Source organism: Amphiprion ocellaris, chromosome 21, assembly GCF_022539595.1.
Source record: "Amphiprion ocellaris isolate individual 3 ecotype Okinawa chromosome 21, ASM2253959v1, whole genome shotgun sequence".
NCBI classification, from domain to species: Eukaryota; Metazoa; Chordata; class Actinopteri; family Pomacentridae; genus Amphiprion; species Amphiprion ocellaris.
Window position 1 is genome coordinate 26,185,401 of NC_072786.1, and position 57,651 is coordinate 26,243,051.

Genomic DNA, 57,651 nt, shown 5'->3' on the forward strand with positions numbered 1-57,651 from the left:
CTATTTGACCAGGATTGTCAAGCTTAGGTGTCTTTAAAAAATCCAGACATGCTAAAAAAAAAAAAAAAAAAAAAAAAAAAAAGTTTTTCACTCAACAATAGATTTTTGCTTTCATGTAACCTCCTAATTTGAGACATATTAACCCTCCTGCTGTCTTCATTTACAGGCACCAAAAATATTGTTTCTTTGTCTGAAAAAAAAATCCAAAAAATTCTGCAAAAAAATTCCCCAAATTTCTGAAAATTTGCAAAACCTTCAGGAAGAAAATTCCAATAATTCCTTAAAAGTTTCCCTGAAAAGTGTTATTTAAAAAAATTCCCCAAATTTGGCAAGAAAATATTTGTAAATATTTTCAAAAAATGAGTAAAAATCTTCAAAAAAAATCCTAAAAATATCTAAAGTGATTCCATATATATCAGTAAAACTTCTAATATTTTCTTTAAGAACATTCACATAAAAATCAACCAAAATCCAGTGAAATTCGCTGGATTTTGGTTAATTTTTCTGTGAATGTTCTTAAGAAACATTTTTAACATTTTTTTTTCCACCAAAAAATGTTTAAAGATTTCCCAAAAATGTTGAAAATGTGGACATCAGAAGTTTTACTGTGAAAATATATTTTTTTCCACATTTTCAAACTTTAAAACGGGTCAATTTGACCTGCAGGACGACATGTGGGTTAAACTTATTTTGAGTTTTCTTTAAAATTCAACTCAAAACAAGATAATTTCCAGATTGTTTGACTTAACAAGATATTTAAGATGCATTGTCTTAAAACAAGTCCCTCCATCTGCTGAAATGTCTCTTGTTAAGAGAATTTATCTAAAATCAAGTAGAATGAGACATTTGGACTAAAAATAAGATAAATAGACTTGGTAAGATATTGAGTTTTTGCAGTGCAGACGTTATTCTTTACGTGTTTTCTGGCTTCTTCCACGATCACACTGCTGTTTTTAAAGACTGAAAACAAAAATAATATGCTTGTTATACTGTGTTAGTCCCCGTATTAAAAGATCTTTTATTTTGAAGCTGCTTCCACGTCTCGAAAATTTAGAATTATCCTTGAGTTTCTATCTTTGCAGTTAAATTCTGGAATCTGTGACAATAAAACCTGTAGTGAATCTCAGTAATACATCAGTGCTTTGGCTAATATTTCACTTCATCTGGAGCAGAGATTCTGTGTTTACTTTTGGAAAGACTAAAAAAAAAAAAAAAAAAGCTCTGTGTAAAAATCAGGTTTCTAGAAAGCGACAGGAAGCTCATTTCCTTGAATATCTAGAGATATTAGAGGCAGAAAGTTTACCTGATCCATAGAGACACATCAGCCTCATTAATGTGACAAACAAGTTTAAATAAACCAGAATTACCCTTTAAACATGAGCCTTTGGAGGGTTTTCCATCTAGACTGCCACAGTTCCTTCATCTGCATCCCCATTTTCTTCACTTAAAAAATAACAATTCTCATTTTAATTAAACAAACATTTAAATATTTACTTTAAAATAATAATAAAATGGAAATGGCTCTAATCACAAAGCTGCATTTTAGTTTTCTGTTGGATTTTTTCAGATTCCTTCTACTTGACCATCTCTGAGTTGCTTGAAACTATTTCATCATAAACTATGGACATTTAAAATGCTATCTGTGTAATTTTAGTTTGATATATTAACTACTTTTTGAGACAATAATAATGAAAAAATTGCCTGTCCACCTGTTTGTTTTTTTGCACATTGAAATTTGAGAATGTTTTAACAATATCTCAGGGATTTTTCAAAATAAAAGTCTGAGATTTTCTGTTATTTCTCCTCATGTCATTGGTTCAGAATCTGCAATATTAGACGATTGGACGCACAATTTTTGAGTTAAAATAGGACAAAGAAAGTCATGAAGAGTTCAATGTTTGAGCGAAAATTAACAAAAAATGTAAAATACAGAAACCAACTAGTGATGTTTTCTGAACCTTGTGTTGAAAAGTGGGTTGATGTGCAATTTTTAAAGAAATATTTGTCCTGGAAAGCATTTAAAACTTCAAAAAATTGGCAGATATCTTTATAAATGTTCATATTTTGACATAAAACACTAAGACGATGAGGATTCATGTAAACAAAATCAAGTTTTAAAGCTGCATACGAGTCAGCGTTTGCAGAAACTGTTCTATAAATGTGGTAATTTCAGCTGGAATAACTCCGTATATTAAAATGTCATGAAATGTTAAAACTTTGAATTCTACAACTTTAAGAGAGAAGAATCCTGTTTAATGCAAATAATTGAGGCTGCTGAAGTTAATTATTTGCCTTAAATCTGCAGAACCTTTCAAATAAAGCACATTGAAATCAGATTTTTAGCATAAATGGACACAAATATGAACTTAAATGGGGTCTTCAAATGCAGCAGAGTGAAGCCCCCCCACTATAACAGGTTAATCTGAGTGACATGCAGTGTTTAGACGAGAGCTCGGAGAGGAAACGAGGAAATACTTAAGCTCTCTGCCTTGTAATTAGACCTCAACAAACAGGCGCACCCACATGCCACAAACACACGACCGACTTCATCCAGACCTCCGTACTTTTATTGTGGTGGATTTTCTTTGTCAGACACAAAGCGTCAGCAGGCCGCTTGTTGTTGTTGTTTTCTGTCTTTTCGCTTGCAGTAAAAGAACAATAGCTTGTGAATCTAAACACTAAAGTCGAGCTTCTTACTACAGCAGAGTGACAAAGTGCACGAAAAGGCTCCATGCAGCAGAAAGAATTACAGAATATTGATCCGTCTAGAGGCCTGACAGGTAAAATGAATTTAAAATAACACAGTCGTCGCTGAGGAGGCACACAGTTATTCAAAGAAAAGAAAGCTCTTATCATGTTACACTACACAAAATTTAAATGGTTAAAAATGCTGTTTGTAGCTGGATAGAAGTCGGAAAGAAAACGCTGAATATGTACACTCAGGTGTCGATTCCTAGTTAAAAGTATGTGACGGAGTGAAAGTCTCGTTCTGTTGATTTAAAGCTGGTTCAGGTGGTGAGGTCGTTTACTTTACCCAGAGATGTCTGTAGGCTAAATATGAGTAGCAGCCGGTTAGCTTAGCTTAGCATAAAGACTGGAACCTGAGGGAAAACTGCAGGGTTAATATGAAGCTAAAACCAGTAGCTGCTTAGCTTAGCTTAGCTTAGCATAAAGACTGGAAACAGAGAGAAACTGCAGGGTTAATCTGAAGCTAAAACCACAAGCTGGTTAGCTTAGCTTAGCATAGAGACTGAAAATAGGGAAACTGCAGGGTTAATCTGAAGCTAAAACCCGTAGCTGGTTAGCCTAGCTTAGCACAGAGACTGGAAACAGAGAGAAAATGCAGGGTTAATATGAAGCTAAAACCAGTAGTCGTTAGCTTAGCATAGCATCAAGGCTAGAAATAGAGGGAAACCTCAGGGTTAATATGAAGCTAAAATCAGCAGCTGGATAGCTTAGCAAAACATAAATACTGGAAACAGGAGGAAACTGCAGGGGTAATATGAAGCTAAAACCAGTAGCTGCTTAGCCTAGCTTAGCATAGAGACTGGAAACAGAGGGAAACCGCAGGTTAGTATAAAACCAGCAGCTGGTTAGCTTAGCTTAGCATAAAGACTGAAAACAGGTGGAAACTGCAGGGTTAATATGAAGCTAAAACCAGTAGCTGGTTAGCTTAGCTTAGCATAAAGAATGGAAACAGAGGGAACCTGCTAGCATAGCTCTGCCTGTTTAATCTGTACAAGAATATATGTGTAGAAATCACACTTCATGTCATATTTATTAGCCTTGAGCACAATTTTTAGCTGCTTGGCAGAAGCAGAAACAAATTGAACACAAAACTGATTATCTTTGAGTTGTTATTTAACCCTCTAAACCTGTTAGCAAGTCTGAAAACACCGAAATGATTGCATTTTATATATGAGCCAGAAAGAAAGACTCATGGAAACAGATTTGATTGCTGATTTTAGTAAAAAAAAATTTAAAGCAAAAGTATCAAAAAAATGTAATGTAGGACTGCTTTTCTTCATCATTTATGACAGAAAAGTGACTATTTTGGGGGTTTAGACTGACAAGAAATTGGAATATCTCTGTTTGAGCTGTTAGAAATGACCAGTTGTAAATCAACAAGGCCTCTAGAACAAGACTTGCACCCCATCAGCCACTTCTTGGATCAATCCGTCCATTAATTTCTTGAACAAAACATCAAGTCTTCCTCTGCGTCTCCGAGCCAACAGTCCATCCAGCTCCAGTGCCGCCTCTCAGACCGAGACGTGTTCCCGGTTTTACCTTTAGTCCAAAATGAAACAGAAAACAAAACAAAAACCCTTCGCTAGTCTTGTGTAAATGTTGTGCACTCGCAGGTTTTTAACCCCTAAAGTTTTCCCTCCACGTTTCATGACGGCGGGTTGAGAATCCGTCCGTCCCTCCTCCTCCGGTCCGCCTCACCGTCAGTCTGCCGGTCGGTCCCATGTTTGCAGTTCTCGTCCAGACAGTCGTCGTTTTTTTCTTTTGTCATCTCAGGCAACAGACAAAAAAGAAAGAGAGCCATGTGTGAGCCCTGACCTCCGACCCCGGCTCCCGGTGCCGCCTCCCCTCCTCGGGCTCAGGTGAGTGTTCAGGTCAGGGGTCGGTTCCGGTCCGGCGTCAGCGGGCGTCTGGAGGACTCGGTCCACGTTTATTCGACCGGTTGTCCCATCTCCGATCTTCTCGTGTTTTTTTTTCCCCGTCTCTCGTTCTCTCTCTCTCTTTTGCTCGTTCGTTCGTTCTCTTGCTCGCTCAGCCCGAAGCCAGACTCCGATCAGCGTCTCCTGGAGGACAGAGAGGACATTTACTGTAGAAAACCAACCTGGATGAAGATAAAGCCTGACCCCGTTTCTGTGTTTACCTTTGCAAAGACTAAAAAACGAGCATGCTTCATGTAAAAATGAGGTTTTCTAGGAAACTGTAGGAAGCCCATTGTTTGGTGCGACTTCTCACTTCCTTGAATATCTACAACTAACTGATCCATAGAGACACTTCAGAATTACCCTTCAAACATGAACATTTACAAGGTTTTCCATCTAGATCAGTGGCCTCCAACTGTTTTGCACCACAGGCCGGTTTCCAGCAAGACAGTTTTCTACAGACCGATCATCACACACATAATAATAATCTTTTTTTGAAGCTAAAAAACCTAAAAGAATAAAATTAGTTTTTATTGCAGAATGTTTTTCATTTTTCTTCCGTTTTAGCATTGAGTTACACGTTTGTTCTTTATTAATTTTGGCAGAAGTTAAATTGACAGCTTCTTTGAACGGCCTGTCACAGATAGAAATGACTGGAAGACGATTGAGTCATTTTTCAAAACTAGACACCCTGAAGACTCTGCAACAAAATGAAAAACAAACAATTTTTATTCTTTCTGTGCTTGGGGACCGCTGATCTAAACTGCCCCACTTCCTTCATCTACATCCATATTGTCCATATTATTAAGGTTAAAGTCTGACCCTGACAAAAAGAAAGACTCTGTTGGAAAAAGCTCAAACTAAATCTGGACTAGAGTTCACCAGAAGACATGTGGACACTTTGAAGTCACCTGGAAGAAAGTTCTTTAGTCTGAGGAGACCAGAATGGAGCTTTTTGTTCATCAGACTTGATGTTTATTACCATAAACACACCAGCCCCACTGTGGAGCATGGTGGGGGCAGCATCATGACATGAAGCATGGTGGTGAATACTTCTTCAGAGGAGTCATAGGAGTCTTGGTGGCCTCTCTCACTAGTCTCTTTCTTGCTGTCCTAGCTCTAGTAAGCCAAAGCTTTGGTTTCTCTCCTGCTTGACTTTCCTGTCCTGCCTCTCTTGTCTGCTTTGCTTCTCCTGCTTTTCAAGTCTTTCCCTTTTCACTCTGTTCAAAGACACATCGGTGCAGGATGAGATAACAATAATAATAAACCTGAATCCATCGTATTTTCTGCTGCTTTTCTAAGTCATCGGTGGTCTAGACTCACCTTCCTCCGGTCTTGAAGATGAGGTCGGCGTTGGGAGCTCCTTTCGGATGCTGGTATCGAGGCCGGCGCTCCCGGTTGGTGTTGGCCGGAGCCGGACGCTGAGCCAGAGACTGCATCATCTCTGTAAAATAGACATGGTTCAATCAATTACACTACAGATACTGACCGATCAGTTGTCTAATCCCAGCTATTTCGATTGTTTGAGTGCATTTTTAAAAGAAAAAACTAAAAAAAAATATGCATCACAACTTCCAACTTCCTTGGTTTACAACAATATAAAACGGAAAAAAAACAGCAAGTTCTCACATTTGAGAGGCTGGAATCAATCGGGAGACCTGTCATTTTTCAGTCAATAATCAATTGCAACTGTTTTAGAGCCACTTTTCGACCAAGAACGCCAAATTTTTTATGGTTTTGGTTCTTCAAATGTGAGAGTTTGCCATCTCTTCTCAGTTCTATGTGAAATTGATATCTTTGGATGTTGGGCAGTTGTTTGGACAAAGCAAAAAATTGGTTTGAGTACGTTTTTAAAGAATACACAAGTCTTAATTCTTCAAATACAGCATCTTAAATGTGGATATTTTCTGATTTCTTTCCTCCCTAATGACAGTAAGACATATATTTGGGTTGTGAGTAAAAGAAGACATTTTAGGACGTCATACTTGGCTTTAGGAAACACAGATCGACATTTTTCATCACTTTCTGATATTTTATAGACCAAACAACTAGTTAGTGAATCAAAAAAATAATCAACAGATTAAATCGACAATGAAAATAATGTATAGTTGGAATCCCTGATGACTTATTTCTCACTAAAACATGATATTAACTATAGTAGACTTAAAAAGCAAGAAAAACAAGGGAATCTTACGTTTTTTTGACAACAAATGCAAAATAATGTCCAAAAAAACGACAACAAACAGCTGTTTTAGTGCAAACTCTGCATATATTTATGGAATGAAACACTACATTTCTTCATTTGCGTCTTCCCTGTGGTGAAAAATGCTAAGTTTCTTGCATTAAAGCCCACAGAAGCAGTATCCTACCCTGGTAGTCCTCCTGTTCCTGCCTCTCATTGATGTCCAGAGTCAGTTTCTTCATCCTCATTCGTTCCTCCTGCTCGGCCTGTTGCTGGTTGAAGTGATTTGCCGCCAGGTGGGACGACAGCGGAACGTTCAGGATCTTATACTGGTGACCGGAAACACAAATATTCAAGTTAAACATCGAGCAGCAGCAGTAGATGAGCGGTTCAACTGATTTGGGTTTTAAAGCTGATGGGTAAAGGCTCAGTCCTGAATTTTGTTTATGTCGGCTGCTGTATTTTAATGTGAGACTTATTGGAAAGAGGCATGTTTGCTGTTTCTATGCTAAGCTAAATGGCTAAAGCTTCACATATCCATCTTTAACCTCAAGAAAGTAAAGGAAAGACTTTCAAAAACTTTGAACTGTTCCTTGAAACACAACTCTGTCTCATTACATGCTCTTTAAAAAAAAAATTCTAATGATTATTTTCATTCTTAATTGATTGTTAAGATTGTTAAGCATTTTTTCAATTAAAAAAAATGAAAAAATTGCAGGTTTTGGACTCCAAGGTAACAACCTAAAATGTCTTGTTTGTTTGGTTTACGGTGACATAAAATCAGTAGCGTGAAGCGTTTTAGCAGGTGATGCTGTAGAAACACCACAATCTTACACAAGCATGCACGGTTTCCCTGTCACCCTGAAGGTGTAACTCGTTTTGCTGTTGTCGCTAGGCTAATGCTATCATTGGGAGGTTTGCTGTGCTATCTGGAACACCGTAAAATCTGTCCAAAGTCAGATTAACAACCCCTTGTAAATGTCTAGCAGAGAAACAACTTGCAAAAACTGAACAAGAAGCACAAACTTCAGCTGCTTTGACAGTCGCTAATGCTAACGGCTAAGTTACCAAGCAGCCACAGATTAGCCTGAAACAGTGGAAAATAATGACTAATAAAGCTTTAAGATCTGTATCTTAGTGGACATAAAGTGATAGAAAAATGAAAGATTAAGAAAACAGAGAAAAAACTGAGAAAAACTGATCGATCTCAATCAACTGATCGATCGGTGACATCATCTGACACATTCAGTTATAGTAATCATTATTAATGACATAACCAAGTCATGAATGATGGGTTTTCTATCAGACATTTAATATTCCTGCTTTCACAGTCGCTAATGCTAATGGCTAACGGCTAAGTTAGCAAGTAGCCACAGATTAGCCTGAAACAGAAGAAAATAACAACTAATAAAGCTTTAAGATCTGGATCTTAGCGGGCAAAAAAGTGACAGAGCAGTAGAAGATAGAGAAAACAGAAAAAGCAGGAAACAAACTGATCGATCTCAATCAATTGATCGATCGGTGACATCATCTGACACATTCAGTTATAGTAATTATTACTAATGACAAGTTATAAATGATGTGTATCCTGCTATCACAAGCTGTTAATATTTAACATTTAATGTCTTTATTAGTTCCAAATATTGTAGTGATCTTTTTTGATTACCTATAATCAGTATAGCCCATGGAAAATGTATAAATATATAATCAATATCATGAAAATATAAATAAATGCATAAAATAAACCTATGAGTTAATCCCTACAGTGTTAAAACCTCCTTCATGTGTTAAAGCCGAAAAACTACTCTCTCTCTATATATAAATACATATACACACACACACACACACACACACACACACACACACACACACACACACACACACACACACACACACACACACACACACATATACTGCTTAAGTTTTCATGCTAAACTGTGAGTTTGTTGTCTTTGGACGTTTAGCAGTTGCTTGGACAAAATAAGACATTTAACTCAGAGAAATGTGAGTTGCATTTAATCAATTAATTGTTTTGAGTAGTTAATAAAAAAGTCTAAATTCTCTGATTCCAGCTTCTTAAATATGGATATTTTCTGTTTTCTTTCCTTCTCTATGACACTACACTGAATATTCTTGGGTTGTTGATGAAACAAGACATTTGTCATCTTGCACTAATTGATCTTTCATGGAAAAATAAATCATAAAAACATAAATATTCTGCTTTATGTTTTCACGCTCGGAGGTTTCGGTTCAACCCCAACAGCAGCAAACTCACAAACACACAGGAAGCTTGTCTTCAGCGACCTGCGAGTGTTTACGGAGTGAAAAATGTCGTTTCCCATCTGCAACAAGGAGCGCTCTGTGCTTCCGACCGTGTTTTCTGTGCAGCAGCCGTGTGGACTGAGCGCTCCATTAAAGCTGCAGAAAGTCGGACACACCCAACAGAACGACGACCAGCTCGGCCTCAAACCACATTCCAGCAGCTCCACACACACCAGCCTCTTTATATACTCGACCCTCCAGCTGCAGTTCACAGGGTTTAACCCCAGACGTACCAGAAAGATCCTCAAATAGACCCGTCTTCTTCTAAACCTGTTTCCTCTTCTTGTAATTTATAGTGTTTAAGGTGTAAGATGTTTACTGTCATTTTACTTCAACAAAAACAATTGTGTTAAATATTTAACCTGGGAAGCTCAATTATATGAAACCAAGCCACATTTTAAAAGACCTATAAAACAGTGTTTATTAATAAATACATGTAATGAGTAGAGTTAAAACTGTTAATTATTTCTAGGCTACCTTTTTGGTTATTTATTAATCTGTGTGAGCTATTTTCTTTGACAAAAAAAAAAAACAAAATAAAACAACTCACTCTAAATTCTCGAATTCCACCTCCAATGATAAATAATAATATTAATAAAAAACTGTAATTTTTAAAACAATTTATTAGTATTATACAGAAATAAATCAGCAAAAAGTATAATTGTGTTTGTTTTTTACAAATGTTTAACATTCAAAAGAAAAATTCTGTATAATATGGATTGAAAAATGATACATTTTTCAAGGTTATTTTTTTAGAATTACAAATAGTATTTAGTAAGTACAAACAAAAAACTTTTACTTAGATGTTAGTTGTAAAAAAAAAAAGACTAAATAACAACTAAATCGCATAAAAAAAGCTGTGCTTTTACACTTATTATTTTACAACATTTGACTATTAAATTACACTATTTCTAACTGTATTTAAATCATGAGAAAAAACATTGGATTTTTAAAACAGACATTTAACATTATTTGAAAGAAAAACTATGCATAATATGGACTGAAAATGGTAAATTTGTCCAGTTTTTTTAAAAAAAAATTTAATTATAGATAGTATTTACTATATACAAAGAAAAAATGCTTTTTATTTAGATGTTAGCTGCAAGAAGAAAACTGATGATTAAATCCACATAAGTATTTTTAGAAATTTAACATTATTTGAAAGAAAAATTATTTAAAATATGGACTGGACTAATTTGTAATTCAAAAAAACAATTGCAGATGGTATTTTGTGAATACACAGAAAAAAAATGATTCAGGTTTTAGCTGTATAAAAAAGGCGATTAAATATACATAAAAAAATCTGTATTCATTCTTTTACAACATTTGACTAATAAATGTAAAAATTTTTAAACTGTATTTAGTTCTGGAAAAAAGTATAATTAATAATTATTTTACTGATATTCACCTTTGTTTTTAAAGAAAGGATTATGTATATTAAGGAGTGAAAATGGGTATTTTTTCATTTTATTTTTTTTACACATGAAAAAATACATATGTTGTAAAATCACATTAAAAGATTGAAAATTAATATAATTTTACTTCTGAAAACAGACCTGAACTCTTTCACGATCTGTGACCATAATATTACTGTTTTACTGCCTTTAAATTCAATAAAAATAACATTATTTTACAGACATTTTCAATTATTTTATTTTAGTTTACTGTTTTCCCATTTTCTTAACATATTTTTTTGCTTTTGGACATTTTAAAAGGAATTTTTTTTTATTTTACAGTGCTCTTAAATGTTTTTTTCCCTCTGTGACAATAAAAGATAGTAATTCATTCTTTTCATTTTACCATAAAATTTATTTTTTTTGTTGTAATAAAATCAGCAAAAATATTTTTTATGTTTTTGGAATAAAAATCATGTATGTTAAGGATTGAAAAATGAGAAATTACTTTTTAATTGCTATTTTACAGATTTTGTTTTAGTTTAAAAAAGGTAATCTACATGCCTACTGTGAAAAACAAACAAAATACACAAAAAAAACTGAAATAAACTTGAAGCATTAACCATATTTAAAAAACACTTAGTTTGGCAAATAGTGTCTTTTAACAATGTATGACAATAAAATTACTGTTTTACTGTATTCATATCAGCTAAAGAATAGAATATTTCACAGACATTTGTTTTTTTTTGTGTGTGTGGTTTTTTTTTTTTTTTTTTTTTTTTTTTTTTTACAGTTTTGGAAAATTACAGTATTTTAAATTTATTTTTTAAAATATATTTCCTGTTGTTTATTTGCTGCCAGATACTTACAGTGTCCCTAAGTGTGAATATTTTCTGATTTATTTCCTTCTCTGTGACAAAAACTTAAATATCTTTGGGTTTTGGACGAAACAAGACCTTTCAGGACGTCATCTTGGGTTTTGTTAAACAGTAACTGACATTTTTCACCACTTTCTGACATTTTATAAACCCGATAACTAATCGATTATTCAAGCTAATAATCATTTGTTGCAGCCTCAGTTTAAAGCTGAGTTTTAACTTCATGCAGAAACGTCGTCGACAATGAAACCGTCGCCACAAAGACCCAGTACAAGTCCGACACGCATCCAGAGTCAACATTATTCCTGGTTTCAGTCACAGAGTCGAGTGTGTTTCTCTACATCGAACATCACCGCTCTGTTCAGGATTCTAACAGTTTCTATACAGCTTTAATAAACTAAATACTTCTGTCATCAAACAACAACATCTGGGTGAAAAACGGGTTCATTTATGCAGCAAAACACAAGCAGAGAGAATCTAGAAAGACTACAGAAAAATATAAAACTTTATATCCACAACCTCCAACACTCCTGAAGAACCGCAGTTAAACACTGACCAAGATCACAACCCTGAAGTGTGTTTTCTGTTGGTTCAAGAGGTAGTGGATCCCAAAAAACTGATGAAAGTATTTAAAAGAACAACCTGGTTCCTGATAATCTATCATAATGTGTAGTTATGGGATTTGATTACATGTCCGAGGATCAAAGAAAATGTATAATTTTAATATTCAGTAGCTGGAAAACACTGAATTTACCCTTTTGGATGAACAAAGTATTTCTATTCTATATAAAGAAGGTCAGCTCGTGTTTCTTATTAGATTTCTGCAGCTACATTTAGACGAGTTGTAGTTGCAGCGTTAGTTATCGACACTTTAATTCCGACTTACTGTAATTCTAGTTCAAGTTATCTTTAATTGCTCATAATTTAAGACATCTACGCTGTTATTTTAGGTTCTTATATCAAGTTTGAATGATGTTGTAGAATGTCAGACTGTTTCCAAACACACTAACCCTTTTATGACATTTTAGAGACCAAACAGCTCATTGAATAATCAGGATTATTAGCTGCAGCCTCAGTTTGAAGCACAGTGCTGCAGAAACGTCCTTTCTAAGAAAATTTAACCACAAATCTCTGAAAAACGAAGCTCTCCTTCTCCACAAACTCCTCACTAATGAGCTCTTACTTCAGTTTTTCTCCACATTACTTACACAGCGTACCTGTAACTCTGGTCCTGGACAGTTAAACTATATCTGAGTGCAGTATTTTCCCTCTACATGTGTGTAAACGTGTGGGTTTTTTTTGTCTGTAGCTTCACTTCACCTGCTGCTTGTTGCCTTTGCGGGTCAACATGACGAACTGCATGGTGTCTGAGATGTCCGACTCTCCGTCCCCGATGCAGGTCTGTCCGGATCCGCCTTTCTTCAGCTGGCTCTTCAGCTGCAGAGGAATCGCCACGTCCAGCTGGTGGACCTTCACCGCCTCGCCGCTACGCTGCTGCACGAACCACAACACACATCAACACCTTTAAATCTGACACACTGCAAAAACTCCAAATCTTACCAAGTCTATTTATCTTATTTTTAGTCAAAATGTCTCATCCCACTTGATTTTAGATAAATTCACTTAACAAGAGACATAGCAGCAGATGGAGGGACTTGTTTTAAGACAATGCATCTTAAATATCTTGTTAAGTCAAACAATCTGGAAATTATCTTGTTTTGAGTTGAATTTTACAAGAAAACTCAAAATAAATTTAACCCTTGTGTCATCCTGTGGGTCAAATTAACCCGTTTTAAAGTTTGAAAATGTGGAGAGAAAAAAAAATATTTTCACAGTAAAACTTCTGATGTCCACATTTTCAACATTTTGGAGAAATTTTTGAACATTTTTTGGTGGAAAAAGAAATGTTAAAAATGTTTCTTTAAGAACATTCACATAAAATCAACCAAAATCCAGTGAATTTCACTGGATTTTGGTTGATTTTTATGTGAATGTTCTTAAAGAAAATATTAGAAGTTTTACTGATATATATGGAATCACTTTAGATATTTTTAGGATTTTTAGGAATTTTCTTGCCAAATTTGGGGGATTTTTTCAAAATAAAACTTTTAAGGAATTATTGGAATTTTCTTCCTGAAGGTTTTGCAAATTTTCAGAAATTTGGGGAATTTTTTTGCTGAATTTTTGGGATTTTTTTCAGACAAAGGAAACAATATTTTTTGGTGTCCATAAATGAGGACAACAGGAGGGTTAAAACATCTCAAATTAGGAGGTTACATGAAAGCAAAAATCTATTTTTCAGTGAAAAACTGCTTCTTCTTTTTTTTTTTTTAAGCATGTCTGGCTTATTTTAAGACACCTAAGCTTGACAATCCTGGTAAAATAGAGCTTAAAATAAGTTTTCCCAGCTAATTTTAAGATCTCAATATTCTAAATATCATATCTTACTTCAAGAAATCTTACCGAACCATTTTTCACTTGTTCTACTGGCAGATTTTTTCACGTATTTCAAGGTAAAAGTTCCTTGAAATCATTTTTTTTTCTTGTTCTGAGAGGAGCATTTTTTGCAGTGTATGAACAAGAGTCAACCTGTTTGCTGGAGGGTTCATTTGTTTATTCAGTAGAAAAATATCACACCAAAGTGCAACAACAGTTTCAGTAGTTTTCATGCTAAAAGCTAAAACGAAGCTTCAGGAGTCACAGTCTTTATATCTTTTTAGCAAAAAAATTTTTTTAGCTCTGTTGATCCCAAACTGGAGGTTTAGAGACACAGAGATCATTTCCAGAAGCCACCTCAACTTAATGATGTTCGGAAAAAGGACATTTAAGCCATATTTTTTATTTTTATCTTTCATCACTTCACTTTATATTATTATTTTATTTGCTTTCATCAAATTATTTTTTTTGTCTATTCTATCTTTAATCAGTTCACTTTTAATTATTTTATTTGCTTTCAGGAATTTTTACTTACTTTCTGGACTTATCAGTTTTTTATTACTATTTTCAAATTATCTTTTAAAAATATCTGTAAATTATTTTCTAATTATTTTTATTAATATTTTCTTTTCTATTATGGACCGACTCACTCTGTAGTCAATTTTTTTTATCTTTAATCACTTCACTTTTTATTATGACTTTATTTGACTTTATATTTTATTATTTTGACTTACTTTTAAGTCTATTTTCTCATTTTTTTTAAATTACTTTTTAATTAGTTTGCTAAAATTACTTTTTAAAATTATTTTTATTAATATATTATTTACTTTCATGAACTCTGACCCTTTAGTCTATTTGATTTCATCGCTTCACTTTTTATTATTTTATTTGCTTTCATCAAATTTTTTCTTATTTTCAATCACTTCACTTTTATTATTATTATTTTATCAGCTTTCAGGAATTTTTACTTACTTTTTAGTCTATTTTATATGTTTTTTTAAAAAAAATATTTTTATGTTAGTTTTTAATTATTTTTATGAGCATTTTCTTTTCTTTTGTGAACTCGGACTCTCTCTTTAGTCAGTTTCATCTTTAATCACTTTTGTCATCATTTTATTTGCTTTTATGAATATTGACTCACTTTCAGTCTATTTTATCAATTTTTAAATTACATTTTAATTACTGTTTTTAATAAAATGTAAAAAGTATTTAAAAATCATTTTCAAATCATTTTTTAAATATTTTATTTGCTTTCATGAACTCTCACTCTTTACTCAATTATCTTTGATCACCTGAGTTTTTTCATTATTTATTGCTTGTATTAATTATGACGTACTTTTTAATCTATTTCATACATTTTTTCAATTACTTTTTAATCACGGTTTTCAATTACTTTATAAAAATTATTTGTAAATTCTTTTTATGAATATTTTATTTGCTTTACGGAATTCTGATCCACTTTTCAGTCTATTTTATTTATTTTAAATTGTTTAACTTTTATTTGCTTTATGAACTCTGACATGCTCTTTAATCTATTTTATCTTTGTTTTATCACTTTACTGTTAATTACCGTCTGATTTGCTGTAAAGCGTTTTGACTGATCTTACCTCTGGTGCTTCCTCGCTACGTTTATTTATGATCATATTTCCTCTTCTGTGCTTTTTTGAGTCCTTCATTTATAAGATTATGTTTTTATTGCTTTATTATTCCTTCTGTCCTGTAAAACACTTTGTGCTGGATCTCATTTATATGAAAAGTGTTCTCCAAATCACGTAAATACTCTACGTTTGTTTGCTTCAAACGGCGGTAAATCGTTTAAAGGGTCGCGATGCTCTTATTTTGAAGGCTGACAGGTTGGTGAACACCTTGTTTCGGCCGACAGGTGAGTTTTACCTGCAGGTTCTCCAGCATCATCTTATCCAGAGCCTGAATAAAGTCCTCGTCTTCAGCGCAGGCGACGTGTTTTAATCCACCGCCTCGGATTGTTACCTCCTGAAGAATAAAAACGAATATTTAAATACATGAAAAAGAGTCTTTTCTTAAATAAAAAGTTAAATTAATCGAACTTGCTGCCACAGTGAAGCTAAGGAGGCTCAAAACACTAGAAAAAGTGAGATTTCAGTTCCTTGTTAGACAGATTTGTGTCTGAATCTCACATTGTTCTCCTCGTCGGTTTCATTTTCTTTATTGGAGTCGGTCAGATAGTCGGTGTTTTCTTCGTCCTCTTCCTCCCGCTCCTCTTCCTCGTTCTCTGATCCTTCCTGCGGGGATTAAAATAAAAAATCAGCCACAGCTTGTTAATAAACTCTGATAAACACCGAGAGCTGCAGGTAACTTTGATTATTTCTGGGAAAATCCTCATACTTGATCTGCTTTTACTGAACACAACAAACACGATTTCTCAAGCTGTGCAGTTATTCGGTTTCATATCAGAGCTTGATGATGATTATTATGCTAAGATTCTACATAAATGTACATAAAAACATAGCAAACATATTCATAAATAATATAACATCTACTGTATTTTAGCTTAATTTGTAAGCGATAAAACAGTTACTGTTATCTCAATTTTTATTTTATTTACTTTTATGAACTCTGACTTACATTTCAGTCTATTTTATTATTTTTGTAAAATTACTTTTTAATTCCTTTTAAACAATTATTTTAAAATTATTTTTTATTAATATTTTATTTGCTTTAATGACCTCTGACTCACTCTTTTGTCCAGTTTTATCTTTCATCACTTCACTGTTTATTGTAGTTATATTTACTTAAAGGAATTTTGACTTATTTTTAATCTATTTTATCTATTTTTTAAATGATTTTTAAATGACTTTTTTAAAAAGCTCTTTTTAAAATATTTTGAATTAATATAATTAATATTTTAATTATTTTGTTACATCAATTTTTAAATAATACTTATAGATTATATATCAAATCATTAATATTATTATTATTACTATATTGTTAAGGCCAAGACTACAAAAATGTACAAAAACATAAAAAACAGAAGAATTTTCTGCATCCCTGATGAATGAATTTTGGTGGTTCACTCTTTTATTCATCTATAAAACAATATTTATTATATTTTAGAGTCATTTTATTTGTGAGCGATGAATAAACAAGACTCACATCCTCTTCCTGTTCGTTCATTTCGCTCTCGTTGCCTGACTGCTCCTCGGTCTCGGCGCCTCCCTCTTCATCGTCGTCGTCGTCTTCCTCGTCCAGCACCTCGCCTTCGCTCATGGCGCTGGAGCGGCCGTCCTTCTCCATGGCCAGACCTTCGCAGAAACACAAAAACAAACATGTACGTATCGATTAAAAACCAACAAACGCTCCTCGTATGGACAGATCTGACATGAAAGGAGGCGGCTGCAGACGAATGTGGCGGTTAAAGCATGAAAGATGGCGGCTGTGTTTGGCTTCCATCAATCAACTCTCTCATAAACACCCAGACAATGCAGCTGCACACCGGTCGGAGGAACATTTACACTTTACACCATTTATTTGATGGCCGTCGTCTAAATCTGACAATCTTTAACGGCGCTGTTAAAGATTAAATGAGCGGCCGCTAATCTTTCTGCTTCTTGACCTCCTCCTGCCTCATTAATCAACTCACAAGTTCTCAGATTCACCTGGAAACTCTGCAAAGACGCCAAAAAACGAGTGTAGAAACGACCATTTTCCTCCAGAATATGTATTTTAACACAAAACGACAAGTTTTTATCGTAAATGCCAACAATTTTGCACATTTATTGTAAAGAAAACAGCAATTCTTGCACCCTATCTCTTCAACCAGCATGATTTGCATGTTATTTTGCATTGATTTTTTTCTTAAATGTAACATGTATGTTTGTCCCAAGAAGATGAATAAAGCGTTTATCCATCTATATATCTTAAAAAAATAAATTCCTTCGATTTTCTCATCATTTAATGACCCCAGATTTGTTTGATTTCCCATTTGGTGTCCTTACAAGGTGAAAAATGTTCATAAATAAAAAGCGAAATAAAGAAAATCGAAGCCTTTTGTTGTGTAAAACTGAATTTTTTACCTTTTTAAAGTAATTTTAAGAGCTGCAGATGTCTTGTCAGTGATCAGATAAAGCGTTCTCTTAGAATCAGATCTATCTTGTTTCCTAAATAAATTGTGCAACTAGCTTTCTATGGTTTATTTTGTTCCATTTTTCCATCTTTTGTCACCTGTTTATGTCATTTACATGCATCAGAAACCTGTATATTAAAATAAAATTCACTTTAAATCAAGATTTGGCCTAATTTTGGAATAATTTTGGGCTTAACTGCAGCGTAAACTGTTCTACTTTGATCAATACTGATAAACACTTAGATGTTAGAAGAGCTAATATTGCTGTAAAAACAACTGGGAGCCAATAAACTATGATTAAATGCATCATGTGTGATATTTTATTCTAAATTAGGTAAATTTGGCTTCATTTTTTGATCATCTCATGATTTCACTTCTGTTTTCTTTTCTTACTTGATGCTGTAATGACATAAAAAATGTGAATAAATAAAAAAAATCAATGAAAAAAGAAATTAAGAAAATAACATGCAACATAGAAATTCTAAAGCCTTTAAAAGCGTAATTTAACTGAATTTATGGCGTCCAGTTGCAGTTTAGCCTCAAAATTATTAATAAATGTGTAAAACTTTGATTTATAGAGAGTTTATTATGAGCAGTATTTTTATTCTGTCATAAATAAGTGACAAAAAAATGGATATAAGAGATGTTAATGGTTAACTTTAATTATTTATATGTTTGTTTAAGTACATTTTCATTATTAGCATCTCTAACATAATCTCCAACGATCTTTTGTCGCGTGATTATATCATTTTGAGTGAAGAATTAGCCGTTAGCATCTCCTGTTTGCAGTGTTTCATGGACATACAGATAACTGTCACTGGTTTATTTTAAAGCTGAAGATTTACGATGACTCTGAAGCGTCTTTTAAAGCAGATTTATGGATGTTTCCGGTGCCGTGTGTCGTTTAGCTCGAGCATCTCGTAGGGTGGAGCTTCCACATTTTTCTCTGCACATTCCAAGTCAACACCTTGAAACTGCGAACAAAGCCGGAGTTCCTGAGTGGATCCAGATACACCTGCTGCTCAGCGCTTCCTCCTTCCTCCTCTCTGCTGGGCTTTTTTTTCTCTTACATTCCAGACTAAGCAGATCATAGCTCAGGTTTCTGTATTCAGGACAGGTTCAGGTTTTTATCTGTAAACTAGTCGCACAGATAGTAAAAAATCTGCTTTTAATCAGATTCTCCTTCGTTAAATTCAATCTAAAGTTTCTGAAGACCTCGTAAATTTAAATTTATACCTTTTCTACAAATATATGGGTCAAAAAATGAAGTGAGGACAATAAAACCTACAATTATTTAGCAAGAATATTAATAAATCAACATTTATTACCAGCTATATAAAACACAAACGTCACCCACTTAAAACACCCACTTGTGGTTTATAGGTGTGGAATGACAACTTGCTCTGATTTTACTGGAGTTTTACTTCCTCTAAATTGTTGATTTCTTTTAAAAGTGCTTTAACCTTTTCTAAAACTGCCCCAGTTTAAATTCTTACTCATCTATCCTTTAAAACCAAATTCTCAGTTTAATTTTGCTGCTTTTAAAGCTTTTTGTAACTTGGATTTTTTTTTTTTTTAAAAATGCTTTATAAATAAAGATGATGATTATTATTATTATTATTATTATTATATAAAAAACAGAAGTAACAGGGAAGAAAAAGCTGAAAATGGTTGACTGTAATGAATAAATAATAATTGTTAGTAGCAAATTAAAGTAAACTTCACTATTGCAGACCTTTTTATTAATACTGATAATCACCAACAAACACTAGGCGTGTTTGTTTTGCAGAATTATTCGGATATTTTACTCTAAATTCTGTAAACTTGCAGTGATTTATTAACTATCCTGTGACTTTACGTTGAGTACTTTCTTACTTTATGTCCTTAAAATGTGAAAAACGTTCATAACTAACAAGTTTTAATGTAAAAAAGAAAAAATTATGTCTAAATTCAACTGAAATCAAGACCTACAGGCACCAAAACTAGAAGCTTGAAACACTACTGAGCCAATGTTTGTGTCAGAATAAGAGAAAAAAAAACACATAATTAGTTTCAGGATAGATTCAAAAAGAAAACTAGTTGATAAAATGTCAGAAATTAATTGAAAAAAGCCCTAAACAAGCATAAAGAGGCTGTGGTGACGCCTGGAAATGGTTTGTTTTGTCTGAATAAAGACAAAAAAAACTAGAATAGCGGCAAATTCTTACATTTGAGAAGCTGAATGCAGAGATTTAATGACTTTATTGATTAAACTATGCTAAAAATAATAAAAGATCGATAAGATTTCTGCCAGTAAAGCCTAAAAACAGACTTTTAAAAGGAACGCAAGCACTAAAAATACAGATTTGTTCACTTTATGTTGTTTACTTTCTTACTTTCTGTCCATATAATGTGAAAAATGTTCACAAATAACAGGTTTTAATGTAAAAAAAAAAAGAAAATTTAACACTAAATTCAACTGAATTCAAGACCTGCAGGCACCAAAACTATCCATAGATATGAGCAACTTTGATGCATAGCAAATGTTTTTATTAATTCTGTCTGGAAATGAAACAAATGAGTGATAAAACACACAAGAATGTGCATTAAAGATGCTAATTAAACACTAAAATCATTTCTACCTTTTGTGTTTGTACATTTTTTATCATTTGCTTCTCTAACACAACGTCCTGCCAATGTTTTATTGCTTGTTTGTGTAATTTTCTGCCAGAAAAAAACATTTTTCAAATAAAAATATCACAATAAATCAAAATTGAGTGCATTTATAAATGAATTTAGGCTGAAATGCACCTTTTAAAAGTGAGATTTGACCTTTTTCTTTTATAATTTAAGGCTTCAGATCAAATGTCCTCTCTGGTAATCACATTTTACATCAGATTTTCTAAATTAATTGTTTCCAACAGGTTTCCAATCAGATCCAACAGTGAGGTGAAGACCTTCAATCATAGTTAATGTTGATTTTATGTCATTTTTATGCAGAAATCACAAATATAATTTACTACTAAAGTTACGTGAATGACATTTAATACAAATTCTAGATTTTAGTTCACATTCTGGCAGCTTGCTCGCACTAAAATCAAGCAGAATTAGCGGTTAGCGCCTCATGTTTGCAGCGTTTTATGGATTATTTTAACACTAAATAAAATATATAAACGTGCAAATTCTAAAGCAACTTCTGCAGCATCAGATTTACAGACATTTATTCAGAGAAAACAACATCCTCCAGATTTAGAAATATAAAATTAGATTCTGTCCAGCTCTACAGCGCCTCACTGTGGTGGTTCATGTTTACTACAGACCATAATAAACCTCAGTATGTCATTTTAACACACATTTACCTGGACTTCTATGAACATTTCAACATTAAATCTCTCATATTTTGCTTAAATCTGCAGAAATTCTACCATTTAAAAACACAGTATATATTCTTTACTTTGTTTACATCCTACTTTCTTATTTTAAATGTTATTTATATATGTATGTTTTTTTTGGCTTGCAGTGGTTTATTGAGTCACTGTTAAGCACCAAATTAATTGAGTTGACGCCTGCTAATGATTTGTTTTGTTGTAAAAAAGACAAAAAAAAAAAAAAGAAATTTGCACATTTTCATATTTGAGAAGCTGGATGCAGAGAAATAAAGACTCAACTGAGTAACTTCTCATCACAACAGTAAAAGATTGTTCAGATTTCTGCCGATGAAGCTTAAAAACCGGATTCACGACGACTTTTAAAAGGAACGCAGCCACTGAAAACACGTTTGGCGTGGCGGAGCTAAAATAAACTCCGACTGCAGCAGACGTCATTCCTTTGTAATCAGCAGCTAGAATTCCTGCAGTGTGTTTCAGAACCAGTCGGACGGACGGACGGATGAATGCTGCTGTTTTCTGTCCTACCTAGCTTGACGAGGACCTCCCTCTCCAGGTCGGTCACGTGTTTGGTGGCTTCGTCCAGCGAGCAGCTCAGCCTCATCTTCGGCCTCAGCAGCTCCAGAGTGTCGCTGATCATGTAGTCGATGTCGATGGGGAACGGGTGGTCTTTGGTCCACACGTCCAGGCTCTTCTTCCACCAGATGTACCGCTGCACACACAAAACGTCACCTCTAGTTATTTATTTCCACCTTTATTTCTCCAGAAAGCAACTTAAGATTAGAGATGTTAAAGACATTTAACCCTCTGAAGCCCAAAACCCTCCAGCAGGTTTGAAAAGTGTCACCAAAAATCACAAAATTAAACCATTTATCAGCCACAAACTGTAAAAACAGTAAAAATCATGAAATTCTCAGCTTTCGGAATGGCCTTGAACTCATCAAATGTAACTTTCATTGGGAAAATTGACTAAATCTAAGCTTACAATCATGATTTTTGATCAAAACCTCTTCATTTTCATTTGAAAATTAACCTAAAATCATTTATTTATTTCACCTTTACTTAAACAGTGTCGCAGTTAGAGAAATTAATGATTTATCATTAATTTATTACCACAAAACCCTCCAGCTAGTTTGAAAAGCATCAACAAAAATCACAAAATTACACCTTTTATCAGCCAGAAACTGTAAAAACAGTAAGAATCATTAGATTTTTTTCAACTTTCCCAAAGTCCTTGAACTCATCATTTTTAACTTCCATTTGGAAAACTGATCAAATCTGAGCTTAAAATCGAGCTTTTTATATCAAAATCTCTTCATTCTGATTTGAAAATAAACCAAAAATCACTTAGTTATTTCACCGTTATGTAAACAGTGTCGCAGTTAGAGACATTAATGATTAATTATTAATTTATTACCACAAAAGCCTCCAGCACGTGTGAAAAGCGTTACCAAAAATCACAAAATTACACCTTTTATCAGCCAGAAACTGTAAAACAGTAAGAATCATTAGATTTTCAACTTTACAATAGTCCTTGAACTCATCGTGTAACTTTCATTTGGAAAACTGACCAAATCTGAGCTTTAAAATGTGATTTTTGATCAAAATCTTTCTTTTTTTGGAAAATTCCCCTAAAATAAACCGCTTACATTAAGCTGTAGACACACAATGTTACTGCTATTTATTTCACCTTTACTTGAAGAGAAAGTGTCAAAACGTTAATGATAAATCATAATTCAAGCAATTCTCTCTCCTTCGTAGTTGTTCTGTTTCCATGGAGCTGCAGGACTTTAATTTGCAGAGAAAAATGAATCACAGTGATTAAAAACGAGACAGATAATGCGAGGAAACTGCTTAGATCTTAAGAGGACAGAAGGGAAACAAAATAATCCCAAAGACATGACAGAAATAGACAAAAAAAAACAATGAAAATGAGACACAAAATGACCACAAAGAGACTAAACTGTCTCTTAAAACGACTAGAATGATGCAAAAAATTTGAAAAAAGAGACATAGGGAGACAAAATGTTGTACATGTGGATTCCCTATTATAAAAACATTTTTATGCAGTGATTAATCAATTAAATTAAACTTTTCTTTTTACTTTTTTTCATAGTTTGTGTCTTTTTAACTGTGTCATACTGCACTAAATAGAGCTCTCTCTCGTTTGTAGTTGTTCTGTTTCCATGGAGCTGCAGGACTTTAGATTTCAGCGAAAAATGAGAGGAAAAATGGTGAGAAAAAAAGCGGTTTTATCAAAATATGGATAAACATATTGATTGTTAACAAGGCCGACTGTTGGTTAAAGAAACTGTTTAAATCGACTTGAGAGACATACTTGTAGAGAAAACTGGCTAAAAGTGCAGCATGTTGTAGATTTTCACATTTTCACACAGCAGAGAACCAGAACACGAAGCTAAAACCAGCAGAGGTGAGCTTTACGATGGAGACGTACCTGGAAGTAGATGAGGAAACAGTCCAGCTTCCTCTTGCTGGATCCTCGGTCGAAGTACTGACCGCAGGTGTCCAGCAGCGTGCAGACCATCCGGATCCGGAACAGGTGTTCTGGAGGGTCCAGAGGACTGGGGCTGCCGTCCTGGTTCACCCCGAAGGAGATGAAGGAGAACAGGGTGCGGAAGATGACGGCCGACTCCACCATGCGGTAGTTGTAGAGTTCTCCCAGGAACTTGGCGCTGCTGATGCGACGCTGGTTGAACTTGGGCTGGTTGACCTGGAACGCACCACAGGGTTGAGACACAGAATTATTACATTTGAGAAGCTGGATGCAGAGAAATAATGGAAATTATACTAAAAACACACAGTCAGTCCCAGCTGTGGGCTTTTTTGTGTTCGACCACTAACAGGAACAGCTGCTACTGAACACACTGTTTCTGCTGCTCCCTAATTAAAGAAAAATGTTTCTACCTGCTCAGAGAAAAAAGTAAGAATACAGACGTATAAACGTTAACTTGCTGTTGCTGGGAAGGTTCCTGTTATAATGTTATGATTGTGGCTCTGGACTCTGAGGGCAACTTGTTTTTCTATTATATATAACAAATCAGATAAAATGTTAATGCCCTGCAGTGGCAATTAGCTTTGGTTTGATTTGATTACATTAATGTTTCGGTTGAGATTTACAAGAAATGTTTGAACTGCTGCTGTGTGAAGGAAATACTGCTGTTAAAAAGCTCTTTATTTAAAGTGTTTACAAACCAAATGTGGTGACATTTTTGTTCATAAAGCAGTATTTTTAAAATAAAAGTGTGGAATACACTATTTTTAAATTCATTATTTAATTTTACACAAAACAATGTGATTAATCGCGATTCAAAATTTTAATGGTTGTCCAGCACTAGTATTATTTCTCACATCTATATTCTCAGATCTTATTATGATTGCAAGATGTTTTAAGTGGTATTTGGTTGCTTGTATTGGTCTTAATATTTAGTATTTTCTATTTATTTTATTTTACAAGTTCATCTTACAAATTCTTATCCAATTTTTCTTGTTTTTTTCAGTCATTTCTACTTATATTATACTACAAAATGATTTAAAATCTTTGTCTCCAGTAGTTTTCTTGCTTTTCTAACATTCACAGCACTTTGTTCAACTGTAACTTTCTCTATAAATGACCTGCATGTGTTGTGGTTTACCTCCATGCCCAGCCGGATGTCCTCCAGCACTCCGTCCACCACGTGGATGCCCACGTCCTCCTGGTAGGCCACCAGGCCGGCCAGCAGGTTGGCCACGCAGTGGATGCTGTTGTACTTGACGTTCCAGATGTTGACCATGCAGCAGATCAGGTAGCTCTTCACCTCGGGGTCCTGCCACGGCAGCTTCCTCATCTGCCGGAGCACCTTCTCCGTGGTGACCTTGGACAGGTCTTTGTAGAGCAGCTTACGGATGTATTCCTGCAGCGGAGGCCTCTTCTTCTTCACCGTCTTCTCCATGGGTGGAGGGTTGCAGTAGTAGTAGGCGTTCTCCACCATCGTCACGTAGCGCGCGTCCAGATGTTGGGCCTGCTTTTTACGCATCATTTGTTCCTGGAGAGCAAACAGGATCCAACAAAATAATAATTTATTTACCTTCACAGAGCAAACATCTGGATATGTTCTGACACAGCTGTTCTCAGAAAGCAGGTTAAAAAAATCAACGCTGCAACCCAAGTTTGACATATCCAGGCTTTCTATGCGTCAGCTGGCTCAACAAAACCTCAAACTCCAATCAATTAATCAGTTTTCTCTGTTTAACAGGTATCCTTCATCAGATCTGTGTGATCTCCAGTAAAAGCTGAAGGCAACATGTGACTGTTTTTATACACAAAATGACCCAGACGTGGGACTTTATTGAGGACAAACTTTCTCTTAGGATCGAGAACTACGATACAAGGAACATAAAAAAAAGTAAAATCACACCAAAAAGCTGGAAAAATGCGAGGAGAAAATTGTTAATTGTGTCAGTAAGTGTATTCATTTCACCACTCAGTGTGTTCTCAGTTCATGTGCTGATTTCTAAACGTGAGGCTGCAAACTAGAACTCTAAATGCGTCCACTGGATCATCCATGCCTTGCATCCCATTCACTGTCGTTGTGAAACACACCGTGTTGTTTGCTGGAAGGAAGACACTGAACCAGAGACAATTACAAAGACAAAATTAAATAATCATTAATCACAATCATGATTTTCAACTTCTAACCACTATAAGAAAACAACTGACTGCGGCTTTTAAAATTTAAAAATGCGCTGCGCTATTAAAGGATGTAACCACTTACATGCACTGTTTTCTCCGCTCAAAGAGAACAACGTGGATAAAATCAATCGCCTTCATCTTGAACTAATCTGAAATCAGGACACTTCATCTCTCTCCTTTCAAAGTAAATTTTGCAGCCAGTGAGCAGCATCTACTGCAGTCTGCACTGTGAGGCGTTCAGGGAACATCAGTAAATGTCTTCGATAAGCAAATGTTCAGCTCGTGAGGTGTTTCACCTGTAACCAGGTGGGACCAGGTGGGTGCGACGAACTGACAACGTCTGTCACACTTTGTTATCCAAGACAATAACCAGGAGGAAATTAAAAGATCATATTTAACATTACAAAAGTAACTGTGCAAAAAAATTATTTTAAAACTCTACGACTGCAAAAGTTAGTGTGGAGTATCGGTATCGGCGATACTGGCCCTGTATTTACTTAGTATCGGATTGATCCCAAATCTTGCAGTATCACACACCACTAGTCGAGATACACTCTCAGTCTCATGTCCACCTGGTGGACACGCAAGGATGCGAGAACCCGTCCAACGCTGCTTACAGCTTTAATCTGTAACTGTGTTTTAAGCAGCTGGTGTGCAGTGAGGATGATGTTTACTGACCAGCAGGACGCTGGTTCTCAGGTGAGAGTCGGGGGATCTGAACAGGAAGCGGCCGCAGGTTTCCAGCAGCGTACACACCATCTCGATGTGGTGGTGGGTGAAGTCAGACAGCAGCATCTGGACGGCCACAAAACACAAAAACACACTTTTAATTCTTTAACATAAGGCGGATTTTCTCACAAAAACTGCTTAAAACTACATTTTCTGTTGTAAAAAGATGGAAATTCATAACGTAACTGACATATTTAGGGTTTATACAGAATATAAGGCAAGACCTGAGTGGGGAAAAAGTAATTTTTATTATAAATAAAAGAAGGAAAAGCATGAAGGAATTAAGATAATGTACCTACATTTATACATTTAAACTGTTAAAAGGTGCACTGAATCAGATTTAGGGGGATTTATTGATAGAAATTGAGTATATTATTCCAAATTATGATTTCATTGGTGTATAATGACCTGAAAATAAGAATTAATCTGATTCTGTTCCCTGAATCAGTTCTTTAAGTCCATCATGTTGCACCAAACAAGCCAAACACTGACTCTATAGAGGGCTTTTCACATTTTTAGCTTCTCCTACTTGTTTAGAAGAAGCTAAAGGATATTAATCTGGTTGTAATCCGCAACTTCTCCACTAGATGTCACCAAATCCTGCAAACTGAACCTTTAACGTAACACCATTTTTCACAATAAAACCACAAATCTGCTCATAAAAAGCCAAATTATGAAGCTGCATAATTTATGACAAACAAATATGACCTAAATTTTACCAAAAAAAATTCAATCTCCTCATTTTATTTGAAGGAAAAAGTGCTAAATGTTACATTTTAATGCAGAATACAGGAGTGAGAGTAAATAGAGGAGATAAAACATATTGTTGTGATCAGTGGTGCACATGAAATCCATCTTTTAAATAAACAATATACATCAGAAAGGAGGATTTCTTACCCGAAAAAAGTTACTTTAACCTGAATAATAATTACTATATGGTCTTTAACTGCAGCTTCTATCAATAAATCAGACTTTAATTGAACAGCATTTTTCATTTGAAATAAATACACAAACAGCTGTGTTATAAATGAAGGACTCAATAAAAACAGGCAATAAGGAGGCGTTGTGACAAATAAAACATTTACATTTCATGAATAAATGCAATTAAATCATAAGTGAAGTGTTAAAAGATAAATAAAACTGACTAAAATGTCTAATAAACAAATAATGACTATAAATAAATAAATAATCAATTAAAAAGTTGAATTTGCTATTAAAAACGTTGCCTGCCTTATTAGTGGAGGTGTTACTTGCATTTTTCCCCCCATAAACGCAAATATATATTTTTATTTATGCTAAATTTCCTCCTTTAAAGCTGCTTATAATCAGATATTAGCCAAAGATAAGGCAGGAAAAGGACGATGCTGTTTGCAGTAAAGATGCAAATGTAACATTAGAAAGTGTCGGGTTTGTATTTGACGGTGGATTCAGTTACGGACTTGTATTTTCTGTGAAATCGTTCAGGAAATGAACCAACTTTCTCATTGATAACAAACCCTCAGATGGTGCTTCTTCACCCACCTTCAGACAGTGCAGCGTGTCAGTCTTGGAGAACATCTTGAACTTGGCCAGCTCCCCGATGAATCTGACCGTTTTGTTTTTCGTCTCGATGTTGATCTGGTCCTTCTTCCGAATCTGAAAGCGCACAATTGTCAACAAAATTCACCTTCAGAACAGAAAACAACTCAAGAAAAGCAACAGAAAAAGGGACACAAGCACAGCTGATTTCAACATGTCCCACTGATAAACTGGATTAAATGTGTGAGCTGCTGGTTTACAGTTCGTTTAATAAATCTAAACTGGTTTTATTGAGAAACAATAAAAAAGACCTACATGAAACCTGAAGTCTCCCTTCAGCATGGAGCAGAGATCCTCAGCGACGTCAGACATGCAGGGATGAAGAGTCGCCACCAGACGGGAGTAGAAAGGCAGAAGATCCAACCTGAAAGAGCAGAACGAGTCGATGCTTCACAGAACAGACTTTTTTCATCCTTTCTGGTCATTCATCTTCAATCATCTTAACAATCTTGTTTTGGTCAGTTTCAGTCTTCTGTGGTGACTTTCTGTTTCTTTTCGATATGTTTTTTTTTTGGGGTCTTTTCAGATAATTTGCATTTAACTTAAGTCATCTGGCATCTTATTTTGGTCATTTAGTGTCTCTTAGTGGTCAATTTATGTCTCATTTTGCCATTTTTTGTCTTGTCATGTATTTTTGGTTTAATTCTGGTTAGTTTATGTCTCTTTGTGGTTGCTTTGTGTCAAATTTTTAAAGTTTTTTTGTCTTTTGCGTTTAATTTTTGGATAGTTTTTCATCTTTTCAGGTCATTGATTTTTAATTTTAATCATCTTTAGCACCTTATTTTGGTCATTTTGTGTCTCAGCTGAAGACTCAGATTTGGTTATTTGCAACAAAAATGAGACATTTCTCAGTTTTTACACTTTCTTGGTGCAATATTAGAAACTGTTTACAGGAAGCAAGTCTTTCAAAGCTGCTGGAAAGTTCTGGGGTTCAGAAGATTAATATTAGTCAGTAAATTGATAACGTCTGCTCAGTCTTACCTCTGTCTCGGGACGGTGAACAGAGCTCTGACCAGTTTCCTCCTGTTAGATTTGGTGTTCATGTTCATGCAGAAGTCCATGGCGGCCTGAAGGAGGCACCCGGAAATTCAAACTTTCAAATTCTTTCTCATTTTCTATTAAATGTATGAGCAGAGATCTGGTGGAAACATGCTGATAACACTTTGTAGAGCATCATTAACACATCAGTTCTGTTTGTCTCTCCTCACCTTGTCTATGAGGTCTCTGTTGACACAGTTGGGAAGCTGCTGGATGAAGGCGTCTACGATCAGCTTCAGGTGTGAACCAGTGCTGGCCTCCTCGTCTTCTTGTTCTACACATTAAACGACAAAAATCTTACAAAAATCCACCTAAGACCGTTTTAAAAATCCAGAACTGAACAATAAAGAGTTCCTGAAACACCCTTTACGTGTCTAGAAAGCAGTTTTTATTATTATTTTGGATGTACTACTATAATAAGTACTTGTGTAGCAGGACATAAAGTAATTATCTAGCAATATAATAACACTATACCAGAGTTTCTCTCTTTTGTCATTTTTGTCTCGTTTTTGTCGATACTTCATTTTTTTGCCACTTCGTATCTTTTTTGTCAAATTTTTTGACTCTTTTTTGTTTTGTTTTGTGCCATCCTGTCTAATTTCTTGTTGTTCTGTGTCTCATTTTTGCAATATTTCGTCTTGTTTTTGTTATTTTTTGTGTTTTATTATCTGACTGTTGCCATTTTGAACATAAGGTAAAATACTATATCATTCAGTTGTAAACAGCTGTGACTAAATGTTGTGTTCCTTTGTAGATAAACTATGATCTGGAAGTTGTAATGTGCAAATGATAAACCGTAGCACAATGTTGCTGAAATTGAATTTATTTTTCTTAACAAATTTCAGGTTGTTCATGATGTTTTGTATAAAGATAATTCCTTAAATGTGAACATTTTTGCACTAAAACAAAGGAAATATTTTGGAATTGTGTTTATTTATAGGTTATTAAGCTGTGATTTTACTGGTCACTTGAGATCAAACTGGGCTGAATGTGGCCCCTGAACTAGAATGAGTTTGACTCCCCTGCACTATGCTATATATTATACACTAATATGGTCATTATAGTGATGTTTTATTACTGTGCAGCATGAATTTATTACAGTTAACACATAATAAATTGTACATTGGGTTTATGATTCAAACAACAGTGATTCTACCTTAACATCTGAGTTCAGTAGTGTATTTTCCAGCATTTACCTTGTTCGTCCAGCAGTTTTTTAGCCAGTTCTTCATTTTCCACCTCGTCTCCTCCCTCCAGTTCCAGAGGTTCGTCTGCGATGTCCAGAGCTTCCAGTTCCAGCTCCAGTTCCTCAGTGGTGCTAGCCGAGTCCTTCGCCTCTCTGCCGTCTGAAACCGACAGCAGCAGAGTCAGAAAACATCTCAGCGTGAATTTATTGTTTCGTCTGTCGGCGGATTAACAGAACGTACCTTTGGCGTCGTCCTTGTCCTTGCCCTGGCCGCTCTTCTCGTTGTCCTTGAAGAGGATGGCCGGGACGAAGGCCTTCAGGTCCACCAGGTTCTCGTAGAAGTTGCGAGCGTCTTCGTCCTCCCAGATTCCTCCCTCCAGGTCGTACTCTCCGGGTTTACCGGGGGTGAAGATGTCGATGCCGGGACCGTGTTCTGGGAAAACAAACAAAAAAACATCGTCATTCTGCATCTCATTTTGGTCATTTAGTGTCTCTTGGTGGTCGATTTGTGCCTCATTTTGTCATTTTTTGTCTTTTCAGGTCATTTGTATTTAATTCTAGTTGGTTTGTGTCTCTTTGTGGTTGTTTTGTGTCGAATTTTTCATCCTTTTCTCATCTTTAATTTAAATCATCTCTAGCACCTTAATTTGGTCAGTTTCAGTCTTCTGTGGTGACTTTCTGTTGCTTTTTGATACTTTTTTGGGGTCTTTTCAGGTCTTTTGCGTTTAATTTTTTGATCGTTTTTCATCCTTTCTGATCATTCATCTTTAAATTCAACCATGTTTAGCATCTTATTTTAGTGAGTTTCAGTCTTATGTGGTAACTTTCTGTTTCTCTTTGATAGTTTTTTAGGTCTTTTCAGGTCATTTGCATTTAACTTGAGAAATTCTGTATCTTATTTTGGTCATTTTGTGTCTCTTGGTGGTCGATTTGTGCCTCATTTTCCCTGTTTTTTAAATTTTTTTTCGTTTAATTCTAATTGGTTTGTGTTTTTTTTGTAGTTGTCGGATTGAATTTTGATTTTTTTTTTCAGATTTTCTGGTCAATCATGACAATTTTATCATCTTTAGCACCCTATTTTAGTCAGTTTCAGTCTTTTGTGGTGAGCTCTGTTTCTTTTTGATAGTTTTTTAAGTTCCGTGTTCTGTCATCCATTATTGCGTTACTTTCCCTGATGTTTTAGGGTTTTTGCTTTTTAAAAAACTGGGGGAGAAAGTCATAATTTTGGTACCTTAATCTCCATCATCAGATCTTGGAAGGTCACTCACCCTCCTGTACAGTCTTATCCTGAGGCAGCTCCGGCATGTTCTCGTCCAGCAGGTCAGCCAGCGACTGAGTATTGGCGAGCAGTTTCTGGTACGAGGTGGCAAACTCTTCGTACTGCTTGTGTCGGTCCTCGCTCAGCTCCCCTTTGGAATGTAGGATTCGCCTGGGGAGGAAAAAACGAACAGATGCCTTCAGAGCGAATGACAAAAAATGACCAAGTAGCACAGCTCACCATATTAGGGCTGATATTCTTCATTTTTTCAAATACTAGTACTGATATTTTTGCCAAACAATTATCAATAAACAAAATTAAATGCAATACTTTGTCTATCTCTATCTGTAGTTGCACCAAGAGCTCCATCTGATTGGCTACACCTCACAACTAACAGCCAATCAATACTAAAAGTGACTGTTTACACTGAGACAGATGAGCACATTAGCAGAATATAGCAGCTCAGGTGAACTAGCAGATGTTGTTGAAGTTGTAAGAAACATCACTGCCTTACACTGTAAATGCCTGAATGATTCACTTGTTGATGTCAGTGCAGCTAGGACTAATCCTGCTGACAGCGCTAGGCTAAAGCTATTGCTAAGCGGTTTGCTGCGCCTCTTAGAAAGCACTATCTGAAGTGCAATAACATCTTTCTCAAGTAAAATTAACTTTAACACTCTGCTCGAGAGACGTGATTTTAAGTTAGAACAGAGAAAAAAACTGCAAAAACTGGACAAGATGCACAAACATCTCCACAAATCAAGAAATTAGCTGCATTCATAGCTACGCTAACGGCTAGCAGCTAAGTTATAAGTGTCTAGAAAATGATGACAAGTAATACTTCATGATATGGCCTTTAGTTTGCAATAAAAGTGATAGCACAGAAAAAGATTAAGAAAACAGAGGTGAAGGAACTAAATAGGAAGGAAAGGAAATAAATTGATCAATCTCTATCGATTGATCGATCAGTAAACAGAGGCATCATGTTTCTGTTTGTTCTACACATCCAGTTAAAGTAATCATTATTAATAAAGTAGCACAGTTATGAATGACAAGTTTCCTGATCTCACACGCTGTTAATATATGACGTTTAAAGTGTATCTGCTCCAAATATCGGTCTTTATTGATTACCAATAATCAGTACACTCTGGGCAAAACAACATGGGTAACTCACCTGTTCTGTCTCTCGATGTTCTGCAGCTCCCTGTGGTCCTTCTTCAGGTGTTTGGTGAGGGATGTGAAATACTCCCTCAGGAGGTTCTGGAAGGGCTGCTGCTTCTCGGTGGTGATTATTTCACTCGGAGGGAAGCCGAGGCCGAACTTCTCAGCCGCCAGTTTCACCTTTCGGGGCACCAGGCCGGCGATGTCATCTCCACAGTGTTTGCAGAAGCTGATCACCACGGATACGTGGGTGTGGGTCTCGCGGTCGGTGCCAATGATGTTCTTCAGCTGCTCGTAGATGAGCGAGAGGCCTTCTTTGTCTGTGAAGAGGCCGACGATGGTGAGCTCGGCGATGAAGCGAAGGTCCGTTCTCAGCTTGCTCACGTTGGGCGCCTTGTCCTCCTTCCGGGCCTCAAAGTGCTTCTTCCAGGCCTGCAGCAGCAGCGGAGCGAACTCGGTGTAGCGCTGGTGGAAGAGCGAGCACAGGTGGACGGCGCAGCCCACGTCGGAGATCTTCAGCTTGGCTTCCACCACGGAGCTCACGGCCTCTCCGATGTATTTGCTGAGGTTGAGCGAGGCGAAATCGTTGGACAGCGAGTCTCGTTGCTGCTCGGTCAGCGTTCGCAGCTTCTTGACGAAGGCGGTGTTCTTTTTAAGGCTGGAGTCCAGGCGGCTGAAGAAGGCCTCCTCAGGTCGACCCTCGTGGGCGTTCTGGTTCTTACTGCGGAGCTCCTTCCTGCACTGGTGGCGCTCCCAGGCCTCCTGGTGCAGCTGATGACCCTCCTCCTTCTCCCTGCAGGAGTTCAGGAAAATACATGAAAGATGGAAAGTCAGTGATAGTCAAACAGAGAGTACAAGCTTTGGGTTTAGCTTTCTTGATGGCCAAGTAATTGACACCGTTTCAAGTTTGGAGTCACTTAGAAATGTCCTTGTTGTTGAAAGACCAGCATTTTTTTTTCAATGAAGATAACATTAAATTCATCAGAAATACAGTAGGGCTGGACCTCAATATCCAAATATTGGGTCATTACGGTGGTATCCGAATATTTATTTTAAGATCCAAACATTCGGATATTCGTCATTAATCGGGGCCGAATATCCGGAGTCCAGAAAATGCTATTCGGGCCAGCCCTAAAATACAGTCTAGCTAGCTGGAAACAGCTGATTTTTAATGGAATATCTCCATAGGGGTACAGAGGAACATTTCCAGCAACCATCACTCCTGTGTTCTAATGCTACATTGTGTTAGCTAATGGTGCTGAAAGGCTAATGGATGATTAGAAAACCCTTGTGCAGTTATGTTAACACATGGATGGGAGTTTTGACATGAAACATGAAATTGCCTTTTGAACGGTAGTTTATGTATATACATAAGGCTGACATGTTTCAACTGTAAATTCAACACTTACTTTGACCCTTTTAGCCATAAACAGCTTCTGTTTTCTATTTATTTTGCTCCTGCTGCCCTTCTATGGAAATATAATAACCACTGATAGAAGTAGAGAAAATTCAGAAGTTTCTTATGTACCATATGCCATAGTCATAATGCCTTAAATCATAAATAAGAAATTAAAGTTGAATTTTGGTCATGTGACTGTTGGTCACAAGTGAATCAATCATGGCTTCTAGTTTGCACAAAGGACTGCAGATTTTTTTTTTTTATTATTTTGAACAAAATCTGGTGCAAATGTTATTTTTTGGGGGCATTTTTTAAAAATAAGACTGATGGGATGAAGTGATTTTGAAGAAATGCCCACATTGATAACACAGATTTGGCTAATTTTCTGGACAGAAGGACATGTGACAAATAAGGACGTTAAGGTGCAAGCTGAAAAACCTTGATTCTTTGTATTTTTTCAGTTTCTAGCTCAGATAAATGCTGTAGTATCGGTGATATAAAAATAACTAGCCTTCCAAACCCACTGATAGGTTTTGGGGTTTAGAGTGTGAAGGGATTTTCCTGATGTCAACATGCTTTCAAAATACAGAAAAAAATGCTGTGTATGAAATAAATAAATTTAAAAAATCACGTTAAAACTGTATCTTTCCTAAAGCTCACAGTAGAATCTTACTTTTCTCAAAGCATATAACCAACCTTGAACTTTGATCTTCAGGCTTCATTGTTCACACAGGTCATGTGTGTTAGCCAGGAATATCACATAGTTATAAACAAAGTATGTTGGGATTATAAAAAATGTGAACAAAGCTTTGTGAAAAATAAAAAACGCTACAATTTTTGCATTTATGTCCACGAGTTTTTAACACAGCGGACACAGGTCTGCATGAATGGAAAGAGAAGACAACGATGGAAAATTCTGAGGAACACCAAATACCTTAAAGGGTATTTAACATTGACTGGGACAAGGAAGTTGTAATGTAAAGTAATATCATTGAATGTAGACACTCGTTGTTCTTACTCTTTTCTTACTACTTTCCGCACAAGTCAGGTTTTGGCTACACTTGCATACTCTAGTCTTGTTACTCCTACGGTCAGTTATCTCCTAAATTAATTTAATTAATTGTCAGAGAATCACTGGACCAGCTCCCCATCTAATGGGTCCAGTTCCTGCAGCCCAGAGGGATCTAACCCAGGTGGGATTCTGAGGAACAATTAAGCTGGTCGGCGAGGAAACTCGCCTAGCTGCTCACTGCCTTCACCCAGACGCCTAGCCCGCTTCCTCTGATAATTAATCTCAACTGAGTAGCCACTTTTGAGTGGTTAAATTAATTTACCAGTCACGTCTGTTAACGGCAGCTTTCCTCTAAATGGATTTGGCACTCGGTAATTTGCTAGGTTTAAAATTTAGAGGTTTGGACATGAATAACCCCTGTGGTAAGTTTAAAAAAGGCCACCCACGGCCCCAATGACTTAAGTAACCTTTCAGAACCTTTTAAGTTGTAATGCACACATTAAGCTGACTTTTTACCGATAATATAAATACCAACATGTTTCCGAGAGGCTTCCACAGAATCTGTGCGGAACAGATGTCTGGGTAAACTGTTGCCCAAAAAAACCACAGCATTTAAGGCCTTCCTAACTCAGGACATGTACTCCGACTCTGTCTATGTGATGAGCAGGAAACCGGATCAAAGCATGCTCTTGTAAATCTCTCACTCTCTCTTTACCACCAGAGAAAATATATATATGATTAATCATTGTGATAGGGACAAAATGAATTTCCAATCAGTTAATTTTAATTGCAGGATAAATGTTTATTCTAATATTTCAGCAGGGGCGCAGCATAAGCTCATAAATCACAAAACTCAATGAGTCTGATTCAAAACATAAACATTAATATTCCTCCAGTTGATTAACGCCACTCATGAATGGAACTATTATTGCATATAAGAAAAGTAATAATCACCCAGATTATGTAATGTGAAACATTCATTTATATATTTCAACACCTTGAAACATTAGCAGTTAGTTTACCAGGTAAAGAGACAACGATCTGGATTACTTGGATACTGAAGAAAACTCAGAAATGTGATTATTAGCAGGAACAATCTGGAGATTTAAGCATTTTCACAGACTTTAATCGAAAGACACCGATTAGGCTGAATCTCATAGATGTCCTTCATATCCGAGTTTTGACTCTGAAGCTGCATAAATCTGATGTTACTGGTATTAAAATAGGTTTTATAAAGATACGACAGCAGCAGATTTCACATCACTTACTTGAGGAGAGCTGCCTCCTCCTCTCGTTGTCTTTTGGCCTCCTCCTCCTGAACCTTCCTCTCTTGCTCCTCCTGCTGCCTCTTCTCCTCCTCCTCCTTCTTCTTCTGCTCCTCCTCCGCCTTCTGTTTCTCCTCCTCTTTCTTCCTCCGCTCCTTCTCCTCCTTCTTCTTCTTTTCCTCCTCGAGCCGCTTCCTCTTCTCCTCCTTGCCGCCGTCTTTCTTGCCGCTCATCTTGGCCTCGTCTTTTGCTTTGTCTCGAGCCGACGCTGGTCGTCTCTCAGCCTCTCGGTCCTTCTCTTTTTCTTTGTTGCTGAAGGCGAAGACGTCTTTTTCATCCATGTTTACTGAGCGCTTGCGTTCAGCAGGCATACTGAGGGCGGACAACAAGAAAAGACTGTTTAGCAAAACTTTACTGTCACTCTGAAGGTAACTTTAAATCTCTTGTGACTGTTTTGAGAAGGTTTTACTTTTTCAAAACAAATGTGGAAACCGAACATTTATCCGTCACTCTCTTGGCTGGATTTTTATAATCCAACAACATTAACAGAACGAATTTTATTATCGACATGTGGAAACTATTTTCTGACTTTATAGATCGAATGTGTGAGATAAGATGAATCACATGAATACTCCATAATGAAATAAATTGTTAGTTGCAGCCCTAACCTACTGATTCATTTCTAGATTAATTTTAGGAGATATAAAAATACACACAGAAAAGTAAAAGAATACAAGCGAAGTCATCAGTGGTCTTATTTTGTCTGACCAACAGTCCAAAACTTAATAAAAATCAATGTATTACAACACGAGACGCTACAAAGCAGAAATTTGTCATGTTTCTCAATGTTTGCACATATTTCATTGAAAAATAACAACTAATCAGCTGTTAAATTAGATTTTTTTTGTGGACCGATCAAGATTTGCTGCTGTTTTCTTAATTTCTCTTTGTTCATCAAGCACTTTGAAATCTCTACTTTATAAAGTGTTAAATTAATGAAGTCTGATTTTGTTTTTAGGTCAAAAATTCGTTGCTGATCCCAACTGCATATGACAGTTTCATTATTTTCTCTTAAGCGTAAATCAACCCAACGGCTGTTATTTAAAATGTGCTATAAAATAACGTTAATTTGACTTGATACAGTCTTTTTACACAAGTGGGGACACACGTTGGAGGAGCAGTAATAATTGAAATGGCACCTTAGGGGCATAAACGTCTAAAAATGTGCGACTATTGAAATTATATAGACACAAATTATATGTAAACAAGGCTTTCAGGGCCGTTAAATAAGGCGGGCGGAACGTAAAAACTAACATTTGTCTCAGTGAATTAGTGACATTAAGCTACTTACATGTTTTAAGACAACGTTTATAGCAAAATCAGCTAATTTTGAATCTCCAATCATTAATTCTGCCGCGAAGATGAGGCTGACACACACCCACGCAGCAGACGCCGCTAGTTAGCCACCTAGCTCAGCTGTCATGCTAGCACGGACACGTTAACTGTCTATTTTTTAAACGACGCAGCTGACAAATTACCTCAAAATCAGCATTGGAGAAAAAACAGCCCATTTTAACGCGTATAAACGAGGCTGTAAGGTTTCTAACGTGTAAATAAATCCGTAATAAAAACAGAACTAGCATTAGCATGGCTAGCTCGGTTAGCTAGACCACTTGAATGAACGCACGATGTAAACAAACGTTTTGACAGCGAGAAACTGACAGTTAGCGAACATTACATCCACATAGTGTCATTTTACAGTTGTACGCAACACAAAACAACGCTTAGGAAAGCTGATTCCGTGTAAATATTGCAGTAAAATTGAAGGGTTTACCTGCTAACTGTAGCAAAACAAACATCGGCCGTTAGCGTTGGTTTCCGTGTGAACCGCTGCAGGACCCCGTCTAGTAGGTTCCGCGAAGGATGCCTGACTAAAAATATAATCATTAGGTTAAGATCAGATAAGATAGTCCTTTATTACTCCCCAGGTCAGAGGAAATTTCTCGTGTTACAGCAGCAAAAATCTTTCAGAGCAGCACTAACCATATGTACAGTAGAGATAATAGTTATAATAATAATATGAATAGAATATATCTTTATTGTCACTGTGACAGAAAATGAAAATCGGTTTGGTACTCTCCACATAGCAGCATTGAAAATAGACTATATAACACACTAAAAATATATACAACATAAGAGCAAACCCTAAAATATATACAACATAAGAGCAAATATACAGTAGGGAAACGGTTCGTGGTTAGAGACCTGCTCTACACAGGATTATTGCACATTGCACTGATATAAATATTGTACTTGTGATGTGTGATATTGTCGTTCAGGGTGGAGGGAGCAGACATTTGACAGCTTGGGGATAAAAGCTGTTTTTGAGTCTGTTCATTTTGATTCTAAGTGTCCTGTAGCATCTACCTGAGGGGAGGGGGGAGAACAGGGAGTGTCCTGGGTGTGAGGAGTCTCTGGTGATTCCCCGGGATTTCCTCTGGAGGGGGTTGGGGGATCACCAGAGATCCCTCAATATATGTACAATTGTGTGTACGCAATTGTATGTGCAATTATATGTGCATTGTCCTTGTATATATGTGCAATATATACAAGAATGAAGAATGAAAAATGAATAAATACAGTATTACTACACTATAAGTGACATCAGCACAAAGTGGCTTGTGGAATAAATGTAACTGTAAAAATGCAGAAAATGCCAGCAGTGCAAGGAATTATTGTGCAGATTTTACCATGATTTTATATGATATGATGTAAGTCCAGTTTATGTTAACATCAGCCAGTGATGCTGATGTTGTAAAGTCTTATAGCACATGGAATGAAGGACCTGCGATAGCGTTCCTTCTTGCAGGGTGGATGTCTCAGTCTGCTGCTGAAGGAGCTGCTTAAAGACCCCACAGTGTCATGCAGTGGGTGAGAGGGATTGTCCATGATGGATGTGAGCTTTGCCAACATCCTCCTCTCACCCACCTCCTCTATGGAGTCCAGGGAACAGTCCAGGACAGAACCAGCCCTCCTGACCAGTCTGTTTAGTCTCTTTCTGTCCCTTTCAGTGCTCCCTGCTCCCCAGCAGACCACTGCATAGAAAATAGCAGACGCTACCACAGAGTCATAAAATGTCCTGAGCAGAGTCCTGCACACTCCAAAGGACCTCAGTCTCCTCAGCAGGTGGAGACGACTTTGGCCCTTCTTCTACAGGACCTCTGTGTTATGTGACCAGTCCAGTTTATTGTTGAGGTGAACACCCAGGTATTTGTATGTGTCCACCATCTCAATGTCCAAACCCTGGATTACAATACATTTCATACATTACAATATATTTCCGTACATATAGGGATGTTTGTAATTGTGTAAGTATGTGGGGATGTTTTTTTTAAGAAATACTGCTCCTGCCCTGTTTTCTAGTTTATCTGAGAACAACAAAAAGATAAAAGTCATTTTACACACTGAAAAAAAGCTTTTCTGTGGCTTTAAATTCACTGATAAACATGCCAGACTATTTCCTGTAACTACAAATTTCACTGCTCAGTTTGTTTTGCTTCAATAATTCCTAAATATTTACGAATGAATTCACAACTATTCAAATTATATGTAAACACAACATTTAAAGCAGCTAAATAAAAGAAGACACTCATTAAAATTAACATTTATCTCAGTGGGCAAATGAAGTGTTAAAAACATCTTTTTTTTTTAAATACACTGATCAAACAGTTGAAAGTGAAGCAGGAGAACGAGCAGATTCTTTCTGAGGTTGTTTTACAGCAGCTGTCAGTCTTTTCCTCCCAGGAGGCTGCAGATATTTTTCAACACACTCGTCCATTCAGGTGAAGTTTCCTCCAACACAGCAGCTCTGTGTGTGTGTTTGAGAAGCAGGATTACTGCTGGAGCTCTGTTGACTCAGTGTGAAGAAAAACTCTCATATGGAAAGCCCAGGAAAGCTGGACAGGAGGGCTGCTCACAGGAAAACTACATTTTACAGTTTACGGGTTAAAGTTTAAACCAAGTGGAGAGCAGTGGAAAGTGTTCAAGGACAGTTTCAAGGTAAAGAAAAGACCTTTTAACTTATAAATATCACCAGAAAACCTCCAGAGATCACCACTAACATTAAGACAATTGTTCTTCTATCACAAGTTTTTGAACATATGTAAGTTGGACATTATCTACTTGAACATGAATTCATTTCCTGGACAGAAATCTGAATTCAAAGTCACAAAAACAATCACTGTAGGCATGTAAGACTGGAGTGTTTATTTCACCAACTGTACATTTTTCTGGATGTTAAATACACAACAGATGGCTGATCGATTTAAACTCGTGATCTGACTGAGCTTCCTCACGTTCATCTTAACCAAAACGGTGGATCCTGGAGGTACGACGTGTATCTCAAAGGTTTTCTCCCAAAACAAAAACAAACAAAAAATATGTAAAAATCCATAAACCCCAGCAAGAAAATCCACCAGATTCTGTCAAAAATGGATACAAATTAAAGAAAATAACAAATTATTAAAAAGAAAATGATGTAGCAGGTTGGAAATTCTCAAGTTAAAACAAGAAAAATCAACTTAATCACTGACAATTTTAAAAAAAAGAGTGAATTAATTTGATTTATTAAGGAGCTGTATAAATCATCAGTCGCATCTGAAACGGTGACATTATGCAGTGAAATCTGTCCATATATGGAGTAAATTCACACAAATCAGTAGTGTTAAGTTCAACTTTATGGAGCTATGAGAGGACTAAAATAATGCAAAGTTTCATGGATGCACAGAGAACCTTTGAGTATAACGCACTGAGTAGGAAAACCATCCAGACTGTTAAATGACAGCAACTTTTAAATGCACTGAGTGAGCTTTTCTCGCCATCTAAATACTCTTTATTGAGTAAAACGACATCCTGAGGGGAAAAACAATCTGGAGAAAGTAAACAAAGAAAAAATAGACCCGACATACCGTTCAGCCATCACCCTACATGTAAGTTATCAGCTTTGTGTTTGTTATTTGGAAAAACACTCACAACTGATCAAACTGTACTTTTGAGGGTAGAAATCAGTTATAGAACAGCTTGATAATACTTTGATTATGCTTCAAAAGGCAAATTCATGTTTTCTGTGTCCCGTGACGCAATTTTCGTCCATGTGAAGCCTAAAATTTATGACTGTATATGAGCAAGAAAAAAAATACAGTGCTCCAAACAAATGCTTGTTTAGAAGAGACGCTGTTCGAAGAGATTCTCCACCATTTACACCTTAATAATCAGCATTAAATCAGCTGTAACTGAAGTTGTCACAGCCAGATGTTGGGGTTGAAAGACAGAAACTCAGTGGGAAGTTCTAAAACCTCTAGACATCCTGTGTTAAGTATGTCCAGGATTAATCACATCGACACAGTGCTTCAGTCTAATCTGTAACCAGCTGCTACATCCCACAAAGGGCACAAATGTACAGCTCTTCCTGTGGTCAGTATGTGGTAGAATCTAGCATCAACGTTCACAGTCAGCATCAGTCAGCGTACAGAGATGCAGAAACCATGAATTGGCCTGAAGTCAGTGCTGAGGCATGTAAACAGATAGTTTCAGTGCCTCTCTTTTCCTTTAGACAGTCCACGGCTTCATCTCTAACCGGTGCAGTCCAGCAGTTATTCAAAATTAAAAGCAAATTACTGCAAGTTGCTGAAAATTTTTGGGAAAAACATCCTTTTAATTTCACTTTTAAGCAAAATGTGAGTAATTCCTTGTAGATGGGACTGAACAGAAAAGATTTCTGTGAATGTTCAGAGTCCAGAAACAGTTGAAACACATCAATCCAGCAGGATCATCCATTATCTTCTGCTGTTACAGATGTGGCTGTTTTTCCAACCCTACATCTCGTCTGAAAAAGCAGAAACATTTTTCATCATTACAGCACTGATATTATTATTCTGTTGTCAAAGCAGCAGATGAAGGTTCAGTGTTTGTCCTTTAACCCTGTGACATAAACCTGGAGCCTCCTTGTGATTGGTCGTGAGGTAACAACGCCCACCGAATGTACAGATGCTCGTCCAACAGCAGCGGTGAATTCTGGGATGACATTTGAATCTGTTTGTGTAAAAGCTGAAGAAAGTTGTGCGCGTTCTTTTATCTCTTGCTTGTGGAATGTCCGATTGTGTTTTTCTGTTTTATTTGTTTCTATGAAAAGGTCCAGCTGCCGGTGTGATGAGCTTCAGTTTCCCTTAAGATGTTAACTTCAGTGTTGTTGAAGAATCGTGGGAAGAGCATGAAGAGCTGCAGACTTGCTGCCATGTCAACACATTTAACCACGATGAAATTCTTTCCTCTTCTAAAAAAATACTCATATTAAACTTTATAAAATATATAGAAAGGAGTCTTTGCACCCGGTGTTTGGAGTCCATACAGCTGACTGATAAACAGCAGCTTACGGTCTCTGAGCCAGTCGACTCTTCCCTTCTTCCTGTTCGACCAGCTTGAAGTGAGTGTAAGACAAGATTCCTGCCAGAGTGCAGAGGATCCCCAACGCCTGAACGAGAGACCAGGAGGCACAAAATAAAGTTTGGAGAAAATAATAAAAGTAGTGAAGTCAGGAGGAGGCTTAGAAGAGTAAGACTCACCTGGTTGAGTGAGAGCGGGTCATGGAAAAGCAGGTATCCACCAGTCAGAGTGATGCAGAATTTAAAATGACCAAACATGTTGTAGCTGCAAAGTAGAGTCAAGAGAACAACAACACATATGAACTTAAAATAATCACATCAGAATATCTGAAACCTCCTCAACAGGATGTTTATAGTTGCCCCCTCTGTCAGCTTATAGATCTCCAGACAAGAGATTTCTCCTCTCAGGAAGCCTAAAGTTCTGCAACCAGGTCTTGCAAAGAAACAAACAAAAAACCTCCAGACTATAAACCCTCTAAAAGCATTCTGAGCTACAAAAAATGACAAAACTTAAGTCTCAAAATGGAGACAAAAGATCCTCCTCTCAGGAAGTTCTGAAACCAGCAAGATTGAAAAACTCTTCACAAAGTCTCCAGACCTCCATAGGAAAACCCCCCAAAACTCAAGAAGACCAGAAACCTTCTAAAAAACTTCTGAAGTGCTTCGATAAGTCTAAAAAGCTCTCCACCAAAACCTTAAAATACCCTCAGAAACACTAGAAATCTTCTCAGTAAGTTGTTAAGCTCTATTATAGATCAACAAGTTTGCACTTAAGCTTCCTAAGAAAACAAAATCTCGCTCAAGGAGAGTGTAAACCTTCTTAAGAAGCTCTGAAACCTGTAAGACTAGAAAACTGTCAAAGCTTCACAGGAAAACTAAAAACCCCAACAATAAGACCAGAAACCTCCTTTCAAGAAGACTGCAAAGCTCTCCACAAGGACCTCGAACCCTCTGGAAGGAAACCAAAGAACACTAGAGATCATCTCCAGAAGTTGTGAGACCATTTCTAAGAAACCAGAAAAACACTTAATGGAGATGGTACACCTCCTCAAGAAGTTCTAAAATCTTCGCAATAGGACTAAAAAGCACTAAAAAATGTCCTAAACGCTCGACAAAAACCAAAACACCTCCTCAAGAAAACTGAAAAGTTCTGAAACCCCGGGGATGGGACTAGAAAGCTTTCCACATAGTCCTCAAAGCCCCTCACTAAACCCAAAGAACCCTCTACAGGAGACCAAGAACTCCCACAAGAACCCTTAAAAACCCTAAAAGTCTCCAAGAACGAATCATATTAAAAACCCATCTTCAGCTTCTTAATCCCTAAAAACCCCTAAAACACCCTTCAGGAGCCTCTTGGGCGTCTTTGTGTATTTGAGGATACGTGACAGCTGAGGTGTTTCCAATGATCCAGTAGATGGACAGGTTGACCAGGAACGCCACCACACCTGAGAACAACACCGTCACCTGCACAAAGACGAGACGACAACAGCGTTAGTCCGACTGTCTGGAAGCAGCTGCAGCAGATGTTCGTAACGTCGGTACGTCAAAATTTACCAGCTAAATGAAAGTGGATTATCGTTAAACATCTTCACCAACTACCTAACATGTATGGATGAGTTTCTACATGATGTCATATCGTAGCGTCGCCATGGCTCCAATTCAAGAACCTAGGACTAGCTTTCATCCAGCAGAAATAGACCAAACAACACCAGAAAAAAGTGTCTTGTAAACTTTCCGTTGTGGTCAGGAGTATAATTTAAAACTATAAAACTACACTTTAGGTATTTTTTACAGATGTTTTGCAGAATATGGAGCCATCATGTGTGTTTTCAAGTGTGTGACGCTGATGTAGATTCTGACCAGAGCCGGCAGAGACCAGGGTCCAAATATTCCTCCGTCTCCGGTCAGTGGCTCAAACAGAGGAATGATGCAGAGCAGGAAGGCTGAAGACAGAGGAGCCTGACAGGACAGATACTGTGTTAATACTGCAGTATTATATCACATATAGTACTCATATGACAAGCTAGTGTTACAGTCACAGTGGTAATATGTAGAGAAGCCGTGAGATGATGTACGTCTGACCTGTTTTACAGCTGATCAATGCTGAAATTAGCAGCTTTTTTAATATTTTAACAACTCTGTCAAACCCAGCTGTCTTTTTCCAAGTCCTAAACTGATATCAGAGCTGGATAACATCTGATTTTCTTAAACTAGACGTTTGAATTTCGGTAATAACACACAGCTTTCCACTGCAGGAAATCGAGGCAGACGCAAAGTGGTGCAAACTTTTACTTTTTAATTGTGATGTAGAATCCGTAAAGTTAACTCTGAGCACGCCAAAGCAAAGACAAACAACAATAGTTATTGGATGAAACTGCAGTTCTCTATGGAAATTGAACACTGGAGGTGTGTTATGTTATCCTGTCTGGTGAAGTTTTACATTTGTTGATGCAGATATTTCAAAAGAAAAGATCAGATAAGATAAGATAGTCCTTTATTTGTCCCCACGCCAGGGGGAGTTCACATTGTTACAGCAGCTTATGTAGCAGTAAACTTAGCAATAGTAATAAAATAATAATAAAATATAATAAAATAGTAGTAATAATATTTACAATATGTACAGGGATGGGAAATGAGAATGGAAAAAATAAGTTGCTACTCAATGTAGACATTCACACTGCAGAAAAAAAAAATCTTGATTCTTGTTCTCCTTAAATTTCACCAATCAGGATTGAGCTTTGCATGAGCACGAACTGTTTCTTGCAGTCAGAATAAGAACAAAGTATTGGTTAGCGTTCAAACTGCCTGCAAGTTCCAACAGTGGAAAACAATAATGTCTTAGATACACCTTACTCATCTAGAAAAGTCTTGCAGTCACGCTAAAGGTGTGTTGTAAAGAAAGGAAGTGTCAGTCAACTATAAAACAGTACTAAAGTTTAAGTCCTCATTTCAGGCCAGTTCCAAGTCTGGTTCAGAGTAAAGACTCATGTGAGAGGAATTAATATCCAGGATGAACCCAACTAGTTCTAAATAGAGTCCTAGATGAAGTGGAATAAATCAGCTTTAGTGAGCTTTAGAGGGAATCTCAGAAATGATGAAACTTATCTCTGAAGGCCAAACTTCAAAAGATTCTTCATTAAAAAGGTATTTGATGTTGAGCTTTAAGGAATTTACAGGAACTCGATAGAAGTTTTCACGTGACTTTAAAAAAAATAAAAATAAAAAAAGATATCAGCAAAAAGTTAACATGACCGACACATGAAATAATGTCCAGCAGCACTAATGATTCAAACCAGAGTGAACTCTATCAGGAGATAATGAGCATTAAATGACCTTTGACTGTTACTCTATCAAACGAACACAGACGTTGTTGTTTGTGTGTTGACTCATACCTGATAGTAGAGCAGCTGCATGGAGTTCACCTGCAGCTCGTGTTGTTTGGCTCCAACCCACTGACACAAACACAGTATGACATTAGCAAATATTGTATTTCTGCCAGTTTCTTTGTTTTTCAGTGTGTAGATTGACTCACCACTTGGTAAAGTGATGTGACCAGAACACCGAGAGTAGCGAACACCGTCCCCAACACGTTGAACCGAACGTCATAATATGAGTTCAGTATCACCCCGAATGTTATAGGAACCTGCAGACAGAAAGAAAAAAATACTTTAGCTGCACCATATTTACATTAGTCAGGGAAAGTCTGGTAAAGTTTCAGAATATATATAATTAGCTATGCACAACTTTTATTATATTTTTAAAAGGGTCAAGCAATTTTTTTATTTTCTACACTAATATTTGTCAGGAAAATTCCCATTTATTTAATTAAATTAGACAGGAAATATTTTTTAATATCTAAATTAGACAGGTAATTTTAAAAATACATTAAATCAGTTAAATAAATTTCTATTTTATATATTTAAATTAGTCAGTTAGGTTGTATTTATTTCATACACTAAAAATAGTCAGGTACATTTTTGTTTTATCTATTTAAATTAGCCCTGTACATTTTTAGAAAATATTTAAATTAGGTGAACTTTAAAAGTAGATTTTAATTAGTCAGGTACATTTTAATTTTAGTGTGGTACAATTTTTTAATTATATATCTAAATTAGACACATTTAAAAAAAACATAAATTATTCAAGCAAATTTTTATTTTATATATTTAAATAATCAGGTCAATTTTAATTTTGTACATTAAAATTAGTCAGGTACATTTTTATTTTATATAATTAAATTAGTCCTGTACATTTGTAGTATGCATTTAAATTAGGTCAATTTTAAAAATAGATTTAGTCAGGTACATTTATATTTTATGTATTTAAATGAATCAGTTAAAATTATATTTCAGACATTTAAATTTGGTAAATTCTAATTTATATATGTAAATTTGTCAGGTACATTTTAATAGACATATTTAAATTAGTCATGTAGTTTTGAATTAATATATATTTAATCTATTACTATATTATTGCCAAATTAGTCCGGTACCTTTTTATTTTATATATTTCAAATAATCAGGTAAATCTGTATATTATATTAAATGAGCGAAAACTGTTTAGTATATTTTAATTTGTCAATTTTATTGTATGTATCTTACTAACTTAATATGTAACTTAGTAATGTAAAGGCTGAATAATGTATTGAAATTAGTCTGGGATGTTTGCAGAATACATTTAAATACGTTTTACAGTTTTTTTCCTAACATTATTTAAATTAACCAGGTTATTTTCCTGGTAAATTTTAACTGTAGTCTTAGTTCTCTATTGGACAGAACTTTGTTGTAAATGTTCTCTATAATGACTTTACAAAACACTCCGTCATGACTCTGCAGATTTGTGTCCCTCTGAATGACTCAGGTTCCTGGAACTAGAAGGTCAGTTTTCTTACCAGGGTCAGTTTGATCTTGGTGGAGAAGGTCTTCTTGTAGTAGGTGGTCTGGATGAGGATGATGACGGGCGTGGTCATGGCTTTAGCCAGCTGGTACGTTCCTATCGAGTTGTTCTGCAGCGACAGGTTGGTGAAGGCCACAAACCCACAGAAGCTCAGGGCCAGCCACACAATCTTGCGAATCGGGAGGCTCTTTGGGGCGAAAATATCCATCCTCTGGCAGATGTAGAGTCCCAGCCAGGTGACCACGAAGTGAACCAGGGTCAGCGTCATGTTGGGGAAGCCGTAGTGAACGTAGATCCATTTGTTAATAAAGACGATGCAGATGGAGGAAAAGAGGTTGACCAGCATGCCGGCAATGATGCGCCTGTTGGCTGAAAACAGTCCTTCAGCCATGATTCTGGAAGTTTCCCCCCTTGACTTACTCCACTTGAGCTTCTGTGGACTTAACTGAGCTGTTCATGCTGCAAAAAGAGAGAAATGAGTGTTAAAAACTCAGAATCTTGAGCCGAATTCAAAAGCTTCTGTGGCGTTTGCAGCAGCTTTGTTATCAGAAAGTTCCACCCAGAAAATCACAGATAAGATGTAGGTTTGTTGAAAGTCAAAACGACACAGAAGCACAAGGAAGCATATCAGCACAGTGAAAGAGAAAAAACTATTTTGATTTCTCAGATGATCATTTATTATCTACGTGTCTATTGATGTACATGAGTTCTTGCTGTGGGACTATGTCTGTTAGTAACTTTCTGGTAGGTCAACACAGTTATTGAAGAATTGCTTGAGGGCCAAAAGGTCTGAGGTTTGTTGGTTCTTATATAGTGTGGAACAAACACCAGAGTGACATTTACATCTGGTCTACTAACCAATGAAAATGAATTTCTGTTGCAGTTGTACCTCTTTGAGAATCTCTCGACAGCATCAAAAAAAAGAATTTTAAATAAAAATAACACCACACAACAAACACAGAAGTCTACCAGAAAATGAAGCTACTTCTCTATTCTATTGTAGCTGCATATATTCGCTCTGTCGTGCTGTGGCCGGCGTCTCCCATCCAGCTCTGGATGACCACTAAAGAATAATAAGGGTGTGGTAGTACTACAAACTGCCTGTCAAGTGACCAGATCACGTTTAAAAACCCATATTAGCATAACTGTGGTCTTTGGCATCATTTCTTTCCCATTACTTACTCATTTTGCTTTGCACATGTGGATCCTGCATGTCGACAAACGTCTATTAATTAAAGTTTAAAAAAAAACTTTTAAGTCAGAGCAAATTATATCTGACAGACTTCTCTTGGAGATTAGTCATGGAAAATTACATCGATGCGAGTTTTCCTTATGAATCAAGCAGCCAAACAAATTGTAGAAAGATGATCTGTGGACTCTGCAGGGAAAACTCCTAAACATTGAATTAATTTTTTTTTTAATGGACTTCAGTGTGACTGAAGAAACTGCCAGTGAACATTGGTACAACTGATGCGGTTAAAACCGTGAACTACGGGTAAAATTATGTGTTGCTGTTAGTTAAGTAAATATTTGTACCACTGGTTTTACCAATCTATTGAATAGTTCTGTCAGCACAGGCAGTTAGTTAAGCCAACATTTCACTATGCTGGGCTACTTAGCAAACACGTAAGTACTTTAGCAAAAAGAAAAAAATCCTCAATTAAATACTTACATACAGTATTTATGTACTAATTTCTTTCCACAACTGGTTTTATAAATGTGTAAAATAGTTCTGTCGGCACAGACAGCTATTTAAGAGAACATTTTGTTATGCTAGGTGCTAGGCTAATTAGCAAACCCTCAAGTAGCCCAGCATAAAACTACTCATTGAAGTAGTTTGAATTAGTACATTTAGGTAAATATAAGTGCTAATTTCTTTCCATTACAAGTTTTAATAATGTTTTAAATAGTTCTGTCAGGATAGGCACCGAGTAAGGGGAACATTATGGCGGCCTGTAACAGCGGTAAATTTAGCAAACCTCAAGTAGCCTAGCATAAACATACTCATTAACTTACTTGAAATTGATACTTAAATACAATATTCAAGTACATGTAAGTACTAATTTCTTTCCACTTCTAGTTTTAGTAATGTTTTAAATAGTTGTGTCAGCACAGGAAGCTAGTTAAAAGAGCATTTTGTTATGCTAGGTACCAGGCTACTTGGCAAACACTGCAGTAGCTTACGCAAAAACACCCATTTAATACTTAAATACAGTATTTTATTAAATGTAAGTGCTAATTTCTTCCCATTACTGGCTTTATTATTCTGTTAAATACTTATGTCAGCACAGGGAGCTAGTTAAGAGGACATTATAGCGGTTTGTAACTGATAACTGTAAAATATCGTGATTTTGAACTGATTTTCGTGCTAGGCTACGTAGCAAACGCTCATGTATCAGCATAAAATACTCAAAAATACCTCAAATTAATACGTGAATACAGTATTTTAGTACATGTAAGTAATAATTTTTTTCCACTACCAATTTTAATAATCTTTTAAATAGTTGTGACAGCACAGACAGCAAGTAAAGTGAACATTATGGCGTTTTTTAACGGTTAGCTGTAAAATCAGTTTTTTTTAATGGAGTTTGGTGTGACTGAAGTAACTACCATAAAAGTTAGAGTTAAACCGTAAACTACAGTTTAAACTACGTGTTGCTGCTAGCTTAGAAAGTATTAACCACAGTAATTAAGTACATATATGTTCAGAATATTGCCTTAAATAACCTGTCAAACAATTTTATCAACACACAGGCAGCTAGCTAACGTTAACAGAAAAATAGTTATTTAAATGGAGTTCGGTGTAAGAGAATTAAACCGCCATTAAATGCCGATAAAATCATAAAAACCTGTAGAATAATTCTGTAAACACAGACGGCTAATTAAGAGTACATTTTTGAGAGTTTGTTGCGGTTAACGGTAAATTAACGGGTTTTTTGAATGAAGTTCGGTACGACTGAAATAACTACCGGTGCAAGGTTATAGAAGTAAATTAGAGTTTTAAAATAAGTTTTAAAGTGTTGTAGTTTTAATAATTCGGTTCGTTTCAGCTAGTCGGTTGTCTGTCTGTCCGCCTGTCTGTCTGTCTTTCTGCCACGCATTAAGAAAAGTTTACCTGGGGTCTCCATCTTTCTGGCTCCCTCCGTCCGAACAAACCTCCGTCGGCTACCGGTCTCTGAGCGAGTGTCTCCCACGGCTGTGGAGCTCCAGCCCCGGCTTGTGCTGTGAGACAATCCCCGCCGCTGGACCGGAGGAATTTCCTCCGTGGTTTTCGTGCCGAGTACAGCCGTGATTTGGCTTCAAACCGCCCCGTATGTTCCTGTTTCGAGTGATGGTCCTCTGATACCCGAGGCTTCGACACATGCGCTGTAGCTCGTGAAGCAAACGTATCGAGCCACTGTGCCGAGGCGTGGTTTGGTCACGTGACTCGTGACGTTTGAATCACTTCAGTGACGTTGGAAGCACTCAACTGCTTCGAATCACCTGATTGGTTCGGTTTGTTATGTGAATCACTCAACGGGATCGAGTGTTCCGGGATAGGAGATCCCTATTTAGTGTTGTTCATTTGAATTGTTTTTCGCAGAATAGATTGGTTTTTTTGCTGTTGTTTTTGTTTTGAGAGTTAGTAGTATGTCAGATTTCATATTTCGTAGAGAATAGATAGATAGATAGATAGATAGATTATTTTTATATATATATATATATATATATATATATATATATATATATATATATATATATATATATATATATATATATATATATATATTCCCAACTCACCACCCACATGACACAACACCTGGCACAGAACCTTGTCAGGTGCTTAGCTGACAGACTACAAACCAAAGAAAAGAACAGTTCACTGACTGTTGCTACACTTGTGGCTCTGCAGTTCAAAATTTTTGGATTCACCAATCAGAGTGGCAGCCAGTGTGAAAGAACGTTTAATAACAGAATGCACAACAATTAACATAAAGAATACCAAGCAGCAGTCATCTACGTCACAAGCACCACCACAGCCTCATCCTCCACCACCAGCAGCACCTTCATCAGGTATTCTTTTTCTCTTCTGAATAGGGAATGACTGACATTTCTGGTGATGATGATGATGATCTTCAATATTTTTCAGTTCAACTGTGGAGCCTATTAGACGAAGACGCAAGTAGAGCCTGGCAAATGCAAAGCGCCACAGCGAATGCAATTGTAGAAAGAACGGCAGACCCACTGGCTTACTGGGCAACCCACAAAACTGTTTACCCAAACTTGTACAATGGAGCCAAACATTTCCTGTGTACCTCAGCCTCATCTGTGCCGTGTGAACAGTTTTTTTTTTTCTAAGGCTGGGGAGATAGTGAGTAAAAGAAGGAACTGCTTGAGTCCCAAACAATGTTCCCTGTAATTTTTCCTGAGTCTGAGCAAACACACAAACTCCCTGAGCGTCCCTTGGACCACTGTGAGCAACATCAGACGTGTGCACTGTGGTCACACCAGCATCACATCCATTCAAGTTACATGGTTCATTAAAAGAATCAAATTACAGCATTTACATTTCTGTTAAAACACTTTGTCAACAGGAGCCAGTTGAAGGCTGCAGTGATTTTAGTGACACTACAATGTATAAGAGTGAAGTTATTGAATATTTGTCTCTCTTTACTGTTGCAGTGGTTTTACAAATTGCAGACGGACCCTGTTCACTCCATAGACACCAATGTTATTCCTGTAGCTTGAAAGACAGCTACTTTTGATAAAACTGGGCTTGTAGCACATTGTCTGCCTTACAACAATGGGAAAGAGGCACCGTTTATGTTTTGACAACCTATATCTAATGAGTTATTGATGCTGGAAGTCTGAATCTGTGAATATCTTTCCAACTTTACTGAACTTGGGGCCACTACCACCTAAGGAGTGATATATTTAATTTTGAAAAAAGCATTTAGCCATACTTAAAGCTTTAAGTGCTTTATTAACAAGGAACTAAAAATGTTGTATTGTTTTATTATCACAGGTTCTGTCTGCAAAGAGGTGGCGTCATTTTAAACAGTGAAATCAAACTAATAAAATGTAATGATCAACCAGTGAGCAATACTGGATTCTGCAAAAACATAAACAACTTTTTTAAAAATCTAAATCTTATCTTAACACAGTTAATGTATTAACTTATTTTTGTGTGTATGCATGTATTTATTGATTTATTTAGTACTGTTAACATATCAGAGTTCTGAGTGAGTTTTTCTTAAGATAGGCAAAGGCCATTTATTGATTACATATAGGCTGTTAAATGTTTATTAAAAACTAAAAAGCATTAAAAAAAACAACTTAGGCATTTATTGAGTCACTAAAATACTGTAGAGTACAGACCACATCAGCATGATTATAAGCATCCATCCATCCATCCATTATCTATACACCGCTTAATCCTCATTAGGGTCGCGGGGGGGGCTGGAGCCTATCCCAGCTGACTCAGGTGAAGGCAGGGGACACCCTAGACAGGTCACCAGTCTGTCGCAGGGCTATGATTATAAGCATCCTCTGGTAAATTAACAACCAGATACTGATGTCTCTCACCATATGGACTTCAGGAGATGATTAGATGATGATAAACTGTGACCTACTGGTTGGATTCTCTCTGTTCTCATGTTTCTTACATGTTTGTCCCCTGACAGCCGGGTCCTAATGTTTTTTGAGCAACACACCATACTATGACGTTTTTACAATGATGGTTCTACTATGGAACCAGTTTGACATGTTCAGGTGTTCTTTGTGTGAAAACTCAGAGATTTCAGGTATCAGAAGGTGGTTTTCAACTTTCTTTATTAACTTTCTGCTTCAACTTTAAACTAAATTTCCTTCACTAACCCCGCCCTCTGGACTTCCAGAAAGCTGTGTTCCTATTGGCTGTCCAGGTGGCTGTGTTCCTATTGGCTGTCCAGGTGGCTGCTAGGTGTTATCAGGAACACCTGAGCAGCTCAGTGTCTTCCTGCTTTATTTAGCTGCAGACAAACATTTCCTCTGTTTCTCTTCACCAGTGAACTGGGTTTGGCTCCATTGCTTTAGTTTGTTCTTTAGGTGTTGACTTGCAGCTTCCAGCAGTAAAATCATCTTTAATGTGTTTCTTGGTGTGTTTTAGGGCTTTGTACTGGATAGTTGTCTTGGTAAATGTGGTTCTTTAGCCACAGTTAGCACATGGTGCTAATGTGTGCAGTGATTAGTGGATTTGGTGCAGCTGAGTTGTGTCTTTATCTTGGCTGTAGTGAGTCTTCAGAGGTTTTTGGTCAGACACATTCTGTATTCTTGTTTGTGAACCAGCGTTGGTTGTCCAGAAGGTAAGAGTTCCTGTCCTGATTCTCTGTTCTCAGAGGTTCTCTGGTAGGCTGCAGGAGACTTTAGTGTTTGTGTTGTGCTAGTTTGGTTTTTGTATGGTTTCATTTGGACGACTATCTTGAGGCCCCTCCATGTGGTTTAGTGAGGTTTTCTGGAACAGTTCTACAAAGCAACCTGCAGCAGAAGAGACTTTGAGAGTTTTTAGGAAGTTCTGGAGACCAGACTTTAGAGCAGCAGAAACATTTGTCAGCAGTTTGAGCAGGAGAAGGTGAGCTTCAGAGTAGAAATGAGACGGAAACCTTCTTGACCCGTGTGGTGAGATCCTGTACCAAGAGTTTGAGCAGGTTGTGAAGAGTCTGTAGTTCTTTGGTCTGAAAGCACAAGAAGAGTCGACTCATTAAAGGAGAAAACAGGAGATATTGTTGGTTCTTCTGTCGCTCTGCAGTTTCCTTAGACTGAATATCAAGTTTCTATTTTAAATGATTTACCATGTGAGCCCAAGAAGACTTCAATAAACTCCCTCCATCCCCTGAACACAACACATTTTATTACCATGTTAAATGTTTTTTTTTGTTTTGTTTTTTTTTTGTTTTGTTTTTTTTAATGTTTTTGAGTTTTAATCGTAGTTTTTTTCTCTTTGCTTGTTTAGTTTTGTCATCTGTGTAAAAGGTGCTAAACAAATAAAGTTGAACTGATAAACTGAATAATTGACTAACTCATGATTGTGACAACAGAAGTATTTTCATTGTGATTTAAGGGTTTATTTCATTTTTAAGGTTGGGGTTAAAATCTTGACAGAAAAAGAAGATTAAAGAATTAAACTACATAACAAAAAGCAATTAAATCAAACAAAAAAAAAACATAATACAATAAAACTTTTAAAAAATGTTATTGTTAAAAAGATTTAAGAAATTTAAGATGTAATTTTCTAATTAAACATTTAATTTTTTAATTAAATGTTTTGTCTTTTTAAAGGTATAATAATCTAATTAAATGTTTTGCATTTTTTAAAATGTTTAATATTCTTGTTTAATTTTATTTTTTAAATGTTTAATTATGGAAAATATTTTATCTGTAATTTTTAATATTTGTATTTTAAAAATGTTGTTTAATTTCATAATGCCATGTATGTTGTTGAACTATTTAATTCAATATTTTGTCTGTTTAACAGAGTTAAACATTAAATACAATTAAATTATATGTAAATATACCACCTTTTAATGTTTATTTTTCTTTTTAAATGCTTCATTGTATTTTCTGTCTAATTCCTATTTGAAGTTTTATTGTCTTTATGATGTAATTTTCTAATTAAACATTTAATTTTTTTATTAAATGTTTTGTCTTCTTAAGGGTTTAATAGTCTGATTAAATGTTTTGCATTTTTAAAAATGTTTGACATTCTTCTTGTTCAATTGTATTTTTTAAATGTTTAATGATGGAAAATACTTTATCTGTAATTTCTAATATTTGTATTATAAAAGTTTTGTTTAATAATTTCATAATGACATGTATTGTATGTTGTTGAATTATCTCATTCAATATTTTTGTCTGTTTAATAGTTAAACATTAAATTACATTACATTCTATTAAACAGACAAAATATTGAATGAGATAATTCAACAACATACAATACATGTCATTATGAAATTATTAAACAAAACTTTTATAATACAAATATTAGAAATTACAGATAAAGTATTTTCCATCATTAAACATTTAAAAAATACAATTGAACAAGAAGAATGTCAAACATTTTTAAAAATGCAAAACATTTAATCAGATTATTAAACCCTTAAGAAGACAGAACATGGGTGCCCATATAGCTCAACGGGTTCAGCGGGTGACTCATGTACAGGGCTGGTCTCTGACGCAGCGTCCCGGGTTCGAGTCCCGCTAGCAGCCCTTTACTGCAAGTCTTCCCCCGACTCTTCTCCCCTGTTTTCTGTCTGTCTCTCACTACACCTATCCAATAAAAAGACAAAACATTTAATTAAAAAATTAAATGTTTAATTAGAAAATTATATCTTAAAGACAATAAAAGTTCAAATAGGAATTACACTGAAAATACAATGAAGTATTTAAAAAGAAAATTAAACATTAAAAGGTGGTAAAACATTTAAAAAGAAAAACCTTAAAGATTTAATCGAAACATTAACAGACTGTCTGAAGGTTCAAACTAACAGAGAACTACTCAGGAACTTAGAAGATATCAGTCCTTGGACTGTCTGGAAGTTCAAACTAACAGAGAACTACTGTGGGACTTAGACAATTTCAGCCCTCAGACTGTGTGAAAGCTCAGGTCCTGAGGACTCGGGAGGTCTGGAGGCTTTGAAAGTCTTGGAACTGAGGGTTCAACCCTCCAGCACAAAGGCTAAAGTCCAACCTCCTGAGAAAAACGATCGAGTCGAGACTCAAGTTAAAAAAAACTTGAAAATGGCAAAAAAAAAAAAAAAAAAAAATAGATGATAAATGCGCAAAAAAAAAAAAGTATCGTGCGCAGCTTAGAGGGAACAGTGGTCCCAAAACTGTTGATAAATTATTTCTCAATAAAACCTCATAACCAGTTACATAAGAACACCCTCTTTACTGACCTCTTTACCAATAAACCTCAAGACATACTTTGCCAAAATCCATAATAATCCATAAAATCTTTATTTGCACCAGCCCCATGTGAAAATGACATCAGTCTGTATTTGTAGAGCATCTCATGTATGTAGCAGCACCGTTTAAATGTTTCATAACACAGAATATAAGCAAAGAGTATATAGGGATACAGACAAACATGGGAAAGAAGAAACGTGCTCTTCAATAGTTATTGTCATTATTATTACTAGTAATATTATTTTTGTGTCCACTACAACCCATACAATCATCTAGTGTAGTCAAACAGGAATGTGTGCATGGCGAATCAAAACCAAAACAATCCATGAACCAACGACCACGTCTTGATTGCACTTCATATTATTGACCACTAGATGTCCTACTCGAGCACTGTGTGTCATTGAGGCCTCGAGTAATGAACCATGTTTTGAATGAAGTGTCGAAGCTTCAACAAAGCCTCGATCAGCCATCACTACCTGTTTCCTCCGTATTTAACGCCGTTTAACGGGAACATTTGGAGCAACAGCGGCAGCTAACGGACCGGAGGGCGGCGGAAGCAGAGACAGGCTGGACAGACAGAGGGCTCACTTTGATCAGAAAAAAAAAACCCGCCGCTGCTAAATAACCGGAGAGCGCAGAGATAGGCCTGAAATACAGAAAATGATGAGAGCTGAAATTCACATTTAACCAGTATTCAATATTATCTGACTACTTTAAATAAATGACAAAAGTTT

The 57,651-nt window shown here is 36.1% G+C and overlaps 2 protein-coding genes across 3 annotated transcripts; both read right to left on the bottom strand.

Annotated features, from left to right (window-relative positions):
- Positions 1-2,551: 2,551 nt before the first annotated feature.
- upf2 (UPF2 regulator of nonsense mediated mRNA decay) lies at positions 2,552-38,609 on the bottom strand. 2 transcript variants are annotated; one of them, XM_023294933.3, is made up of 21 exons: positions 38,494-38,609; positions 36,663-37,031; positions 32,997-33,776; positions 31,833-31,993; positions 30,806-30,997; positions 30,575-30,724; positions 29,549-29,652; positions 29,322-29,407; positions 28,596-28,704; positions 28,284-28,397; positions 26,712-26,828; positions 24,997-25,386; positions 23,799-24,074; positions 21,872-22,055; positions 17,009-17,157; positions 16,033-16,137; positions 15,770-15,868; positions 12,761-12,934; positions 7,034-7,175; positions 5,988-6,108; positions 2,552-4,805 (listed from the first exon to the last, which is right to left on the bottom strand). In XM_023294933.3, exons 1-21 carry the CDS (start codon positions 38,604-38,606, stop codon positions 4,799-4,801), a joined length of 3,942 nt encoding a protein of 1,313 aa, XP_023150701.2. In that variant the 5' UTR covers positions 38,607-38,609; the 3' UTR covers positions 2,552-4,798. The 2 variants fall into 2 exon arrangements, with proteins under 2 accessions (XP_023150701.2, XP_023150700.2); XM_023294932.3 differs by having other exon boundaries at positions 2,552-4,808.
- A 2,291-nt stretch (positions 38,610-40,900) lies between these two features.
- Positions 40,901-51,371, bottom strand: slc35e3 (solute carrier family 35 member E3). The gene is made up of 8 exons (XM_023294935.3): positions 51,111-51,371; positions 47,991-48,454; positions 46,632-46,742; positions 46,492-46,551; positions 44,960-45,058; positions 44,481-44,563; positions 43,280-43,364; positions 40,901-43,188 (listed from the first exon to the last, which is right to left on the bottom strand). The coding sequence occupies exons 2-8, from the start codon at positions 48,384-48,386 to the stop codon at positions 43,087-43,089; spliced, it is 936 nt and encodes a 311-aa protein (XP_023150703.1). The 5' UTR covers positions 48,387-48,454; positions 51,111-51,371; the 3' UTR covers positions 40,901-43,086.
- Positions 51,372-57,651: the final 6,280 nt, after the last annotated feature.

Coding starts and splice junctions, on each gene's coding strand:
- upf2 (XM_023294932.3), bottom strand. CDS start 38,606: ATGATTATATTTTTAGTCAGGCATCCTTCGCGGAACCTACTAGACGGG. Junction 31,994..32,996: donor AACATCGAGAGACAGAACAG/GTGAGTTACCCA, acceptor TTTCCTCCCCAG/GCGAATCCTACATTCCAAAG. Junction 28,705..29,321: donor TTCACCGTCCCGAGACAGAG/GTAAGACTGAGC, acceptor CTGCTCTTTCAG/GTTGGATCTTCTGCCTTTCT.
- slc35e3 (XM_023294935.3), bottom strand. CDS start 48,386: ATGGCTGAAGGACTGTTTTCAGCCAACAGGCGCATCATTGCCGGCATG. Junction 46,552..46,631: donor TCACATCACTTTACCAAGTG/GTGAGTCAATCT, acceptor TGTTTGTGTCAG/TGGGTTGGAGCCAAACAACA. Junction 44,564..44,959: donor CCTGGTCTCTGCCGGCTCTG/GTCAGAATCTAC, acceptor GTCTTTGTGCAG/GTGACGGTGTTGTTCTCAGG.